The following is a 72,089-nucleotide window of genomic DNA, read 5'->3' on the forward strand; positions in this document are numbered from 1 at the left end:
TATTTAGAGTTTTGAAGAAATATCCTCCCTTCAATTAAACATTTTCATAATGGAATGATGTAAATTGAAGTGATAAAGAGTATTATTAAAATAAAATGTTTATATATATGTGTGTGTATTATAGATCTATCAATTGGTTTCTGATTTTTTTCACATATAAATGTGCCAAATTATTCTAGAACTAGATGCCTCTTCTTCAAATAATTTTAGTTTTCCTAAATAAATTTTTATAGTTAAAAACCAAAGAAGGAAGGCAAGAAGAAATTCTACTTTAAAAATTACATTTGAAGATTTCCTCTACCAAGTTTAAATTAAATATAAACACTCCTGATTTTAACTTTTAAACTTAGGTCTTATATGTCCTTATTGTGCAGCAGCTCCTGGACTCTACTCACTGTAGCCCTCAGAGGATGAATGTATGTCTCAGGATTCATCCAGGCTTTTTTTTTTTTTTTTTTTTTTTGTGGTATGCGGGCCTCTCACTGCTGTGGCCTCTCCCGTTGCGGAGCACAGGCTCCGGACGCACAGGCCCAGCGGCCATGGCTCACGGGCCCAGCCGCTCCGCGGCATGTGGGATCTTCCCGGACCGGGGCACGAACCCGCGTCCCCTGCATCGGCAGGCGGACTCTCAACCACTGCGCCACCAGGGAAGCCCCATCCAGGCTTTTGATTAATCAGAACGTATTTCCTTCTCAAGTTTTGTGAGATTAGTTCCTTTCTCTTCAAAATTTCTTAACACATCTGATTTTTAAAAATTCCCTCTGCAGTATTTAGCTTCAGTTCGTCTTATTCACGTTCTTAAAATTGCTTCGATGTTACCGTAAGTCTAAAATGAAGTTTAGCCATCTTTCTGCTTGTCCTGAGAACTTCTATATTATATTAATTTAAAAGATTGTTGATAACATTAAATTTTAAAAATAGATGTTATCCTATTTGGTGCCACCAATAAATCTAAACTGAAAATAATCCTGATTTTGTGAGCTTGGCACAGGTTAAAGGCATGTAAAGAATGTGGACATTGAAGAAATTTTCTCTTAAAAAGAACTAATGAAGTACATTTCAGTTACTCAAAGACTAAGTTTGGTTGACATTTCCTATCTGTATACCCCTCTACTTTATGTTTTTGCTGTTTTGACAGTTCGCCAGTACCTTTTGGCAGTTTACAGGATGAAATAGTTGAAACAGTGTCAGTGAAATTCAAGCTTTAAATTTTTCTGTAAATATGGTAGGAAAAGAGGTTGAACTTAGAATTTTTGGGTTGTCCGTGTGCTCTATGTTCACATGTCATACAGATCATGTGTTGTCACTCAGGATTCCAGAAGTAGTAAGTCTTGTTAACATTACTGGATAAATCTTGAGGAGGTCTTCTTCCACTAGGCTATTGCTTTTTATCAAAGAACCTCTTTAGAAGGAAGCAAAATTACATTGGTTACCTGAAAGTAGGGATTACTGCTGCTTTGCCAACTTACATATTGTTTTTTCTCCCAGGTTATATTTATCTAAATAATTTTGGTATTTGAATACTGTAGCCACGGCAAGTAAGCAGTTGAAGACTTCCTTTCTGCACCTTGTAGTTAAGGGTTCACCTTCTCAGAAAATTAAGTTATGGTTGATTACTTTCATTCTGTGATTACTCAGAAGTCTAAGTATCAGGGCCCTAGGGTCACAGCAACCACATTGCAGGCCTTTGGAAATGTTGGGAGAGGTTACATTCAAGTAACTGCTAATGTCCTTCATCTCTGTTGGAACAGTGTTGGCCTGTGATTATATTTTTCTGAATCTAAAGACCCAAATAGGGATTTCTAATACCTTGTTTCAGTCTTCTACTTTTCTTCCCATACATAATTTAAATTCCATTATTGTATAATGTTTCAAATTATGACCTTGATGAAAGGGAGTCTACTGTTTTGTCAGAAACACTTTCGGTTAGATGCACATCAGAATCTCTACTAAAACAAAACTGAAAAATGAGGCAGCCTTAGAAGTGCTTAGATGAACGCCTTTTGAAGCTTAGAAAAGCCATTAGATATACGTAAGACATTCCGTTAAATAAATTTTGATTTGTAAAAAGTTGATATATTGACTTCTGTCAGCCTGACTTAATTAATTCCTTAAATTAAGCTGATTTTCCCACTGGCAGCCAACGAATAAAATTCATCGTCTCTATAGAAGTGTGTTCACAAGGTTAAATGAATGTTCTCAGAAGTATACAGTCTTATTTCAGGAAGCATGCTCATGCCCACTTCACAATGAATCATGAAGAACCAATGTGGGTTTGCAAGGTGTGACTTCTCTGGAAGCCAAGGCTTTTCATAAGGCAGTTTGGTAAGATCTGTAGCACTGATCCTCGGTGTGCTGGTTGAAGAAACAAAATATCTCTAAAGAAAGATAAAGTAGGGAGTGATTTAAAAATATATTTCCCAGAATCATATCAGCAAATAAATGAAATGTCATTTTTAATTTAAGCAATTCTAGTGGTTATAATCCTGCCTCTTTTTTCCCTACTTTCCTTTTGAAATATTCTCTATTACTAAATAATATTATAGGAAGAATTCAAAGAATTAAGAGATGACTGTTACCTCTGACATCTGCAGATTTAACTTACATGGCTAACATAATTGTGTGCTGATTTTGTTTTTTCGATGGTGACAGGGCATATATGAGATTTTCAGTCTATAGAATTTGAAGGTAGGGTTCTATTTTATTATGTCATGTACCAAAAATTCCATTTGACTAAATTGAGGTACATTTTTTTACATAGACTTGCAAGTTTTAGATGCCCCACATTTCCTTTTTTATACTATCAGCCTCATCCATGTGTAGAAAAATTAATAGTACAGTGTTTCATAGTCTGTGCTCTATATGTACATAGGAAACTTCCCTTTAAATATTAAGAGCCTTTAAAAAACCGGGGACAGAAAAGGAGTTCATTATAAATTCAAAGCAAATAATAACCATTGGGAATTTATTGTTATATTAGCATGAAGCTTTTTTGTTTTGCCATTAGGCATCAAGATGACATGATAATTGAAATCTTTATTTTAACTTTAATTCTTATTATAATGATTACCTTATTTTCATTCTGATTTTTTGGTTTTCTAAAAAGAATTGTGTTTTATATATCTTAGGAACTAAGCATCATTTTAATGTCATTGCATTTAAAAAACAGGGCTTTCCTATAAAATTTCTTATATGATAACTATACATACTAGAATGGCAACTAATAATTGACAAAAATTTAAGGAAAAATTACATATGAAAAGGAATTAGTATTTTCTGGTTAGGCATACTTGCCGAAATGCTAAAGTGAAATGGCAAAATATCCAATGAGAACATTTTGAATTTTTGGTAACATGAATTATTTTATTTTTCATTTGGGGGTTTGGAGTGGAGAAGCACTCAGATGAAGACAGCACTTCCTTCATGATATTTTAAAGTTGGAAAAGAAAACCTTCCAAATGGAGATTTTTAACAAGGTACTTCATTAAATTCTTAGTTTTAAATTTAATTTTACATGTGGTTTCTTTCTTAAGAGCTACTTTTATTAACTTTAACTTAGATCCTTGTATGCTAAACATTCAGTATATCCCTACTTGGTTTTCCTATACCTAGTTTTAATTATGGCAAATAATACTAAAGTCAGTCAGGCAAGAGTATTTGTCAATTTCAGAGGATCTTTACAAGGCAGGCAGAAGATTTTTGTTTCAAGTCTTATTTATTTGGGACATAAGGTGAAAACAGTTCTTCAGAATCTTACTGGCAATATTTGTTTATTCAGAATAGCTCTCACTTTTTTTTTTTCTTATGAAAAACTTCAATGTCAATCAGTTAAACCATGTAGCATCTAAAGCAAAATTTTGTTGAAGGCCATCCCTGTCATAATATTCAGGGATAAGGGGTAATACACTAAGTTCTTCTGACCTCTGCAGTAGCTCAGTGTAGAATTATATGTATTTTAATACCCATGCTCCAGGTAAGGCTTCCAAGAGACGACATGCTAAAGAGCAGTGGCTCTCAAACTTGAGGGCCCACCAGCATTGCTTGGAGGGCTTGCTGGGCCCACCCCACAGTTTCTCATTCAGAAGGGCTGGGCGAGGCCTGTGAATCTGCATTCCTAACATGTTTCCAGGTAATGCCCTGCTGCTTGTCCTAGGACCATACTTTGTGTGTGAATCATTACCCTCAGGAAAGAGCAGTGACTTTGAAGTTGGAATTCCCCTGTTCTGCATTAGTGGATTTACTGGGGGGCAGGAGCGGGGGTGGGGTGGGTATTTAATCCAGACAGGCCTACATTTCCTTAGCTGTAAAATGGAGGTTAATGCCACCTACCTGGGACTGTGAGAACTGAGGTAGTAAAGTTGGAAGTGCCCAGTCCTACGTGCCTGGGGGGCTTGATAAATGCTGATTCCCTTGTTCCATCCTCCCCTTCCTATTCTCAAGTGGAAAGAGAGGAACTAAACTTAGCGCCTTCTAAGTTCCTGTCAGCTCTCAAATTCTGTGATTCTAAAAGTTCTCTAGTTCAAGAGAGAATGCCAAACATTCTCTTTGTGTGTGTTTGGTGCTTTACAGAGAGTGGTGTGGTGGTAAACAGTGAGATTGCATAGACCATAGTTTCATTTCTGCTTTCATTACAGCTTAGCATCCAGACTCTAAAAAAAGTTTTCAGTCAGATTTTAAAGCATCATTGAAGAAATTATATTTGAATTCATGACAGTTTCTGGAGGCTGAGTGTATCAGATAAATGGGCATGCTTTTCTAAACGACTGGCCTTATTAGAGTCTCCACTATGTTGCTTCCTATAATGCATGCTCAAATATGTAGTTTTCATTACCTGCTTGATTTTCAGACAGTATTAAATAAGCTGCAAAACAAATCCAAGCTAAAATTATGAGCATATAATTTTTTAATTTTTATTTATTTATTTATTTATTTATTGGCTGCATTGGGTCTTCATTGCTGCATGTGGGCTTTCTCTAGTTGCGGCGAGCGGGGGCTACTCTTTGTTGTGGTGCCTGGGCTTCTCGTTGCGGTGGCTTCTCTTGTTGTGGAGCACGGGCTCTAGGCACACGGGCTTCAGTAGTTGTGGCACACGGGCTCAGTAGTTGTGGCACATGGGCTTAGTTGCTCCGCGGCGTGTGGGATCTTCCCGGACCAGGGCTTGAACCCGTGTCCCCTGCACTGGCAGGCGGATTCTTAACCACTGTGCCATCAGGGAAGCCCGTGAGCATATAATTTTTATAGCATGAAATTATTCAGTGTTTTATTTAAAAATAGTCACTAGTGTATTCACTGTTGTGAATTTATAATCTAAAAAATTGGGGATGCTAAAAGTACTGGGCTAAAATACTATTAGATGTTTTCTGTTTAACTCCATCTTGTTAAAGAAAATGACAACAACCAGGGTCGTTTGTCTTTACCCCACCATCTAAATCTATACAGTGTGTGTGCTAACGCACAGATGTGGAATCTAAAAAAACGGTACTGATGAACCTAGTGGCAGGGCAGGAATCAAGACGCAGAGGTAGAGAACAGAGACTTGAGACCGCTGGTGGGGAGGGGGAAGGTGGGACGAAGTGAGAGAGTGGCATGGACATATATACACTACCAAACGTAGGGTGGATGGCTAGTGGGAAGCAGCCGCATAGCACAGGGAGATCAGCTTGGTGCTTTGTGACCACCTAGAGGGGTGGGATAGGCAGGGTGGGAGGGAGATGCAAGAGGGAGGAGATATGGGGATATATGTATATGTATAGCTGATTCACTTTGTTATAAAGCAGAAACTAACACACCATTGTAAAGCAACTATACTCCAATAAAGATGTTAAAAAAAATAAATCTATACAGTAAATTTGGGGATGAGCACATACAACAAAAAGCATATGCAGCTAAGTGATTGGGGTTTGGTGACATGTGGAACTTGAATAGAGCATTTGCAGCCATCCAGGATGATCTCCTTAAAACTACTGACTGCTGGGGGCCTGCAGGATGCGCACTGGAAGCATGGGTGGGAGAGCTTTCCCCGCATACTGGAGGCTCTGAGTGCATCTGAAACACCTGTTTTTAAACACCTGAGCAGAAGGAGGCTAGAAAGAATGCAGACAGGACATTGAAAATGCCTATTCCCTTTGTTAGTGTAACATGAAATATCCGACAGTGGCGAACAAAAATGGTCAATGCCAGGAAGCAATGTAGGCTGAAGTTCCACTAGTATAATCTGAAGTGGGGCTTCAGATTCAGATTCGTGTTAGAGCTTAGGCAGCAATATTTTTGTGGAACCAGGTATATATATTTATTTTGCCTTTCTTTATAGTCATACTGGTAAATTCTTGGGAAGGTTTGTTTTGTGTCCAAGATATTTTCTATACAGTTGACCCTTGAACAACACGGGGGTTAATCTGAGTATAATTTATAGTTGACCCTCCATATCAATGGTTCCTCCATATCCGTATATTCCACCACAGACCTTTATAGTCCTGTAATATTTACTGTTGAACAATATCTGCATATTAGTGGACGTGTGCAGTTCAATCTGAACAGCTGTTCAAGGGTCAACTACTAAAATTTTACAGTATATTCTTAATCCCCTTTGGCTAGTAAATTAAAGCTGAAATTATCAAGTGTCAACATACTGTGATTTGTATTTTAACATAAGATAAGAGTGCATCATTCTCATCGAGTTGCAACATTTTATCTGATAGGTCTGTATTGAGTAATCAGTAGCTAAGTGCAAATACTCCCATCCCTGTAGTAGAGATCATTTTATATGAAAGTCACCTTAATTACTAGAGCCAGAAGGCCAGAGGTGATGAAAGAGTACTTTAGAAAGATGAAATGTTAAATAAATAAACAAATTAAGGAAACAATCTGAGATAGATTTGCCTTAGTGTAATTTAATGCAGATTTTTACCTCAGATTTGTTTTTAAACTTGATAATTTTATTCTTCCATCTATTGAATAAAATGAATATTTTCTGATTTTCAGAACCTGGCATATTTAAATTTTAAACACAATTATAAAATTAATTCTAATTACTACTTATGGTACAAATTCTATTCTAATTTGGGGCCAGAACTATCCCAGTTTTGGAGGCAATTTGAAACATTGCTTATTTTTATACTGTATGACTTGGGAAAAATTATTTTATAGACTATGAGTAACCTAATGTAAAGTATGTATGATTTATTTTAATGCATTTGTGTAAAATCATATGTATATTCTACTTATAGTATGTACTTCTCTTTCAGTAAAAATACATGAAAAATTCAGATCTGTCCTTGTGCAAACAAGTATTTGGTTGTTCTTTTTTTTCCGGCCGCACCGCACAGCATGCAGGATCTTAGTTCCCTGACCAGGGGTCAAACCCACGCCCCCTGCGATGGAAGTGCTGAGTCTTAACCACTGGACTATCAGGGAAGTCCCAACAAGTATTTGATTTCTAAAGTTTCCTTTTATTCAAACATTTGCACTCATTCTTTCATGCCTGAGTCTCCAAGATGTATCTCAGGTATTTGATAAAGCATATCTTCCTGTAGAACAACGAGAAGAGCAGGAGCCATGCACATGATGCAGCTTGAGACCAGGAAGACAAAGAAGGGCCCTGCTTTTCCTTTGCTTCCTGCCGTTGACTCCCATTGCAGGACATGACCGGGAGCTTGGGACTTGGAGCCTCTGTATGTCAACTCTTCCGAGCTAGAGAGCAGAGGTCAAGCAGGCCCAGAGCTGGCATAGGCACTAAGTAGCTGGCTTGCGTTTGGAGACACAATTGTGTGGAAAACACATATCTTTAAACAGCAGAATCACAGTACGTGAAGATGTCACAGTACAAGAAATACTCTGAAGCCAGGATTGGTTTTGTCCACCTCAGGTCCACTCCAGGAAGAGGATTTGGGGGAAAATGCCTGCCCTGGACTTCAATTATCATTCCTAGCCCTCCTCCTCTACTTACCACCGCCATCCTTTCCCTTTTCCTCTGCTCTGCAAAAATGTGGCTGCTTTAAAGCCAAACATAAAAATAGAACATGAAAAATACTTTTTAGTGACTGAGAGGATGAGAGCTAAAGCATTCAGGATAGTGTATTCATGGATGTGTTGAAAAAGAGGAACTAAGAACAGTCATTTCTTAATATCTTGGAAGACTCATAAAAGACTGAAAATAGAATCTTAAGGAGATAGTGTTCTCAAAACTTTGCTCTAATTATTTAAAACTCTTCATCTTAATTATTTTGAAAAGTCATTAAGCATTTGTCAATTCTAACCATTAGAAAATTTTAAACTGGTTCATTAATCATAGGATCATCATTTTACAGTTAGAAAGGTCTCTAGAGAGTTTCTAGTGACAGAATTAGGATGGCCACGTGTCCCAGTTTGTGGAGGGCAGTCCCAGTTTACATCTTGTTGTCCTGGTATAATCATTAATAGTGCGCCAATAAAGAATGTAATTTATATTCAGTCAATTATATGGCCACCCTAATGTACTCCAAGTTTCCTGACAACTAGGCTGCTGACAAATTTCACATTCTTTGATTCCCAATCTAGTGTTTTTTACTCTAGAGCTGTGTGCTTGCATAAAGAAAGCCATATGAGCCAACAAACTTGGGTCTTTTGATCAGGATGTTAACTCCTACCTTGAATCAATTTTCCTCCTGGAGTAGAATGCTAGGATGCTTCACAGAGGTAAGTGAAGAGCCAGATTATCTGGTTTGCTCTGTTGGCCCAAATTTTCCTTCCTGGGGCCATAAAGCAGTTATTATTATTAAGAAACAAATTAACAAGCAAATTTTTATTTTTATTTGTCAGGTTTATTGAGGTATAATTGACAAAATAAGTTGTAATATGTAATATGATGATTTGATACACGTATGCATTATGAAAGGATTTCCACTATAAAGTTAATTAACACATCCATCCCCTCACATACTTTATTTATTTTTTGGTCAAAAAGCTTGAGATCTACTCTAAGCAAATTTCAGTTATACCATAAAGTATTCTCAACTATAGCCACCATGCAATACATTAGATCCTTAGAACTTTGCTCACTTTATACCTGAAAGTTTGTACCGTTTTACCAACCACTCCTCATCTCCCCCAACCCCCAGCCCATGGCAACTACTGTTCTACTCTCTGTTTCTAGAAGTTTGACTTTTTCCTTTTTAGATTCCGCATGTAAGTGGTACCATGCAGTACGTCTTATTTCACTTAGCATAATGCCTTCCAGGTTCATCCGTGTTGCAAAGGGCAGGATTTCCTTCTTCTTAAAGTCTGAATAATATTATATATTATAAATGTATATTATATTATATATATATATATATGTATGATCTTCTTTATTCATTTGTATGTCGACAGACATTTAGGTTTACCTTGGCTATTGTGATTAATGCTGCAATGAACATGGGAGTACAGATATCGATTTGACATAGTGATTTTGTTTTCTTAGGATATATACCTGGAAGTGGGATTGTTGGATTATATGGTAGTTTTGTTTTTTAATTTATTGGGGAACCTGTTTACTATTTTCCATAGTGGCTGCTATACCATTTTACACTCCTGCTAACAGTGTACAAGGGTTTCCTTTTTTCCACATATTTACCAGCTTTTGTTATCTCTTGTCTTTTTTATAAAAGTCATCAGGCTGTGAGGTGATACTGCAGTTTTGATCTGTATTTCCCTGATGATTAGTGATGCTGAATTTCTTTTCATATACCAATTGGACACTTGTATGTCTTCTTTGGAAAAATGTCTATTCAGGTCCTTTGCCCATTTTTAAATTAGATTATTTGGTTTCTTTTGCTATTGAGTTGTATGAGTTCCTTATATATTTTGGATATTAACTCCTTATTGATATGTGGTTTGTAAATATTTTCTCCCATTCTATAGGTTACCTTTACATTTTGTTGATGTTTTCCTTTGCTGTGCAAGAGCTTTTTAGTTTGATTTGGTCCCAGTTGTTTATTTTCGCTTTTGTTGCTTTTGCTTTTGGTGTCAAATCCAAAAATTTCATTCTTTTGCATATGGATATCCAGTTTCCCCAACACCATTTATTGAAGAGACTATCCTTTCCTCATTGTGTATTCTTGGTGCCTTTGTCAAAAATTAATTGACTAGATGTGTATGGGTTTTTTTCTCTTCTGGGCACTCTATTCTGTTTCATTGACCTATATGTCTGTTTTTATGCCAATGACATACTGTTTTGATTACTGTTGCTTTGTAATATAATTTGAAATCAAGAAATATGATGCCTCCAGCTTTGATCTTTTTGCTCAAGATTGCTTTAGCTATTCAGGGTCTTTTGTGGTTCCAGATGAATTTAGCATTGATTTTTCTGTTTCTGTGAAAAATGACATTGGAATTTTGGTAGAGATTGCATTGCATCCATAGATCACTTTGGAAAAGTAAGAACAACTAATTTTTCCAATCCATGAATATGGACTATCTTTTCAATTATTTGTATCTTCTTCAATTTCTTTCATCAGTCTTTTATAGTTTTCAGCATATAGATCATTCACCTCCTTGGTTAAATTTATTCCTAAGTATTTTTACCATATTTCATGTTATTGTAAATGGGATTTTTTTCCTTACTTTTTCTTTCTGATGGTTCATTGTTACTGAGTAGAAATACAACTGATTTTTGTATATTGATTTTTATGTATTAATTTTTGTACTCAGCGACTTGACTGAATTCATTTATCAGTTCTAACAGTTTTTTGAGGGAATCTTTAGGTTTTTTTTTTTATATATATATGAGATCATGTCATCTACAAACATAGACAGTTTTACTTCTTCCTTTCTGATTTGGATGTCATTTTATTTCTTTTTCTTCCCTGATTTATCTGACTAGGACTTCTGGTACTATGTTAAATAGAAGTGCTAAGAGTAGGCATCCTTGTCTTGTTCCTGATCTTAGAAGAAAAGCCTTTAGCTTTTCATTGTTGAGTATGGAGTTAGCTGTGGGGTTGTCATGTGGGGTACATTCCTTCTATACCTAATTTGTTGAGAGTTTTTAATCATGAATGGGTGTTGGATTTTATCAAATGCTTTTTCTGCATCTATTTAGACAATCATAATTTTTATCCTTCATTCTGTTAATGTGGTGTATCATATTTATTGATTGGCATATGTTGTACCATCCTTGCGTCTCAGAGATAAATCCCACTTGATTGTGGTGTTTGATTCTTTTAATGTGCTGTTGAATTTAGTTTGCTGATATTTTGTTGAGGATTTTTGCATCTTTGTTTATCAAAGATATTGGCCAAGGAAATTTTCTTGTAGTGGCCTTTTCTGGCTTTGGTGTCAGGGTAATGCTGGCCTCCTAAAATGAGTTTAGAAGTGTTCCCTTTTCTTCTATCTTCTGGAAGAGTTTGGGAAGGATAAGTATTATTTCTTTTTAACTGTTTGGCAAAATTCACCAGCAAAGCCTTCTGGTCCTGCACTTTTCTTTATTGGGAGGTTTTGATTACTGATTCAATCTTCTTATTAGTAATTGGTCTGTTCAGATTTTCTGTTTCTTCATGAATCAGTCTTAGTAGGAATGGATCCATTTCTTCTAGACTGTCCAGTTTGTTGGCATGTAATTGTTCATAGAAGTCTCTTATGATCCTTAGTAGTTCTGTGGTATCAGTTGTAATGTCTCCTCTTGTTTCTGATTTTAATCATTTGAGTCTTCTCTCTTTTTTTTAGTCTGGCTAAAGGTTTGTCAATTTTGTTTGTCTTAGTTTCGTTGATCTTTTCTGTTATGTTTCTAATCTATTTATTTTGGCTCTGAACTTTGTTATTTTCTTCCTTCTACTAACTTTGGGTTTAGTTTGTTCTTTATTTAGTTTCCTTCAGGTGTAAAATTAACTTGTTTGTTTAAGATCTTTCTTTTCTCTTAATGTAGGCATTTAATGCTATAAAATTCTTGTTTAGAACTGCTTTTGCATCCCATAAGTTTTGGTATGTTGTGTTTTTGTTTTTGGTTAAAGATATTTTTCGATTGCCCTTTTGATTTCTTCCTTGATCCATTCAGGAGCATGTTTCTTCATCTTCACATATTTGTGAATTTTTCAATTTTCCTCTTGTTATTGATTTCTAGTTTTAAACCACTGTGGTCACAAAAGATGCTTGCCAATGTACTTAAATTTGTTAACACTTGTTTTATGACCTAACATATGACCGATCCTGGAGAATATTCTGTGTGTGCTTGAGAAGAGTATGTATTCTTCTGCTTTGGGATGAAATGTTCTGTATATGTTTGTTATGTTCATCTTTTTTTTTTTTTTTTTTTTTTTTGTTCATCTTTTTTTTTTTTTTTTTTTTTGCGGTATGCGGGCCTCTCACTGTTGTGGCCTCTCCCGTTGCGGAGCACAGGCTCCGGACGCACAGGCTCAGCGGCCATGGCTCACGGGCTCAGTTGCTCCGCGGCATGTGGGATCTTCCCGGACCAGGGCACGAACCCGTGTCTCCTGCATCGGCAGGCGGATTCTCAACCACTGCGCCACCAGGGAAGCCCGTTATGTTCATCTTTAACATGTAGTTTAAGTCCAGTTTGGTTACTGACTTTCTGTTTGAATGATCTCTCCATTGTCAAAAGGGGGATATTGAAGTCCCCTGCAACTATTGTGTTGATATCTATTCAATTGGATGTTGGGCACATTAATATTTATAATTGTTATATCCTTCTTGATGAATTGATCACCTGATCATTATATAATGACCTTCTTTGCCTCTTTTTACAGTTTTTTACTTAAAGTCTATTTTGTCTGATGTAAATGTAGCTACCCTGCTCTCTTTTGGTTCCCATGTGCATGGAATAGCTTCTTCCCCATCCATTCACTTTCAGTCTATGTGTATCTTTAAAACTGAAGTGAGTCTCTTTTCAGCAGCATTTATGTGGGTCTTATCATTATTATAATTTTAAAATCCATTCAGCCACTCTATATCTTTTGACTAGAGAATTTAGTTTACTTACATTTAATTTTTGATATGTATGGACTTACTATTACTATTTTGTTCATTGTTTTCTAGCTTTTTTTGTAGTTCCTTTGTTCCTTTCTTGCTCTCTTCTTTCATGATTTGATGATTTTCTGTAATTGTATGCTTTGCTTCCTTTCTTCTTATCTTTTTTTGTATCTACTGTAGGTTTTCACTTTGTGGTTATCATAACAACTTCATATGCATACAAAGGCTCTACATATGCTTACTCTCCCTCCCACATTTTATGTTTTTGATGTTACAAATTGCATCTCTTTAAATTATGTATCCATTAACAAATTATTGTAGCTATAGTTATTTTTAATGCTTTTTTCTCTTATCCTTTATACTAGAGTTATAAGTGATTTATACATTATCATTGCAATATTAGAGTATTATGAATTCACGTATATATTTACCTCTACCAGTGAGTTTTATGCTTTCATATATTTTCATGGTACTAATTAGCATCCTTTTGTTTCAGCTTGAAGAACTCCCTTAAACATTTCTTATAAGGCCAATCTAGTGGTAATGGACTCCTTCAGCTTGTGTTTGTCTGGGAAATCTTTATCTCTTCTTTTTTTTTTTGTGGTACGCAGGCATCTCACTGTTGTGGCCTCTCCTGTTGCGGAGCACAGGCTCCGGACTCACAGGCTCAGCGGCCGTGGCTCACAGGCCCAGCTGCTCCGCAGCATGTGCGATCTTCCCGGACTGGGGCACGAACCTGTGTCCCCTGCATCGGCAGGCGGATTCTCAACCACTGTGCCACCAGGGAAGCCCATCTTCTTTAATTTTGAAGGATAAGTTGGCTAGAATATTCTTGGCTGGCAGTTTTTTTCTTTCAGCATCTTAAATATGTCATCCCACTCTCTTCTGGTGTACAAGGTTTCTGCTGAAAAATCCAATGATAGTCTTATGGAGGTTCTTCAGCTCCCTGATGCAGGCTAACTGGAAGCCTGACCTTCAGGCAGCAGCTGGGAAAGTCAGGACGTTAGCTATGCAGTCTAGCCCCTATCAGGGAGAAACCAAGAGCTGGGTGTTTTTGCTTACTCCGTGCCAAGCCAAAGGGGAAAGTCACTGGTAGTGCTTGTGCACCTATATAGAACAGCCTGGTTTTTTTTGTTGTTGTTTTGTTTTGTTTTTTGCTGCATTGGGTCTTTATTGCTGTGTGCACACTTTCTCTAGTTGTAGTGAGCGGGTGCTACTCTTTGTTGTGGTGCACTTCTGTGGAGGGGATGTCAGGAGCCTCTTATCTAGCCTTCTCGGTGATGTCCTCCATGTGACATTCTTAAGGGGCCTTTGGGCTGCTCACACCTTCCTCTTGTTTGAGCATCTCCACTTCAATCTTGCCACACACATTTAGTTTTAAATTGGCATTGAGGAGAAATATCTGGAATCAAATCGAGCCACATAGACCCAAATCACCCCAAGAGCTCAGGGAATCTAAAATATACAACGGGTACTGCTTTCATAAAGATTAAGAAAAAACCTTAACAGGTAAGTAACTATACCTTCAAACCAAAAAATAGCAGGTAATCATGCTTTAGTTAAATGATCAACTACTACATCATCTCTAAGTGTCTGTACTATTCAAGAATGACCTGGACCCTAATCAAGATGACGAGTCCTTTAAAAAATATGACTTTGGTGGGTGCATTTAAAAATTGCTTTAATGAGAGAGCAGTTACCACTTCCTGTGCCAGGAAACATTTCTGGTGTATACCCCAAAAGAATGCAAATAGTTAAGCCTAATACAGAATGATAAACTCCATGAGCCTATGTAGGCAAAGAGCCTTACAAGTAATTTATTTGGTGAGCAGTGTGGAGAATGTGATCAGGTGCTTTAAAAAACATCAATTATGAAACTTCTATAAATATGATGGAGAGAAAAAGAAGCCTGGCCTTGACCATCAGCATTAGTCTGAGCTGCACTAAACCCAATCTGAAAAAAAAAAAAAACCCAGAAGTTCAACCAAGAATGCATTGAAGTATTTCAACCATCAAATTAAGGACATAACTGTGAGATCTTTTCTTTTGGGTGCTAATTCAGGACTATTAACCCTATTTTCTTGGACAGTGTTGAGAAACCACTCAATCTTGGATGTACTGTGTAAACCTGAATTTTCAACTCAGATCTTTTTCTTTCCTGACACTTATTTTAGATGGATTACTTAAGCATACCTGCATGAAACTATTTCTTAATTCAAGTCCTGCTGAATACCAGTGTCCCATGAGATTAACTCAGTGGGAGTTCCGAAACAAAACAATACAAAACCAAAAACTGATTCCACGGTTGAATAAATTGGGAAACATGCTTACATGTTCCTGCTTTCACTGCAGGATCACGTGAAAGATTTAATATCCTATGTAAATAATGACTTCCTAGAAAGGTTGGGGTCCAATCTGCAGTCTTCTTCAAACTTATTTGATCAAGGATCCCCCCCCATAAACTCCTGCTTTTTAAAATAAATTTATTTATTTATTTTTCATTTTATTTATTTTTTATTTTTTATATTTTTTATATTATATATAATATATATTATATTATATATATTATATATATATATACCACAATAAAACAAACAAACAAAAAATTATACTTGCTAAGACTATCTTTACTTTTTTTTTTTTTTTTTTTTTTTTTGCGATACGCGGGCCTCTCACTGTTGTGGCCTCTCCCGTTGCGCATCACAGGCTCCTGACGCACAGGCTCAGCGGCCACGGCCCACGGGCCCAGCCACTCCGCGCCATGTGGGATCCTCCCGGACCGGGGCACGATTCCCGCGTCCCCTGAATCGGCAGGCGGACCTCCAACCACTGCGCCACCAGGGAAGCCCTATCTTTACATTTTTTACAGAAGCTAATTTTCTCTAAATTTGCAGCTTCATTCCATAGCTTTTCTAGACTCATAATCTCAAATGTATTTCTAATATCCTTTAAAAAATAAATTCATACAAGATAATTTTAACACAATAAAACTTAACAGGTTACAGCACAACTGCCTAGCCTTCCAGCTACCACTGAATACTTTTCCAGTACAGAGGAGCCAACATGTTGGAGTAATTAATTCTCTGTATTTACCTTTATTAAAAAGAGGTTTTTGGTAGTGAGAACAAATAATCTCTCATTTGTTGCTTAAAAGCCTAAAATAAGATCACTGGTTTCTAGGCTTGCTACTTGCTGCTTAGCAACCTGCCCTACTTGCCTGCCTTCCTTCCTATTGTAAAGTACAGTGGACATGGGAGTGGGCTGACGATAGATGAAAACTCGTTGAAGGCACTCGCAAAGGGCTGCATAAGAATAATTTGGAGCACAGGCAAAAAAATTTTTGTCTCTCTTTGATGCTTGGACGTAGCCTAAAGCATTGAAAATTGCGCTATGCTCCCATGTATCATCTTGGTTGCTGGAGTGTGGTTGCCAGGGTAGGGTATCAACATCATGGTGCAAATGGAAGCAGGGCATTTCTTTAGGATCCACTATGACAGAGAAAAGGTACAGGTTGCTTCCAAGATTCACCCACTTATATGGCAATCCTTTCTTCTCCCCATGTTCAGATGAACCAGCTCTCCTATCCAATCTCTCCTTGGTGGTACCTGTTTTTCCTTGGATTTCAAGCTATTTGATTGTCCTGTAACCTCAGATCTCACATGAGTAGTTTTTAATGTACTGCCATCAAATCTGCATAAACTGGAGCTCTCTTCAAAGAAAATATCACATTCTTCTAACTAACTCGAGCATTACAAGGAGGTTTATCTTTATCTGGATTTGGATTCAGTTCATCAGAGGTCAAATGCATCAAACGTTCAGCTATTGCAGCACATTGAGCTGAGTCTCTTATAACTTCCCCGTTTATCACCGACCTCTAGTTCTGGCCGTGTCAGTCCTTCATTCTTTTTAATCAAGGAAATCTCCAAGCTATTGTTCTCTTTAATTACCCATATACTGTTTTCATGATCCATAGATGAATAGAGATTTCCTTCCAGAAACCTCTGACCCTTCAGCACAGTGTTGTCTTCCTTAGTACAGTCTTCTGGAAGCGGTATTGTTACTGTCAAATCATCTTCAGTCTGTTGCCAGTAATACAGAGGTTCTTTGATTTTCTCTGACATGTCTTCATCCTTACTTTCTTCAAGATCTTGACCAACTTGAACAAATGTAAAGGACTTGTAGGAGACAATCATTAGACCATTCCCATCGGGCTCAAAAGTGACATAATGGGGCCCTGACTTTTCCACGGAGAATATTACGCTTAGTAATTTCATATTTTTTATTATCTTTATTTTTCTTATTAATAGTGACCCACTCCAAGGAAACATAGAAACCATTTCCTTCCATATCCAATTCCTCTTTCTGTGTTCGAAGAAGCAGCATAGTTATCGAATGTTCTTCAACTTTCAGCAATGAGATACTGTGAATTATGATAAAAGGACTCCCAAGTTCTTCATTAAATATAATCTCCCATTTTTCAGAAACACTATTTCCACGTTCACCTGCTCCAATGAGATACAATCTTCCAGTTCCATCTGACGAGGTAACCCAAGTAGATGTGAAATGCATGGATGCTCAAAGGCGATTATCGTATGCTGTCAAATCTGTAGGAAGTCGAAACACCTCTCGTGGTTTTTCTAAGGCAGTGTCCAACATCACTGTTTTTTGTTTTTTGTTTTATTTATTTATTTGGCTGTGCTGGGTCTTCATTTCTGTGCAAGGGCTTTCTCCAGTTGCGGCGAGTGGGGGCCACTCCTCATCGCAGTGCGCGGGCCTCTCACTGTCGCGGCCTCTCTTGTTGCAGAGCACAGGCTCCAGACGCAAAGGCTCAGTAGTTGTGGCTCACGGGCTTAGTTGCTCCGCGGCACGTGGGATCTTCCCAGACCAGGGCTCAAACCCGTGTCCCCTGCATTGGCAGGCGGATTCTTTTTTTTTTTTTTTTTTTTGCGGTATGCGGGCCTCTCACTGTTGTGGCCTCTCCCGTTGCGGAGCACAGGCTCCGGACGCGCAGGCCTAGCGGCCATGGCTCACGGGCTTAGTTGCTCCGCGGCATGTGGGATCTTCCCGGACCAGGGCACGAACCCGTGTCTCCTGCATCGGCAGGCGGATTCTCAACCACTGCGCCACCAGGGAAGCCCGGCAGGCAGATTCTTAACCACTGTGCCAACCAGGGAAGCCCAAGCATCACTGTTAAATTCATAATTCTTCCAACGTTATCAACGTATTATACACTGTCTTGATACCATGAATCACAATGTAGGTAATTATACATTCCAAAAGCATGCATATGTTCCAGTGTATACTCTGATCATCTCCAAGTTTTACTTCTGCCACAGACAAGGCTAGGAGCTGTCACTGTTCCCACCAGGCAGACCAGAGAAAACTCCTAATTCATAGGCAGAGTAGAAAAGTCTTATCTCAGTGGTGAGGAATATTCAGACATAGACTGAGCATTGCTCCAGACAAACCTGCGTCAAGCTCCAGCTCATAACAGGGCAGCGGCTCGAGGGAAAGCTAATAACCCTCGAAGCGGGGATCCAACAGAGGTCTCTTCACCCGCAGGAAGCAATTAGCGGCCACCTCCATCACCTTCCAGAGTCCTAACATGAGAATTAATAAAGTTCGTGTTGAAAGGTCTGTGCTTCACGCATATCACCGTGGCTGGAAGGCGGCATGGTTCCCATCACTGTCTCCTGTACTTTTAAAATTAGATTCAAAAAAAGAAATTAGATTCAGAAAAACCTGAAGAACCATTGCAATTACTGCCAAAATGTTTCAGAGGGCATTAGGTTCTAGGAGAGGAGTGGAAAAGAAGATAGATGCTCATCACCAGATAGGACTCCATTTGTTATGAGGATTTGTAGGGGCGGCACTTTGTTATTGGGTATTTGTTTTGAAATTGGAATTATATTTGTTGAATTTTAATCATAAGCAGGGAAATACATCTTCCTGAATGTAAGAAAATACATTAGCTAATTTGGGCCATAAATGTAAAAATTGCCCTTAGCATGTAATCATAGGAATACTAACTTTATGATACATTATTTTTCTTTGATAAAGTTTTGGTTTATTTATTTATTTTTTTTTAAATTTTTTATGGTACGTGGGCCTCTCACTGTTGTGGCCTCTCCCATTGCGGAGCACAGGCTCCGGAAGCGCAGGCTCAGCGGCCATGGCTCACGAGCCCAGCCGCTCCGCGGCATGTGGGATCTTCCCGGACCGGGGCACGAACCCATGTCCCCTGCATCGGCAGGCGGATTCTCAACCACTGCGCCACCAGGGAAGCCCTAAAGTTTTGGTTTAAAACCTGTTGGATTTAGCAAGGGATGAAGGTCAAGACCTGGTCATTTTTGCAGATAAGAGACACACACACACACACACACACACACACACACACACAAACATGCACACAGGTTCATTAAACTTTGACCTATATTTCAATTAGCAGTAATGTTTGCTATTAGAAATAATTCTACTTGCATCTTAATTTTGCTTACTCAATGAGTATGTTAAGTGTTTCATAAAGTCCACCTTTAAAAACATCATAAATATACTAAACAGCAGTTCTTTAGTTGAAAGTGCTAATTTAATTAAACAAATACTTGTGTGGATTCCTACTATTTGCAAAGCTTCATTGAACACATTATGAATAAGATAATCTTTAATCTCAAGGAACTTATGATGTTTTGAGGGGACATGATAAGAAAAGTATCAAAAAAAAAAACCCAACAAAAATAAACAGGTTATAGTAGTCGCCATTATATAGCGTTGAAAGGAGGCCCATCAAGGGATGAGGAAAGGCTTTACACAGAAAGTGGCACTTGAGATGGACTTTGAAGGTTGAAATCAGATTTTGAGAGGTAGGTTGGTAGGCAGGAGATAACAAATGGCTGCATAGAATTGGAGTAATTTGTGAATGAGGAAAAGCAAGTAATCCAGTTTGGCAGGAGTTTAGATGGAATAAGTATTAGAGGGTAATGGGAAATAGACTTAGGAAAGCAGCCTGTAAAGTATTTGTATGAGTCAGCTTAGGCAAAGCAGTAGTAACAAAGGACTCCAAATCACAGCAATGCAATAAGCTTATTTTTCACTTATATCAGGTTTCCATTATGGGTTGCCTGTAGCTCGGCTCCTTGCATCTTTGTTCTGGGCCCCAGCTGAAGAAGCAGCCCCTATGTGGAGGGTATCAGTTCTCGCTGAGGGAAAACAGAATATTGCAGAACTCTGCAATTGTTCGCCCAGTGCCTGCTTGAAAGAGGCATGTGTTACTTCTCACATTCATTGGCCAAAGCACCTCATATGGCTAAACCTGCCATCACTAGGGTAGGGATATATAATCCACTTACAGGAAGGGACAGGAAGTAGATATTTTGAACAATTTACCAAAAAGGCTTGAAAGCCAAGAATGGGGCATATGCAATTAATTCTTTAAATGGTTAGGAGATGTGCAAGTTTCTGGATAAGAGCGTATGGTTTGGTTAAAAAAAAAAAAAAAAAAAAGATGGGTTTTATATTGCGTGTGTGTGTGTGAACACATATGAATTCTCTGGGGTACTTGCTTGTTATAAATGTAGGCGCCAGGATTCTAGAAGGTTGGATTCAGGGGCCCAGGAATCTGCATTTTAAGCAAGCAGTCTGGGAATAGTATGTAGATGGTCCATAGACCTCCTTGTAAGAAACCCTGGATTGAGGAATGAGTGTGGAGTGGCCAAGTGCAGATAAGGTGGGGCAGTGAGTGAGGGGATGGCAGGTTGTTGGTGGGTGCAAGGCCTCAGTGCCTGGGGGCACATGGTATGTAGCCAGTACAGAGGCAGACAGACACACTGAAAGAGGAGAACAGGTAGAACTAGAACTACCCAGGAGGAAACAGCCAGGAAAGAGTAGTGAAAGGAGCAAATCTCTTTAGGAGGTGAGATTTCAAGGGCTTTTGCTCTTCACTGAGAAGTAGGAGGCAAACCTATCTGATGCAAGAAAGAGTTGAGAGCTAGAGGAGAGCAGAGGTAATAATCAGCAAGTCGCAGATGCCCTGTTTTTAGAGCAGCTATTGAAGAAAACTTGACTAAAACCAGCCACGTAAATTTGTTTTTGCATTGGGCCAGCAGGGGGCGCTATGGTAGCACATATGCTGATAATTGGGCTCCGCTTCCTAGGCCCAGCAATGGGATTCTTACTGAATGGGATTCTTTTTTTTTTTTTTTTTGCGGTATGCGGGCCTCTCACTGTTGTGGCCTCTCCCGCTGCGGAGCACAGGCTCCGGACGCGCAGGCTCAGCGGCCATGGCTCACAGGCCCAGCCGCTCCACGGCATGTGGGATCTTCCCGGACCGGGGCACGAACCCGTGTCCCCTGCATCGGCAGGCGGATTCTCAACCACTGCGCCACCAGGGAAGCCCCTGAATGGGATTCTTAACCCGACCTACTGTGCAGTATTTTGGGAGCTTCATTTATTACTTTTATAGCTGTGAACCTTCATTAAAAAGAACTTTTAAGTTTCTCTTTAATTATTAAGGCATCTAGTGTTTGGGGTTTGGGTTTTTTTTTTTTTTTTTTTTTTTTAGCTGCCAATTCCTATAGTCAAAAAGAAATTAATTCTGTAGAGTTTAAGGGAATTATTACCCATTTATTGACTTCACTTGAGGTATAGAGTGGAGATTAGAAGAGGAGAAAAGACAAAGGAAAAAGAAAAGTGCATTCATAGCATCACTCCTAGAAGGGGAATCTCTGGATCACAGGATATGGGCTTTATACTTTTTGTTAGATGCTATCTGATTGCCTTCCAGGGACTGTGGCAATTTATTTTTTCACCAATAATGCAAGGATCTTATTACTATCTGTGAAATCCCACTGTATGCGTAAGCTTGATAAGTATTTGCCACTCTGACAGAGGAACTATGGGTAGTTTTAACTTGCATTTTTCTCCTGTGGGAGGAGAGACACTTTTTCACATCTAAATCTTATTTTTACATTTTTTTAATGCACTGTGTTTTCATGTCCTTTCCCCAGTATATTACAGGCCTTCCACTTATTGATTTGTAGAAGCTCTTTATGAGGTCAGCCAAAAGATTTAGTTGACAATAGAATAAATAAATTGTGCTATTCCATAGATGAATGACAAATGGCTTTCAAAGCATTCCCTGCCCCTGTCTGCTCACTTGATTCAGTAATCACATAACTTGTTGACCCATCTCTAAAATTACTGTGGGGTTTTTTTTGTTTTTTTTAAAAATTTTTGGCCATGTTGTGCAGCTAGGCCCTCGGCAGTGAAAGCATGGAGTACTGACCACTGGATCTCCAGGGAATTCCCTAAAACTACTGTTTTTTTTTGTTTTGTTTTTTTTGTGGTACGCGGGCCTCACACTGTCGTGGTCTCTCCTGTTGCGGAGCACAGGCTCCGGACGCGCAGGCTCAGCGGCCATGGCTCACGGGCCCAGCCGCTCCGCGGCATGTGGGATCTTCCCGGACCGGGGCACGAACCCGTGTTCCCTGCATTGGCAGGCGGATTCTCAACCACTGCGCCACCAGGGAAGCCCTGAAACTACTGTTTTAAAGCACATTTGGGTAGTCTGTAGAGTTGTTTTCCTAAAAAGTGCCCCATTTATTTCATTTTATATTTCATTTCAATATGGAGAAAAGCCGGATTAAATGATGACGAATCAGGTGAAAGTGGTGGTTAGCACATTTTTACTGGTCGAAAATTACCAAATGTCAGGTGGTGCTCTCAGATCCCAGTGCTTCAAATGGAGCATTTTCAGGGAATGTCCTGGACGTGCTGGGCCGGTGATGACTGTCAAGATCAATAGGCTCAAGTGAGGATAATCATGAAAACCCGACCTTTGATATCCCACCACTGTCAGGTAACCAGATTCCTTAGTAATTAGATGACGTTTGTTTGGTAGCAACTTGAGATATAATTCATATACCACCCAATTCACCCATTTGAAGTACGCAATTCATTGGTTTTTAGTGTATTCACAGAGTTGTGCAACCACCACAGTCAATTTCAGAATTTTTTATCCACCTCTTTGCTGTTACTTCCCACTGCCCCGACCTCCCCAGCCCTAAGCAATCACTAATCTACTTTTTATCTCTGTATGTTTGCCTATTCAGGACATTTCATATAAATGGAATCATATAATATGTGGTAGTTTGTGACTGGCTTCTTTCACTTAATACAATGTTTTCAAGATTCATCCATGTTCCAGTGTGTATCTGTACTTCTTTCCTTTCTGTGGCCAAATGACATTCCATCGTATAGATACACTACATTGTGTTTATTCATTCAGCAGTTGATGGACATTTGGGTTGTTTCCACCTTTTGGTTATTATGGATAATACTACTATGTGGACGTATGTTTTCATTTCTCTTGGGTATAGACTTGGAAGTAGAATTGTTGGGTCAAATGGTAACTTGAGGACTGTTTTCTAGAGTGGCTTCACCATTTTACATTTTGACCAGCAATGTACAAGTGTTCCAATTTCTCCACATTCTCAATACCACTTGTTTTTCTTTCTTTTTATTTTCCATTATAGCCATACTGGTAGTTTGAACTGGTATCTCATTGTGTGTCTTTGTTTGTTTGTTTGCTAGTTTGTTTTGTTTTTAGGGTCTATGTTTTAATTGTTTTAAATTGTGACAAAATATGCATAACATAAAATTTACCATTGGAACCATCTTCATGGGCATAAAGTATATTCAATTATTGTGCATTATTGTGGCTTTGATTTGCATTTCCCTGATGACTGATGATATTGAGCATCTTTCCCTGTGCTTGTTGGCCATTTGTATATCTTCTTTAGAGAAATGTCTATGCAGGTTCTTTACTCATTTTTTAATTGTGTTATTTGTGTTGTTGAATTGTAACTATTCTTTATATAGTCTGGATAATGGATCTTTATCAGATAAGTTGTTGGCAAGTATTGTCTCCCATTCGGTAGGTTTTCTTTTCACTTTTGGGGTAGTTTTCTCTGATGCAGAGAGGTTTTAAATTTTGATGAAGTTCAGTTTATCTATTTTTTCTTTTGTGGCTTGTGTTTCTGGTATCATATCTAGGAATCCACTGCCAAATATAAGAACTTGAAGATTTACTCATGTGTTCTTCTAAGAGTTCTATAGTTTGGCTTTTACATTCAGGTCTTTGTTCCATTTTGAGTTAATTTTTTTTTTTTATAGTGTGAGGTAAGGGCACATCCTTTTTAAAAATTCCATGTTATATTTTAAAGAAATAAGGCAATTCCTATGGAAAACAATTTGGCAATATCTATTACAAATGCATATCCCTCCCAGTTCTACTTCTAAGACTATCCTACAGAAACACCCTAAGGATGTATGTATAAGGTTATTCATTGACCCTTTTTAAAAAAATGCAAAGTACTGTGAATAAACCAAATGTCTACCAATTGAGACTTAAATAAATTATGGAACAAATAGAATACTAGAAGGGCGTGAAAAAGAATGAAGGAAGATCTTTATGTGCCAATGTGGAAGGCTCTCCAAAAAATATTATTCATTGAGAAAAAACAAGGTTTAGAACAGAATATTTTGTGTATGTGAAAAATTGGAATAAATATCTATGTGCATATTCCTAACATACATAGAAGGAAACTCAGTAAGTTTTCGTAAAAATCAAGAGCAGATTCCTGCAGTGAAGGTGGACATTGGATGCATAGACAAGTGAGGGAGATTTATTCCTGCCTACGTTTGATTTACTGTTGTTAAAAGATGGAAATGTATTGCTAAAAGATTGGATAAATATATGTTAACATTTAAAAAGCACCTCCTGAAAAAAAGGGGATGGGGTGAGAAAGCCATAGTGTCAGGAGTATTACACATAGTTTCCCCCAGTTGAAACACAAATATTTTCTACCTGGTTTTCTCGTGACTACCAATGTACTAAATACAGTCAAACTGTTGCTGAATGAGGTTAAAGGTGTGGTCTGTGGCAGTGAAACAGAGCAGCAAACTGGTCCCCAGGATGCTGAACTAATGACCTTGACCTCATTCACACAGTAATGAGCCAACATCACACGGAAGATTTACGCATCAAGGATTCCAAAGGGAAAAGCTGTTTTAGAACTTCTGTCACTGAAAGAACACAAACGTGTATGAATACACAGCATCATTTTTTTACAAGTAAGGACCTTACGCTAAACTCCATTCTCTAGGCAATGGGTGGTGGGTGCCCTTGGAAAGCATAACCCTCCCTACCACATTCATATCTCCTTTAGCCTGGAGAAATCAAACAGAGATGAGAACCTCACCATTGGGTTCCACCGAGGTTGACTCTAATGACAATTTTGGAGAGCTTGCTCTTGTCTTTAAACATTTCTAAAATTGTCTCTTGGTGTTTTTTTCTCAACTTGTTGAAAAACATTTGCAATCATATTGTGTTTTTGCTGAAAGAGTGCTCTCCTCTTCGATGTGAAATTCTCCATTGAAAATACATTTCCCCTTTCTAACTCTGTGGTTAGTACCGCAACAGGGGCAAAACTGGTCTCAGACACTCGAACTTGAGGCAGGAAACCCCAAAACACACAATGGTGCCCATGTGCCTTTTAACTCTTTTGTTGTATAGTAGACCAGATGACCTGTGCTCTCACGTGATTGTAAGGGATTCTGAAAACTGGATTGGCATTCCAGGAACAAATGTCATACATGGCAAAAGTTGGAGGTACATAGCATGAGCCAAATTCCTTCTGTTTTTATTCTCCTTTGAGTATGAACCAAAAATATCAACTTCTTAAGTGGGAAACCATGAAGAATCACAGAAGTGGTTGGGGAAGAGGGGGCATATCAGTATAATAAAATCAAACTTGAGAAAGCAAAATATCTTCATTATAATAAATATAATAAAATACCACACAGTCCTTTTCTGACTCTGGATAAAGATACATCTTCAAAGAGACAAACTCCAGAATAAATCTGAGTCATCAGAGAAGCTCTCAGCAAATGAATGGCTTCTTTAAAAGACCTAGGATGAGTGAGCCCAGTTGTAACCAGCAGCTGAGAGGAAAGCTGTCTAGCTAAGCAGGAAGATACCCACATTTTCATGATGGAAGTTCTAGATACTCTCCATCCCCGCTCAGGTGGCAGTGAGGTGAAGGGACTAGTAGGAGACTTTGAAGTCTTGGATTGCTGCTGCCCAGAATTCCTTTTCGCCTCTAATGGTGCAGGAGCTGTGAAGGAAAAGGGAGCCTCTGCGAGCCAGCTGGCAGTTGGGAGCTCCATTCTGAAAATCGGGAGTGAGCTCTGGATGGAAGTGAGGCATGTAACCCCACCGTGTTGCTCCCATCTTGTGGTTGGTGTATGACACTGTAGGCATCCTTTGTAGAAGTAGAATCAGACTTTCTACTTTATTGTTTAAAAAAGGGCCAATCATTACACTTTCACATTGGGGTGAATTTTACCAACTGCATTTTACCCTCTGTGTTTGAAAACTTGGAGGCAATTGAATATATTTCTTCACCCCCCCATCTCCATAAATCACTAAAATGTAGCCAGTTTTTTCTTGGTGGAGTTAAGCTTTTCTTTTCATTTTTACAGAGGAAGATGGAAGGACGCTTGTTTAACCTTCTACTCATTGCTGGCTTTCTCTTATCTTTAATGAGTAAGCCACCAGCCTCTTTTTAAAAATCTCCAGAGATATGAGCTCACCCCTGCCAAAGAGAAGTCCAATTCATTGTTGGATAGCTCTCTGGTTTAATGTATTTCCTGCATTTCACTGATATTTGCTTCCTTGGTGTCGCCCCACTGAACAAGGCCGATTCCTTTTTCTCATGACAGCCCTTCAGATAAGAAAGATGGTTCTAATCTTATGAACACACTGTGAGCTATTTGCAGTCTGGGCAACTGGTGCCTTTCCCTGGGATTGTGGCCCCATCTGCCATACTCGTCTTCAAGATGTCAGTCTCACCTGCAGTTAGTCTTGTACCTTGTTGCTAGATTTATCCAAAAGCAGCTTTACCTTTATCAATCACTTGTTAAAAATCAGCACAAGGTCCCTGTTTTATTAAAACCAATTTCAAGCCAAGGTTTTTTTGCCAACCAGCCTCATGGGTCTATTAAACCTCATATCTCTATTTCCCAAGAAAGCCATTCTGCTCTGGTGAGGCCAACGTGAGCAATGGTTCCCCAATCTACTTTGCCCATCTATGCTTCTGACCTGAGGCTTCCTGGTGGTTCATTATCCAGCAAGCTTTAAGTTGGCTTCTCCCAAATTGTAATTCTGTATGGACTTAAGGTTTTGCCTTTTCCGTAAAGCCTATCCTACATAACGCTGGTTTACAACGATGTGACATGTATTTTGAATTCTTTCTCATAGGTGAACATCTCAGGTCAGGTCCCCTAGGAAACAAATGTTGAAGTGGAGATTTGTGTACAGAAAGTTTACAGGAGATATTCTTAGACATTAACATCTGGGAGGAAATAAGGAAAGCAAGATTGGATAAAGGGAAACTTTGAACTGTGATGCAGTTTTAACAGAGGCTTTAGCCAAATCATGGGGCACCCTGGCGCTGGGGTGGGCCTTCAGAGTCATCCTCCACTGAGGCATGGGCCAGCCTTTTTATTCTGTCCACACCAGTCACTGAATGTGAGCTGCCCCAGGAAGAAGCATAAGCCAAGCAGGCAGCTTCATTCTACCGAGAACAATTTCTGGGAAGGGACTCTCCTGAGTCCTGAAGAAGCAACACTCCCTGGAGGTGGGAAATGAGTGCCCTAGCCCTGAGGCAGAATCCAGGTGGCAATCCATAGCATCTAGGCAATGCACAATTAATAACAACCTAGCTTACGCTCACCTAGGTGCACTTGAGTTTAAGGTGATTGCAAAGTACCACCTGGTAAGAACCACTGTTCTAGCTTTTTGGGGGCAGCTCTATGGGCCAAGGATTGGGATGTTCTTTATTACTTAACATAGTGCCTATGGAGAGGGGACAGGCAGATATGGGTCATAATAGCTAAAGAGGGTTAAAAATGGAAATGCCATTAATATTGTATGCAGTTTGGATGTAGGTTTTGCCTTAAATATTAGGAAATTCCTACAATCTGATTGTAAGAAAAAAATGTCTGAATATAATCCAATTGATTCCAGGCTTTGGAGAGTTGATTCGTTTAATTTTAGTGGTAGTATTACTGTGTATAGTATATTTATTGGCATGCTATATACAGAAAAATATACGGATCCTAAGGGCACAGCTTGATAAACTTTAGTGAATACACTTCTCTATCCAGTACCCAAATCAAGAAAGACAAGTTTACCACTGCCCAGAAGTCCCCATGTACCCCCCTGCAGTCCGCATACCCTGAGAAGGATAACCTCTATCCTGACCTAAACATGGTTAGTAAACCTGCTCTTGATGTTGTTATAAATGAATTGCACAGTGTGTAATCTTCTGTGGCTGTGGCTTCTTTTTCTCTGTTATGTTTGTGAAAGGCATCCATGCTGCCATGTGTAGTTGGGATCCATTCATTCTCACTATTGTATAGTATTCCATTATAGATATACTACAATCCACCTGTTACCAACCAAGGTTTTTTTTTTTTAATCCTTTCACGTGCCTCTTGGCCATCTGTACTTTTTTTTTTTTTTTTTGGCTGCATTGGGTCTTCCTTGCTGCACGTGGGCTTTCTCTAGTTGTGGCGAGCAGGGGCTACTCTTCGTTGCAGTGCACTTGCTTCTCATTGCGGTGGCTTCTCTTGTCATGGAGCATGGGCTCTAGGTGCATGGGCTTCAGTAGTTGCGGTGCATGGGCTCCGTAGTTGTGGCTCGCGGGTCCTAGAGCTCAGGCTCAGTAGTTGTGGCGCACGGGCTTCATTGCTCCACGGCATGTGGGATCTTCCCAGACCAGGGCTCGAACCCGTGTCCCCTGCATTGGCAGGCGGATTCTTAACCACTGCGCCACCAGGGAAGCCCCCCAACCAGGGTTCTTGGACTCTTTAATTAATAGAAATTGATAAAAGAGGCCAGACAAGAAATTCAGACAAGGCTTTATTGTGACTGGTGCTGTAGCAGGAGGGAGCACAGACAAGTAACAGTTTTTCCCTTGCTCACTCCCTAAGTGAGGGGGGGGTGCAAACTAGTTCCTTATATGGGGTGAGGGTAGAGGTGTGTCCAGGGATCGGGCTGAAGGGATGGCTTAGGGGGTCTGCCCACCCCTTTGGTGGTGCTGTGTGCAGGGATCATGCGAAGTTCCCTGCCTTTGCTCCTGGTTCTTCAGAAGTGGCAGGTGGATTTGGTCTTTTTGTATCTCGTTGTTCATAATTTGCCCCAGCTGGGCATGAGCGCCGTTATTTTGGTCCCTTATGGTTTCTTTGTATTCTGTTGCTTGAGGAGATGTTTGTCCAGGGGCAAGCACTGCAGCAAAGGGTCCCAGGTCCCAGCCTGTCTCGCATCTGTTCTACAATACCTGGACATTTGGTTGTTTCCAGTTTGGGGCTATCATAAATAGTGAGGCTATGCACATTCTTGTACCTATATTTCAGTGAAGAAGTATATGCACGTCTGTTCGCTCTTTACCTAAGACTAGAACTGCTGAACTCTACGTCTATGTATGATTAGTTTTCGGAGATAGTGCCCAACAGTTTTACAAAGTGGTTGTAGCAATTTACAACCAACCAGCACTGCCTGACGGTTCTAATTGCTTCACACGCTTGCCGCCATGTGCTTTTATCTGTCTCTTTCACGTTAGCTCTTCTGGTGGGTGATCGTGGTGTTTTTTTTTTGTTTTTTTTTTTTTGTGGTACGCGGGCCTCTCACTGTTGTGGCCTCTCCCGTTGCAGAGCGCAGGCTCCGGACGCACAGGCTCAGCGGCCATGGCTCACAGGCCCAGCCACTCCGCGGCACGTGGGATCCTCCCGGACCGGGGCACGAACCCGTATCCCCTGCATCGGCAGGCGGATTCCCAACCACTGCGCCACCAGGGAAGCCCGATCGTGGTTTTAATTTGAATTTTCCTGATGACTAGAGCATTCTTTTAATGTTTATTGGGCATTGCCCCCAGCCCCCAAAGACCGCTAAAGTCTTCTGCCCATTTTTCTATTGGGTTGTCTGGGCAAAGGATTCTTTGTGGTGTGACATCACGAATATATATTTATTAACATGTGAAGATATCCATGATAAGAGTAAGAGGAAAACAAAGATTGTAATGGTTATAATGCAGCTAGTTTACTATAACCATATTTTTATTTATAATTATATAAACTTGAAGGATAGTACACTAAATTATGAACCATAGCTCTCTCTGGTGGGGAAGATTATAGATAACTTTAACTCTCTACTTTATAGCTACCCTTATTTGTTATTGTCTAAGTTTGTTTTAACGACAAGCATGGATCACTTTTATAGTCTGGAAAAACAACAAAGCTGTTTTCATTGGGAAGCAAACGAACCCGAAGAGGAAACGAAAGCTTGTCAGCGTGTGCTGGTTTGGCTCAGCCATCAGCTTCTCTCCATCTGGGACATTGAGAGGCACTGAGGAAAAGTGTCCTCTCTGAGCATGCTTTGAAAGTTTGGGTTAGAAGAAGAGAGTGTGAAAATGAAGGATCGTTTTCCTCCCCTAACAGCTATGTGCTGCTCCCTGGACCCCGCTGAGCCCAGGAGATGATGCTGCCATAAAGACTGGCTAATTACTTAAATTGCCTTGCTTTGTGGGAGCGAACCTCCCCAGCCACACAGACTAAACTTATTTGGTCTGATTGCTGGAGCCCCTGCTGTTAGCTGGGATGAGGAAAGCACATTATTACACTGTTTAAGGGTAATGTCTTTGTTTACATTTTGCAAGGCAAACAGGGTTACTTCCAGTCTTTCAACCCGGAGCAGGGGACCCAGCCTCCCTCCTTCCATACCTCCCTCGCCGGTTTCATTCTGTTTGGTCCTACTAACCCATAAACCAAAAACATAACGTCAAACCAACCTACCCGCTAACATACAGCTTTAAAACTTTTTTGAAACTATTTCAAATGTATAAAAAAGTTGCGAGTATAGTACAAAGAACATTTTTTTCCCCTGAACCACTTGAGGGTACGTTGCCCACATGATTCTCCATCACTCCAAATATTTTAGTGACTACAAAGAAGGGCATCCTCCTCCATAACCGCAATACAGTCATTGAGATTGGGAAATTAACATTGACATATTACCACCATCCAGATTCAGGTTTTTTCAATTGTTCCAATAATGTCCTTTATAGCCAAAAGCTGTGGTTAGAGGCGTACGTATTGCGTTTATCACTGGGTTTTTGATGATTATATTGAAAACCTGCACCTCTTTAAGATCCGAGGAGCTATTGGCCGGACCACCCTCCTCCCCCTCCCCCACCCACCCCGCCCCACAAGGGGAGGGAGGCCACAAAGCAGAGCGGTGGGTGCTTGCTCTGGAGGGATGCGGATGCAAGAAGAGGGCTGTGACGCTGTTCCAGCAAACAAGGTCAGGCTCTGGATGGGAAGTAGGGTGGAGACAGGGATGAGGGCCAGAGAATCCTCTTGGGGCAGGGACAGCACCCAGAGAATGTCAACTTAGCCCCACATAAAACTCCCCATCTCCTCCTTTTTCTCTTCTCCATATACAGTAATCCTCCCTTATCCATGGGTGATACGTTCCAAGGCCCCCAGTGGATTCCTGAAACCCCGGAGAGGGGTGAACCCTACATATGCTGTGTTTTTCCTGTACTAAGGGGCAGGTAGCGTTTACGCCCTGTAGACAGCTAGACAAAGGGGTGATTCTCATCCGCAGTGACATAGCAGGACTGCAAGAGATTTCCTCACGCTACTCAGAACAGCTCGCAATTTGAAACTTCTGTGTCTGGAATTTTCTATGTAACTGAAACTGCAGAAAGCAAAAACGCAGCTGAGGAGGGACCACCATTGTCTCTCCGTCCCCTGACCGTTGCCAAATCTGGCTCCCTGTGCACTGATGCCGAATAAAAATACGGAGACAGAGAATTGGAAGATAAGAAATAGAGAGGCTTTTTATTTTCTTTGCCAGGCAAAGGGAAGACACTAGGCTAACGCCTCAAGAACTGTGCCCCCCTCCTTGGGGAATCAAAGAAGATTTTATACGTGAGGTTCGCAGTCTGGGGTATATGATAAGGATCAAAAGTAGTGAAGGTCTTGCATTTCTTTTCTTCTGCAAATTCATGGCCAAAGCTGGCATCAGGTGGCTCAGCACCAGCGTCTGGTGTCCCTGAAGTTATCGGCCCGTGACCTTCTTTCTGAAATGAAGAGTGCTACAAGGGAGTGTAGGGGGAGAAGAAATGTCAGGTGCAAAGGGTAATATGTATGGAGTCAGAGAGTAATCAGCTTTGGGAAGGACAAGTCTAGCTACGAGTGCTTGTTAGTAGTAACAGCTAAAGAATGAGGTAGTAACAGCTAAAGAATAACCAAGGTTGCTTAACTCTTTCAGGCCTGTTTATGTTGTTTCCCCAGCCTGTTCATTATTTCCTTATTTTTCCTGGTTATCATGAAAAAAACCCCTCATTTCTATTTTTGTTGGCAACATGACCCTTTTACTTTGTTCACCCCCCTCTTTTAAAAAAAATTTATTTATTTATTTATTTATTTATGGCTGCATTGGGTCTTCATCGCGGCAAGCAGGGGCTACTCTTCGTCACAGTGCGTGGGCTTCTCTTGTTGCGGAGCACGGGCTCTAGGCACGTGGGCTTCAGTAGTTGTGTCACACGGGCTCAGTAGTTGTGGCTTGCGGGCTCTAGAGCACAGGCTCAGTAGTTGTGGCGCACGGGCTTAGTGGCTCCGTGGCATGTGGGATCTTCCTGGACCAGGTCTTGAACTATCCCCTGCATTGGCAGGTGGATTCTTAACCACTGCGCTGCCAGGGAAGCCCCATCCGACCTCTTAATAAATCTATTTTAAGGAGTGAGGCAAAAACGGCAAAATGTATCATGTTTCTATCTTTATTTTCTAGAAATACTACAGTCTTGGTGGATTTATTGCCTCCTTCCTGCCTGTGCTTCTTTGTGAGTTGGCCACCACTGCAGCTTTCTGGCAGGTGAGTCTCATGAAGGCATAGGAGATATTTCTTTCTTTAAATTCCTTCTAACTCTTCCTTCTCAGCCTCCTTGGGGATGTGTATTCTACAGGGTTCTGTCCTGTCCCGCTTGCTCTTAATTTTCTCATGATCTCATTCAGTCCCATAATTTCAGCCCTGTGCATGATTTCCAAATCTGCATCCTTCAAACTGACATCTGTCTGAGCTCCAGGGTTGCATTTCCAGTTGCCTGTCAAACTGAACCAAACTTCCTAGTGATATTTTACACCCTGAGAGCAGCTCAGCCTACCAACTTCTGATGTGAAAACTCATGGTACTTTTGATTCCTTTCTTTGCTTCACCCGCCCCTTCCAAGCTTTAGCAAATTGTCATTATTCATTTAAAATGTTTTTTTAAAATCTTTCTGTGTCCGTTCCCACATAACTTGTTTCTGCAGCATTTAATACACATATATTAACTTTTCTATTTCTTTTCTAATGTTTTTTACTTTTAATTAGTTTTAAGACTTTCTTGAGATACAGTGTACATGCAAAAAAATTCACCCAAGGTAAGTATACTGTTCAATTATTTTTGCAAATGGGGAGAGTCGTGCATCCATCCAGTTTTAAGACATTTCCATCAACTCAGAAAGTTCCCTTGTGTCCCTTTACCATTACTTCTCATTCTAACCTCAGGCTCAGGCAACCAGTGATCTGCTTTTCGGTTCTGTAGATTTGCCTTTCCTAGAAGTTTCATATAAATGGAACTATGCAATATGTTGTCTTTTGTGTCTGGCATCTTTCATTTAGCATAATGACTTTGAGGTTTATCCATGTTGTAGTATTAGTAGACTGTTCCTTTTCAGTACTAAATAGCATTCCATTGTATAGGTATACCACATTTAGTTTATATACCAGTTGATTGACATTTGGGTTATTTCCAGTTTTTTCTTATTATGAATAATGCTACTTTGTATATTCATGTGTAAGTCTTTGTGTAGACATATGCCTTCATTCTTTTTCAGTAGGTACTTAGGAGTAGAATTGCTATATCATTTGTTAAGTATATGTTCAACTTTTTAAGAAACTTTCCAACTATTTTCCTAAGTGTTACACCATTTTAGAATCTTGCCAACACTTGGTATTGTCAGTTTCTTAACTGTAGGCCTTATAGTGGGTGGACAGTGAGTTGTATCTTATTGTGATTTAATTTGCATTTCCCTAATGAGTAATGATGTTGAGCCATTCATATTTTTTCTTGGGTGATATGTCTACTAAAGTTGTTTGCATTTTTTTTTTTTTTTTTTTTGCGGTACACGGGCCTCTCACTGTTGTGGCCTCTCCCATTGCAGAGCACAGGCTCCAGACGCTCAGGCTCAGCGGCCATGGCTCACAGGCCCAGCCGCTCCGCGGCATGTGGGATCTTCCCGGACCGGGATACGAACCCGTGTCCCCTGCATCGGCAGGTGGACTCTCAACCACTGCGCCACCAGGGAAGCCCTGTTTGCATATTTTTAAACTGCCTTCTAATTATTGAGCTGTAAGAATTCTTTGCTTGATCAGGATACAAATCCTTTATCAAATACATGATTTGCAAATAATCTCTCCATGTGTATGGTTTATCTTTTTTTTTTTCTTAATGGTATCTTTTGAAGAGCAAAAGTTCTAAATTTTGTTGAAGTGCAATTTATCAATATTTTCTTTTATGGATCATGCTTTTCGTGTAAAATCTAAGAGCTCTATGCCTATCCCAAGGCCACAAAGATTTTCTCCTGTGCTTTTTTAGACATTTTATAGTTTTAGATCTACACTGAAGCCTATGCTCCATTTAAGTTAATATCTGTGTACAGTGTGAGGTAAGGATGAAATTTTTAAATTTGCATATGCATATTCAATTGTGTTAGCACTATTTGTTGAAAAAACTATCTTTTCTTCAGCATATTGTCTTGGCATCTTTGTTGAAAATAGAAATAAATTGTCCATTAATGTAGGGATATATTTCTGTACTCTTTATTCTGTTCCATTGATCTTTATACCATATTGATCTTTATACCAATACCACACTTTCTTGATTACTGTATTTTATAGTAAATTTTGATATGAGGTAATGTGAATCCTTTAATTTTGCTTTTCTTATTCAAACTTATATTGGCTAGTTTAGGTCTTTTGCATTTTCATATACAGTTTAGCATCAACTTGCTAGTTTCTATAAAAACAATCCTGCTGGATTTTGATAGGGATTGCATTTGAATCTATAGTCAATTTGGGCAGAACTGCCATCTTCACAATATTGAGTTTTCCAACCTGTAAACATGATATGTCTCTCCATTTCTTTAAATCTTTTGAAGTTCTCAGTGTATGGCTCTTACACTTATTTTGTTAGTATTTCTCTAAGTGTTTTATTCTTTTTATGACTATTGCAACTGGAATTTTTTCTTAATTTCATTTGTAGATTGTTTGTTGCTTGTATTCTGAAATGTTGATAAACTTATTACTTTTAGTAGGTTTATTGTACATTCCATCAGATTTTTGATATTCATATTTTGTGAATAAGGACAATTTTACTCCTTCCTTTCCCAATGTGGTTGCCTTTTTATTTATTTATTTATTTGGTTGTGCTGGCTCCTTAGTTGCAGCTCGTGGGTTCCTTAGTTGTGGCATGCAAACTCTTAGTTGTGGCATGCATGTGGGATCTAGTTCCCTGGCCAGGGATCAAACCCGCACCCCCTGCACTGGGAGCTCGGGGTCTTAACAACTGCGCCACCAGGGAAGTCCACTGGTGGTTTTTTATTTCTTGCTCTAGCCTATTCCTGGGTAAAGGCTTCATTTTTTCAATAGAAGTGGTAAGAACAGGCATCCTTGTCTTGTTCCTGATCTTAGGAAGGAAGCTTTCAGTCTTTCACCCGTAAGTATAACACAGCTGTAGGATTTTTTTAGAAGCTCTTTAACAGGTTGAGGAAGTTCTAGTTTTTTTCTAGAACTTTGTGGAGAGTTTTTTTGTTTGCTTGTTTTTTAATCATGAATAGGTATTGAATTTTGTCAAATGCTTTTCCTATAGCTGCTGAGATGATCATGTGATTTTTCTTGGTCCATTCTATTAATATGATATATAAATTTATTTTTAGATGGTAAACCAACCTTACTTTCCTGAAGTAATTCCCACTTGGTCATCAAGTGTAATCAAAATATATGTATTTAGTTTGCTAATATTATTTTCATAAATTTTGTATCAGTTTTCATGAGGGATGTTGGTCTTTAGTTTTCTCTACTTCTGATATATTTGTCTTTGATATCTGGGTGATAATCCTGGCCTCATAGAATGAGTTGCAAAGTATTTGTTCCTTATCCATTGTTATAGGTTGAATTGTGTCCCTTCCTCAAATTCATGTGTTGAAGTACTAACCACTAATACCTCAGATTGTGACCTAATTTGGAGATAGGGTCTTCACAGAGGTAATCAACTTAAATGAGATCATTAGGATGGGCCCTAATCTAATATGACTGGTGTCCTTATAAGAAGGAGAAATTTGCACAGAGACACAGACAGAGGGAAGACAAGGTGAAGACATAGGGAGAAAACAGGCCATCTACAAGCCAAGGAGAGAGGCCTGAACATACCCTTCCCTCAAAGCCTCAAAAGGAACCAGCCCTGCTGACACTTTGATCTCAGACTAATAGTCTCCAGACTGTGAGACAATACATCTCTGTTGTTTAAGCCATGCAGTTTGGGATACTTTGTTATGGCAGCCCTAGCAAACTAATACATATATTTTCTGAAAGAGTTTGTGTAGGATTGGTATATCTTCTTCCTTAAAGATGTGAGAAAATTTACCAGTAAAGTCATCTGGGCCTGGGCTTTTCTTTGTGGGAAAATTTTTGATTACTAATTCAATTTTTAGTTTGTTATTGATCTTTACATTTCATCTACATTGTGTAATTAGCTGACCTAAACTAGTTCATAATACTCTCATAATTCTTGCAATTTCTGTCAGATCAGTAATTATATCCCCTTTTCATTCCTGATTTTAGTAATTTATATTTTATCTCTTTTTTCTTTGTCAGTCTAGTGAAAGTTTTATCAATTTTATTGTTTTCAAAGAATCGACTTGATTTTGTTGATTTCTTTCTTTATTTTTATTTTATTGATTTCCACTCTGATCTTTATTGTTTCCTTCCATGTAATTACTTTAGGTTTGATATGCTCTTCTTTTTCTACCTTGGATTATTGATTATATATCTTCTAATTTTCTCATTTAAGTATTCAATGCTGTAAGTTTTCTTCTAAGCATTGCATTACCTGCACTCATACATTTTAGTATGTTTGGGTTTTTAAAAAATATTTTCTAATTGACCTTGTGATTTCTTCTTTGACTCTTGAGTTACATAGAAGTATATTTTTCAAAATTTTGAAGGTTGCCCAAATTTTTCTGTTGCTGATTTCCAATTTAATTCTATCATGGTTGAAGAATATATTTTGTATGATTTTAATCCTTTTAAGTTTACTGAGATTTGTTTTATAATTTAACATATGATCTACCTGGAAAATATTCCATATGGATTGGAAACCATTGTGTAATCTTCTATATATGTTATCAATACTTGGGTATGGTTGGTTGGTTGTTGTTTATGTCTTCTATATCATTAATTTTATTTCTAGTTTAACTGCTGAGAAAAGGAACTTGAAATCTCCAATTATAATTACTAAATTGTTTATTTCCATTCTGTCAGTGTTTGCTTCATGTATTCAGTACTCTGTTATTAGTTCCTTATATATTTGTAATTCTTATAGATTCCTCATGTTTTAGTCCTTTTATCATCACTTGATATCCCTCTTTAATAATATGTTTTTGTCTTAAATTCTTTTTTCTGATATTAATGTAGGAATTTATAATAACTGTTTGCATGGTATATGTCTTTCTCCCATTATTTTTCTTTCCATCTATTTGTGTTTTTGAATCTAAAGTATTTTTCTTAAAGGCAGCATATAGTTGGAACTTGCTTTTTAAACCAGGCTGATAATGATTGCCTTTGGATTAAAGAGTTTAATTCATTCACACTTAATATAATAATTGATATGGTCAGACTTATATCTGCCATTTTGCTGTTTGCTTTCTGTTTGTCTCATGTCTTTTTTGTCCCACTGTTCCTCTTTTGTTGGCTTCTTTTGTGTTAAATATTTTTAGCATGCTATTTAAATTCCTATGTTGTTTTATTAGCTATTCTTTAAAATTAATTTTCTAGTGGTGCTCTAGGTTACCATATATATGTAAACTTACTACAACCTGCTTCAGTTTAATAATGACCATTCTGGTAAAATACAGCAACTTCGTTCCAATATAGCTCTAATTCTTCCTCTCTCTTTTGTGCTATTATTGCCATATATATTGTATCTATATACAACACAAATCCAACAGTACAGAATTATAATTATTGCTTTATGCAATCACTTTTTAAAAGAAATTCAGGGAGGCTTCCCTGGTGGCGCAGTGGTTGAGGGTCCGCCTGCTAATGCAGGGGATACGGGTTCGTGCCCCAGTCTGGGAGGATCCCGCGTGCCATGGAGCAGCTGGGCCCGTGGGCCGTGGCCGCTGGGCCTGCGCGTCCGGAGCCTGTGCTCCGCAGCGGGAGAGGCTACGGCGGTGAGAGGCCCGCATACTGCAAAAAAAAAAAAAAAAAAAGAAAGAAATTCAGGGAGAAAAGAGAACAATACCTGTTTATACAGTCTTTTATGTTTACCCAATATTTATAATTTCCAATGCTCTTCATTTCTTTCTGTGAATTCAAGTTATCATTTTCTTTTAGCCTGAAAGTCTTCCTTTAGTATTTCTTAGGTGGCAGTTCTGATGGCTACAAATTCCCTATTTTTGTTTTCTTTAAATGACTTTATTTTGCCTTCATTTTTGATAGATAGTTTTGCTATATATATTAGTTAAGACTCTTTCTTTCATTCTACTGCCTTGCGGCCTCCATTTTTCCTGATGAAAAGTTAGCTGATGTACATGTTGTTGTTCTCCTGTACATGACAGTCATTTTTCTCTTACTGAACTCAAGATTTTCTCATTGTCTTTGGCTTTCAGCAATTTGACTATGATGTGTGAATCTCTGTGTTTATCTTACTTAGGTTTGTTGGATTCCTTGAACCTGCCACTAAATGTTTTTCAGCACCTTTAGGAAGTTTTCAAGAATTATTACTTTAAAATTTTTTCTGCCTCTTTTTCTCTTTCCTCTCCTTCAGGACTCCTAATTCATGTGTGTTGGAATTCTATCTGTTGTCCCAAGGGTCTCTGTGGGTCTGCTCATTTTCCTTCAATCTTTCTTCTCTGTGTTCTTCTGAAAGGATAATTTCGATTAATCTATCTTCAAATTTATGAATTTTTCCCTTGTTATCTCACATCTACTCTCAAGCTCATTTTTCATTTTGTTTGTTGTACTTTTCAACTCTAATTTTCATTTAGTTCTTTTTATAATTGATATTTCTCTATTAAGATTCACTATTGTGAATTGTTGTTACAATATTTTCCTTTAATTCTTTTAACAAAGTTTCCTTTAATTCTTTATGCATAGTTATAGTAACTGCTTTGATGTCTTTGTCTGCTACTTTTAACATCTGAGCATAGTTAGAATGGATTTGTATTGACTGCTTTTATGCCTGAACAAGATCACGCTTTTTTGTTACTTTGTATGTTTCATAATTTTTGTTGAAAACTGACGTTTTAGGTAATATATTGATTTTTACCCCTGAGGTTTCTGACTGTCACCCATGAGGTTCTCTTTTGTTTCCTTTACTTTTTTTTTTTTTCTGTGGTATGCGGGCCTCTCACCGTTGTGGCCTCTCCGGCTGCGGAGCACAGGCTCCAGACACGGCAGGCTCAGCAGCCATGGCTCACGGGCCTAGCCGCTCTGCGGCATGTGGGATCTTCCTGGACCGGGGCACGAACCCGTATCCCCTACATCAGCAGGTGGATTCTCAACCACTGCGCCACCAGGGAAGCCCCCTTTACTTTTGTACCTTTCCTGTAAATGGTAGAGTCTGTTGCCTTTGTGGTATGTGGCCACTGATGTCTTTGCTCAACTTTTTAAAATTTATTTTTATTTTTTTGGCCTGACTTCCTAGGGGTCACCTCTATGTCTGCATAGCTTAGTGATCAACCAATGATTTAGGCAGAAGTTATGCTCACGTATCTTGAGTCTATAAAAGTTCTACCCTCTGCTAGTCAATCTGTTTGTGGGTTGGGGAGTGCATTCAAAGTTAAGCCAGTTCTCAAATCTGCCTCGACTTTCACTTTATATTAAGCTCTCTCAAGTCTCCTCTGCACATGTGTAGCTCCCCAGTCAGCCAAAGTTGTGTGGAGAGTGTATCTAGCCCTTTTAAAGCTTTCTCATTTCTAGGATCTTCCTATAAACTGGTTGGTCTGCCACTTGCCCTAAATGAAACTACAGCCTCAGGCTAGCAGACCTACAGGTTTTCCCCATTCTATTTTTTTTTTTTCTAGTTTTGCTACTTTAACTAACAACACTACCAGTGAGAGTTTTTGCTCTCTGCCCCAAATGAAGTCTGTACCCAGGCAGCAAGGCCGTAGATTTTCTCACCCAGCACTGCCCTAGTAGTAAAACCTACTGTCATTGCCATCTGAGCTAGGTGGGGGATCAGAGCTCCTCAGGCAAGAAGCCTCAGATTCCTGCTGTTATTATCTATAGTTTGAGTAGATTTTCATGAATAAACACTTTTCAGTTACTTGTTTCTTGGGGAGAGGTTCTTCCAACCTTTTCAGGTCACCATAGCTAGATGTATCATCTGTAGTATGTTTATAGTTTTTTTTTGTTTGGGGATATTTTTTTCTTGGGTTTTTTTTTTCTTAAATCTTTAATCCTCCTGGAATTTTAATTTTGTTTATAGTTTGAGATAGGGGTCTAAGTTCACTTTTTTCGCAAATGAGTAGACAATTTTCCAAACAACTTTTGGTTGATTAAACCCAGACCCAGGTTCAGTTGGTTTGTATATAATTTTTGAATGAGACTAATGTTGTTTGGATATGTGTATGTGTATGTTGGTGTAGCTGTAGAAGAAAATGGCATGTGTGTCCTCAAAATAAACTGAATCAACTCAGTACGTCAAGATAAGATATAAGAATCTGTATGTGATAGATGAAATTAACCTGCAGAAAACTTCCCAGAAATTACTAATGTTTAGACTGTATTTAGAGCTGTGTCATGTCTGAGTTTGGTCCATTTATGACTCTAATGACTTGGCTTTTACATCCTGTCTACATCTTTTCCTGTATATAACCTCAGCCAACATTTTGGTTATAGCTTTTCTACTATCTGGGTATATAGTTTTGACAACAATGCAGGGCCCTTATCATGAGTGAATCCAACAGCTCCTTCTCAGCTAATTAGCTATGAGTTATTGGCTCAAGAAGAGGAATGAGATGGAACCTATTCTTTTTTAAAAATTTACTGAAGTATAGTTGATTTGAAATGTGTTAATTTCTACTGTACAGCAAAGTGATTCAGTTATACATATATACACATTTTTTTCATGTTATTTTGCATCACAGTTTATCACAGGATATTGACTATAGTTCCCTGGGCTATACAGTAGGCCCTTGTTGTTTCCATTCTATTGGGTTGGCCAAACAGTTCTATCAATATATGTAATCGTTTACATCTGCTAATCCCAAACTCCCAATCCATCCCTCCCCCACTCCCCATCCCCATTAGCAATCGCAAGTCTGTTCTCTATGTCTGTGAGTTTGTTTATGTTTTGTAGATAAGTGCATTTGTTCATATTTTAGATCCTACATATAAGTGATATCATATGGTATTTGTCTTTTTCTTTCTGACTTACTTCACTTAATATGATAGTCTCTATGTCCATCTATGTTGCTGCAGATGGCATTATTTCATTCTTTTTTATGGCTAAGTGGTATTCCATTGTGTATATATACCACATCTTCTTTATACATTCATCTGTCGATGGACATTTAAGTTATTTCCATGTCTTGGATATTGTAAATAGTGTTGCAATGAACATTGGGGTGCATGTATTTTTTGAATTATAGTTTTCTCTGGATATATGCCCAGGAGTGGGATTGCAGGATCATATGGTATTTCTTTCTTTTTAAAATTTATTTATTTATTTATTTATTTATTTATTTATTTATTTATTTATTTATTTATTTTTGGTTGCTCTTGGTCTTTGTTCCTGCACACAGGCTTTCTCTAGTTGTGGCGAGCAGGGGCTACTCTTTGTTGTGCTGTGAGGGCTTCTCATTGTGATGGCTTGTCTTTGTTGCAGAGCACAGGCTCTAGGCACATGGGCTTCAGTAGTTGTGGCTCGCGGGCTCTAGAGTGTAGGTTCTGTAGTTGTGGCACATGGGCTTAGTTGCTCCAAGGCATGTGGGATCTTCCAGGACCAGGCTCAAACCTGTGTCCCCTGCATCGGCAGGCAGATTCTTAACCACTGCACCACCAGGGAAGTCCCTATATGGTATTTCTATTTTTAGTTTTTTAAGGAAATTCCATACTGTTTTCCATAGTGACTGCACCAATTTAAAATCCCACCAACAGTGTAGGAGGGTGATAGAACCTACTCTTGACATTTATATTGCATTGGACCTTCTGTTTGATCATCATGTTAAATGTCTCCATGTCTATAGGAAATGTCTCCATGGACCCAGAGCCAGTACTTGGAAATATTTTTTTCTCTAGAGGGGTAGGAGGATGGACTTACACTGGAGACTTCACACTTCTTTATTTAGCCGTCTTTTAGGACCAGTGGCTTCTACTTGATATGTCCTAGTTCATTCCTATGGTTGTGATCTTACATAACAGAGCCATCCAGAAGAGACCAAAGGCTGCAAAAGAGTGGGTGGCTTTTGAGGCACTTCCCAAATAAGTTCCTGTCTCTAATTTTTTGAATGACGTTGGTCTTGGTTGCTGTTGTGAATAAAAATGAGATGTTGGTGCCACTGTGTAGTAAGATGGGATATATCTCCCTTGGCCTAACACACTGTTTCATTCCAAAAATACCAGGACAAAAAAATTGTCAAAATCAAATAGCAACAGAAGAGATTGCCTAACTGCTTAAGTCTTCTGAGGAGTAACATGTGTTATGATGAGATTTGTAAAAATGTTATTACATGATGACACAGACAAATTTCTCAAAATCTTATCAGATTATTGCTTTAGGCATCATAGCATACATTTTTGTCATAACTATTAAGGAGCACAAAAAAATAAACTTAGTCAGTATTTGAGTACTGATTATCATATTACCAGTTCTGATTTTAGACTAAGCCTGTCAAATACATATAACTTATGTAAGGAAAATCAATTTTTGGCAATGATCCTTCATTAGAGGATATTGAGTAGATTACTGCAGAATGAGGTAAGACCCTCACCTTCTTCTGTGACAATTCTTTGTTCATATTCTTTAGGATACCCTTAAGCACCACGATTCAACATAAGGATGTGTCCTGAGTGGAAAATGGGGTTTGTCTCTTAGGCATATAGGTCTATGTCTATAATAACTAGAGATAATGGACATAAAGCATATCATATACAACATATACTCAATAAATGATAGTTATCAATATTATTATCATAATAATAATTATCTGCTTATTATCTTGTGACATTGCTAATGTGAATCTGTCTTAAGGACACAAGCCAACCCTACATGAAATGATAGGGTCAGGTTTTTGACTTTGACAAGCTAAGCTTCAGGTAGACCCTAATGCAAGGTCGCTTCATGTGGCACCACTACACTACCGAGTGCTTGGCCCTACCTGGAAGCCCCAGATGACTTGACTAGTTGCACTGTTATTGGAGTCAAGTACCTAATGCTTGGGGGGTGTTCTGTGGGATACAGTAAGTCTTTCGGGGGAAGATTTGGATCCATCACCATGATTTCCTAGCTTTGTGAACTTGGCAATTTGCTTCATCTCTCAGAGAACCAAGCCTCTCATCTGTAAAACAGGGATGATGATACCTTGCAGGATTTTTGTTCAAATTGGAGAAAATATATAGGAAGTACTTGGTTTACTGTAAGTGCTACATACTGGCATTATTTAAACACTTTAGTGTTTAGTTTAATGACCCCTATCTTGGAGGTTTTATGGGAGGATTTAAAGAAAAAAAAATATATAAAGTACCTGGCGCATAATAGGCCCTTAACAATCTGTAGACTCATGTAAATTTCAAGGACTACAATTATTTAATGGGCTCCTTTAAGTGTAACTCAATTTGGAGTTAAGGGACTTATTTTAGTCTTGGCTCTAGTGCTCTTTAGCTGTGTGCTCTTCAGCAAAACACTCTGGGCCTCAGTTTCCTCACTCAAAAATTAGATATTTGGGTAAATGAGAAACTAAAGTGTCCCTTTTTATACTAAAAAGGGTACTTTCTAATGCCTTATAAGGAAGGAGTTTTGGGATACTGGGGAAAGTTCCAGAAGCCCAGCTAACACATGTTAGGGTCATTAACTTTGCAAAATGAATGAACTTGTTACAAATGAAAGTGGAAGCAAAATGGTTTATGCTCAACCAAGTTAATTCATTGTGCTCCTGAGTCCTGGAAAAAAATCGCACTGGGCTCTTCTGAGCTCCTCCAAAAGAGATTTTTGATGGAGTCTTACATGTTTTGCTTCCTTCTCACATCAAAACATTCAGAATACTTTAAATTTAGAAGCAGCCTTTCCTCCTGGTGTTAAGAAAGCAGTGAACACATCACCTCAACCTTCTTTCTAACTATGAGACAGCAGTCTGAACCTGCCTGCTGTTTTCATTTTTTTAAAAATGTTTATGGAAAACACTGTTTGGCTGGTCAAAAGATCAAGTTTGCCTTGAAAAAACCTTTCCTCTTAATTAAAAAGCTGATAATGACATGTTCTTCAAAGCATTTCTTTGAATTAAATATCAGTTGGGGTGGGGTGATGGTGAATGAGAAAGCTTCTGTGCTTTGGGGATTTTGAAACAAATGCTATTAATGGATTACTCAGATGTCTTAGCTGGCAGATACATTCTTTATAATTCACTTATTTGTTTTGGTATGCTCATTACCTGGCACATAATACAGTAGCTGTTGAAATGTTTGATGACCAAATAAATGAATAAAATAAATATCTTTTCATGGTCTCCAATGAGAATGGCATAAACTGTCCTGAGTGTGTTAATGGTAGATTCTGTTTTTGATAGAAATTAACTAGGCAGGGCACCTGGGCTTTGGGAAATTGGACTTGGGAGTAGTTAGGGAGGGGAGAGACTGGCTTGACCTCTGCCCAGGCCTCTTCCTTCAGATGGAGGACAGGATGGTGTAGTGTGGAGAAGAGCTTATCAACCCATTGCTGTGTGCTTTAGCGTTCAGTCTCCAGTCCAAATAAGGCCTGTTGGCCTCCTCTTTCAGTGGTTTGGTACTAGATGGGTGTGCATATGTTGTAGAAGCTGGTAGGAATGGCTGAGCCCTGCCTGAGCTATTAGAAAGAAGCAGAGGTTGCAAAAGAAAAAATCTGAGACTAAAAATGCTGCTGTATGTGGGATGGAGCAAGTGAATGATCCTTGACCTCTCATTCAGAATTTGATGCTGCTCTCTGTACTGGTGACTTTCCATATTGCAGATGCCCCTTTGTTCCTGAGCCCAAGCTCATACTGCTTGCTGCATGACAGACCAGTAAATCGAGAGACAAGATGTTGGGGCAAGGAAGAGCGACTTTATTCAGAAAGCCAGCAGATGTAGAAGGTGGTGGACTAGTGTCCCAAAGAAGCATCTTACTCAAGTTAGAATTCAGGCTTCTTTTATACTAAAAGGGGAGGGTGTGTGGTTCATTGTTGCAAACTTCTGGGTGCTGGAATCCTTTGTTCTTGCAGCTGTCTGTGTAGGTCAGGTCACAGTGTTCCTATAAACCTCCATCAAGACAAATGTTAATCTCTGTTCTGCAACTTTTTAATCTCTTTATGAATGGAAAAGTGTTATACCTTTGAAAGTCAAAGCCTTGAGAATGGGCTCTCCTGTATATTTCAGGCTCTAGGCAACATTCTTTTACAGAAGGTGCAGAGCCAGCATGACTAAGCACAGGCAACAGAGCACAAGGGTTAGAGCTAAAGGAATAGATACAATATGTGTGGGGCGCGGCAAAGCGTTGCCGCAAAGCAGGATAGGAAAAGCTGAGTCATCCATCCTGTAGCCAGTGCTCATGCGTTAGAATATGCTAACAAGGTTTTGGAGCAGTAACCAGTCCGAAGGTGACGCGTGGCCATGCCTTCGATATGAACCAGTCAGAGACTTGCACAGTACCCCGAATCTTATATAGGCAGCTGCCGTTAAGGCTGCGGGGTCTTCCTTCCATCTTTCCATAACCAAGCTGTACTCCAATAAAGTGTGATACGAGAAGAATCTAGCGTGTGGTGACTGTTATTCTGCTGGTCAGACGCAGCTCGCCATAAGTGGTGCCGAAACCCGGGAACGTTGCACCCCGCATGGAGGACCGATTCAGAACTCGACACACGGAGTGAACCGTCGGTAAGTAGTCCAGTCAGGTAAATTTTCGCTTTCACTTTTGTCCCTTTTGTTGTCCTCGCGTTCTTCCTTTGTGTGTTGTCGGCGTGGCCGAGTGCTCACCCCTGGTCGGTAAACAGTTCGAGTATTCTCCAGCTGCTTTCAGTAGGAAACGGCAGTATGGGGAATAGCTCATCTGTCGAACCTGCCATTGAGTTTCATGAACCCATTCAAGCCTTATTGAGAGATCGGGGACTTAAGCTGTCACAGAAAACCATAAACAAGTTATTACAAGATATTAATGGCGCTGCACCCTGGTTTGCAGTATCTGGCAGCTTGACTGTTCCATCATGGGAAAAACTCGGAAGAGATCTAACTGAGCACAGTAAGCTGGGAGAGCTTTCTCGGGGCACCCTCCCGTTGTGGAGGTTGATACACTCGTGTCTCAAGGGGGGAGGATGTGAGGATATAATTCAACGGGGACGCAAGGCTCTTAGTATGTGTCAAGATAGTGCGTCAGAAGGCGAAAATGTAGGGATTACTGTAAATAGGCCTAAAAATCCAAGAAGAAGAGAAGAAAAACAAGCAGAAAAACAAGGGCCGGCGCCAGGATTGTATCCGCTCTTAGATGAGTTTAAAGCTTTACATTTATCTCAGGAAGAATTGAGTCCCAAAGAAGAGGCAGCTTTAGAAGAGGCAGCTGCAGAGTATGAACGGGGACAGTATGGGAGTTCCCCGTGTGCTCGTCCGCCATTATATGCCCCCGCTGCAGCAAGAGCTTCCGCGCTTGTACAGACCCCTGCTTCAGCCGCTAATGCCCCCTGTGTACCTCAAGGACCATTAAAATGTACTTTTATCCCTCGGGAGGCATGGTCTCGGGTGCCCATGGCCTTTCCTGCATTTGAGGATCCAGCCACTCGTCAGAGATATTATGAGATGATAGATCATAGAATAATCAAGGATCTTGCAGAGGCTGCCAGAGGATATGGAGTCACTGCTAATTATACTCTGATGTTATTGCAACGCCTTACCCGAAATGCATTGACGCCCACAGATTGGCAGGACGTTGCGCGTGCTTGCTTATCAATGGGGCAGTATCTGGACTGGAAATCCATTTTAACTGACTTGGCATATGGTCAGGCGCGGGAGAATGCCGCTCATGGGCAGCCTGCCTGGAATGTTGATATGTTATTAGGGCAAGGTCAATGGTTGAATAACCAAACAGTGTTTCCTGTGGAGGTCTATGGCCAAATAAACCAAATTGGTATGCAGGCCTGGCGTGCCCTCCCAAATAAAGGAGAAGTTTCAGGAAACCTGACTAAGATCATACAGGGCAGTACAGAAGCATTTTCTGACTTTGTAGCCAGAATGATGGAAGCTGCTGGTAGGATTTTTGGTAGTGTAGAAGATGCTATGCCATTAGTGAAGCAATTGATTTATGAGCAATGCACGAAGGAATGTCGTAGAGCAATCACACCAGTAAAAGGAAAGCCTTTAGATGTCTGGATGAAAATGTGCAGAGAAATAGGCGGGCCATTGTCTAACACTGGTCTTACTGCAGCAGTTATGGCCGCCGCCCGAAATACAACTGGTACCGTGAAATCAGGGGTTTGTTTCCAATGTGGACAGTCTGGGCACATTAAAAGGCAATGTAGAAATTTAGGCGCGAGGCCTAAAATGTCTTCGCCCCAGAAAATACCAGGGACTTGTCCCCGATGCAAAAAAGGAAAGCATTGGGCCAACGAATGTAGATCTGTTAAAGATATAACTGGACAAGTTATTCAGCCTGTTGCATCTGCAGTTAACCCTAGATCCACCTATGCTTCCGAGTCAAAAAACGGGAGAACGGGCCCATGGTCCCAGGGCCCAAAAGGTTTTGGGGCCCACGAGAATGTGACTTTCCAGCCACCCCGACCCCAAGGCGAGCCACGACAGGATCCGCAGGGCTGGACCTCCGTGCCACCTCCAGAATGGTATTAACAGCATCTATGGGTATACAACCTGTAAGTACAGACATGAGTGGACCACTGCCAAAGGGAACAGTTGGGTTGGTGATTGGCCGTTCCTCTTCTACTTTGAAAGGACTTATAGTCCAACCTGGAGTAATTGACCCCGATTATACTGGACTCATTAAAGTGATGTGTCAATTCCCTAGGGGGGTAAGTATCATAAATCCTGGGGATCGGATTGCTCAGTTGTTAGTTTTATCATCTCTCCATGAGAATTATCCTGCATGCCCTAAGGAGCGGGGAGCTAACGGTTTTGGATCTACAGGAGTTGATTTTGCCCTTTTGTCATTGTCTCTTGACGATCGTCCAATGTTGGATTTGAAGATTGAAGGGAAGATATTTCCCGGATTAGTGGATACTGGGGCAGACCGTAGCATCATCACCCTCAAGTTTTGGCCAAGGTCCTGGCCTTTGCAACGATCTTCCCAGACGTTGCAGGGGCTAGGATATGCACAGGCCCCTCACATTAGTTCCAAAGAATTGACCTGGATCTCAGGAGATCAGAGAGGGAAGTTTCGTCCCTTCGTGGTTGAGGGTTTACCGCTTAACTTATGGGGAAGAGATGTACAGAGTCAATTGAAACTTAGGCTTACTAATGATTATTCTGAGGTTTCTCAACAAATTATGTTGAAGTCAGGGTTCATACCAGATAGAGGGTTAGGAAAAAGGTTACAAGGGATTATTGCCCCTATAGAAGCCCATGGGAATCCTCATCATCGAGGGTTGGGTTTTTCCCAGGGGTCACTGAGTTAATGATTCCGATTACTTGGACGACCACGACACCAGTGTGGGTACCTCAGTGGCCTCTATCAAGGGAAAAACTGGAGGCAGCATCACAGCTAGTGGAAGAACAGTTACAGTTGGGGCATTTAGAACCCTCTCATTCACCCTGGAATACTCCCATTTTTGTTATTAAGAAAAAGTCAGGGAAATGGCGTTTGCTTCATGATCTGCGAGCAATAAATCAACAAATGCAGGTCATGGGTCCCATACAACGCGGGTTGCCAATGTTGACAGCCATCCCGCGAGGCTGGCCAATTATAGCAGTAGATATAAAGGACTGTTTTTTCTCTATTCCGTTGAATAGGCAGGATAAAGAGAGATTTGCTTTTACCCTACCCTCTGTTAATCATGAAAAGCCTGATCGGAGATATCAATGGGTTGTGCTTCCTCAAGGCATGGCTAACAGTCCCACTATGTGCCAGCTGTATGTTGACACGGCTTTGCAACCTGTACGAGACAAATTTCCCGGGGTAAGAATCATCCATTATATGGATGATGTGTTATTAGCGGCCTGTAGTATGGATTTACTTGATAACGTTTTAGGTGAATTAACTGAACATTTGAGAACGAAAGGTTTGTTTCTTGCCCCAGAAAAGATTCAAAAAGGAGATGCCATAAAATTTTTAGGGACCACTATTGATGAGACTACAATTACTCCCCCAAAAATTGAAATCCGGACCAGTAGCTTAACCACTTTGAATGATTTCCAGCGGCTTTTAGGAGACATAAATTGGGTTCGACCATATTTAAGTTTGACTCGATTGGAATTGAAGCCTTTGTTTGAAATATTAGAAGGCAATCCTGATCTTAACTCCCCGCGTCGCATGACTCTTGCAGCTCGGAAAGCACTCCATAAGGTGGAACAGGCCCTTATGAAGGCACAATTGCTGCGCTGTGAGCCTACCCTGCCTATTTGGATGTGTGTTCTCCCCACCTTGGGGTTTCCTACTGGTGTTCTATGGCAAAATGGACCCTTGCTTTGGATCCACACTAAATCTGTGGGGATGAGAACCCTGTCGCACTATCCATCCATGGTTGCTGAGGTAGCTCTATTAGGTATTAAACAATGTGTTTCCTCTTTTGCAAACTCACCAGACAGACTTGTAGTCCCCTATACGAAAAATCAAATAGAGGTTTTAACTGCAACTACCTCTGAATGGGCTATTCTTATTTATACCTTTTCCGGGGTAATTGATAATCATTTGCCTAAAAGCGAGCTTTTGGAGTTCATGATTCAACAACCTGTTATATTTCCAAAAGTTACTGTGCAACAGCCCTTGGATGATGCCTTAACCATTTACACAGATGGATCTAAATCAGGAAGAGGGGCTTATATGGTCCAAGGACAACAGCCGGTGGTTATGCACTATCGACCCGGCACTCCTCAGGTTGTAGAATGTCAGGTGGTGTTGGAAGTTTTTAGACGCTTTCAGGAGCCCTTTAATTTAATTTCTGACTCATTATATGTAGTGAATGCAGTAAAAATCTTGGAAATTATACCCTATGTGAAATCATCTAGTACAGTAGCGACCCTATTGACAGGGATAAGGTCACAGATATTGTCGCGTGTGCAGCCCTTTTACATTACCCATATTCGAGCACATTCCTTGTTGCCTGGCCCTATGGCAAAAGCAAATGAGCAGGTTGACCTGGCTACACGTGTTTTGGTAGCGCTGGATCCCGTAATGCAAGCTCAAGAATTTCATGACCTATATCACGTGTCATCTACTGTCTTAAGAAAAAAATTTCATATTACCAGGGAATTAGCTAGACACATTGTGAAAAGTTGCTCTGCCTGCGCCCAGTTCTTGCCTGCCCAACATGTTGGTGTTAATCCCAGAGGTGTTGCTCCAAATGAGTTATGGCAAATGGATGTCACTCATGTCTCTTCGTTTGGAAAACTACAATATGTACATGTGTCGGTAGATACTTGCTCGGGAGTATTTCATGCAACTCCCCTCTCTGGGGAACGGGTTCACCATGTTATTACCCATTGCCTTGAGGCCTGGGCAGCCTGGGGTAAGCCCACCAAGATAAAGACGGATAATGGCCCAGCCTATAGTTCTAAAAGTTTTGCTCTTTTTTGTCAACGAATGCAGGTGCTGCATGTTACTGGCTTGCCCTATAACCCACAAGGCCAAGGGATTATAGAGCGTGCCAATCGGACACTCAAAGAACTATTATTTAAACAAAAAGGGGGAATAGCAGAGAACTGCACCCCCAAACAGAGATTATCACTTGCCTTATTTACTATAAATTTTTTGAATGTGCATGATGATGATAAAACTGCTGCAGAGCGTCATGTGGCATTGACTCATAAAGAATATAGTACAGTGATGTGGAAAGATGTATTATCCAACCAATGGAAAGGCCCGGATCGCGTTATTGCTCGATCCAGGGGATCTCTTTGTGTCTCTCCACAGGATCAGGACCCGATTTGGGTGCCGTCAAGATTGACACGGAGCGTGGAAGAGAAACTCGAAAGGGATGCCGAGTGTCGCACGGATGATGCAACAATGGATAATCGTGATATTTCTTCCCTTGCTCAAGGCAGAGAACCTGACCTTTTGGGGAATCAGCCGGACCTGGCCAGTTCCCATGCCGGTGCATTCCCAGAGTAGAGTGCTCCCTATGCTGTATTCCACTAGCTGTGACATGAATGCGGCATGCACCACGCCATTGAAGCTTGATTGGGTGTCTTATAATGCTAGTAATATAGTTTTGAACAGAAGTCTTTGTTTCAGTTTCGATACTGACAAGGATTGTATTATTTTGAAAAAAGGAATATTACAGGCGTGGGAAAGCCCACTAAGGCATAGTATAGTTCCATTAAAGGTTTTGACGGAAGCGTTACAGCAGATTGCCTCTGGAGCCCGACAAGGTCAGGGTACGGGAATCAATGGCACTGACGAGGCAAATGTCACTACCTTTGCCTTGGAGCATACAGGCATAGTTCCAGTAAGGAAAAACTCTTCTTGTGTACTGGCTAATAGGACCATTGTTGCTCCCTACTGTGAGCCAGATACGGCATCACCCCCGATTTTCACCCAATGTCAAGATAGAACCCTAGCGAAATATGAAATTAGCTCAGGTTTTCGATTTTCCCCTGATTTGAAGTCTTATATGGGTAGAAAGAATAAAATCACTAATGAGAGTTGGGCTTTTGAAGGGTGGCCATTTTACTCCTGGCTGTTGATTAATGAAGTGGGGGCCAGCATGGATATCTCTGCTTTGGCCATGTTGCAGCAAAGTAATGGTACCTATTACAATGTTTCCGGGACGGTGCGACATTCCAATGGGACCAGATATAAACTTAAGATCATGAAAAAATATGAATCAGTGTATAATTACACCAGATCAGCAGCAGCGGTTTGTGTGAAATCGCCCTTTGTGCTGCTGCTTACTAATGACAGTGCAAATTGCACGAGGTCTGGCCACTGCTGGCTGTCTGAGTGTTGGAATGGGACTTAGGTTACCACTGCCATCGTGGTGCGGGTGCCTACTTTCGTACCTATTCCGATTCAAGCAGATCCAAATAATTTCCCCATTTTAAATTTGCTTCGTATTAAAAGAGATTTTGGCATTACTGCCGCCATTGTCACAGCAATAGCCATTTCTGCCACCGCAGCGGTTACCGCAGGTGTAGCAATGGCGAGCCAAGTTAAGGCCGCAGAAGAAATCAATGAAATTGTGACGAAAACTTCACAGATTTTGGAAGAACAGACTCGATTTGATGCTCATATTTTGAGTGGCATTTTAGCTACCAATGAAAGAATCAATCTATTGGAAGAGGCCATGGATGATTTATATGGCCTCATACAAGTGGGCTGCATGCAGCATGTAGGCCATGTGTGTGTCACACCTTTTCTCGTTCCAGATGCACTCAATAAAAGCAGATTGATCGGAGGATTCCTAGCGGGAAATTGGTCCCGAGAGGCGGAACGGATGATACTGAAACAGAAGATTCAAATATTGCGGCTTAATGCTACCAAACTGGAGCCAGTTACTTTCGGGGACTTTACCTCTTGGCTCTCCTCTGCTTTCTCCTTTTTCAAAGAGTGGGTGGGAGTAGCTATGTTTGCAGCCTGCTGCCTGTTTGGGATTGTGCTATGTCTCTGGTTGGTCTGTCGAATTCGTATCCGAGCGCGTCGAGATAAGGTTCTGCTCACTCAGGCGCTTTTGGCTATCAGTGAAGGTGATTCCCCTGCAGCCTGGCTCTCTGCCCTGAATAATCCCAGATGATTGCCCTTGCACGGAGAGGCTTTGCTGCCATTGCACCTCCATAGGGAGCTCTTTTTACGTCTAGACAGCCCTAGCACCCTGCAGCCCGATGCTGGCCTTGCACGCAGGAGGGTGTCGTAGATGTGCCAGTGAAAAACTGCTGTTGAACCGTGAGCACACCATGGTGTGAGCATGCGTACTGGCAAAACTTCACTGTGCTATAGTAAATAAATAAGGGGGAGATGTGGGGCGCGGCAAAGCGTTGCCGCAAAGCAGGATAGGAAAAGCTGAGTCATCCATCCTGTAGCCAGTGCGCATGCGTTAGAATATGCTAACAAGGTTTTGAAGCAGTAACCAGTCCGAAGGTGACGCGTGGCCATGCCTTCGATATGAACCAGTCAGAGACTTGCACAGTACCCCGAATCTTATATAGGCAGCTGCCGTTAAGGCTGCGGGGTCTTCCTTCCATCTTTCCATAACCAAGCTGTACTCCAATAAAGTGTGATACGAGAAGAATCTAGCGTGTGGTGACTGTTATTCTGCTGGTCAGACGCAGCTCGCCATAAATATGGAGTCAGGTTTGTTCTCCTGTTACACCTTCCCTTTTAGAGGACCAAGAACTTCACTTTATCCTTAGCAGTGTGTAGTGCTCATGGCAGCACAGGGAACCAGGGTCCAGGTGGGAATAAAGCAGAAGGAAGAGTATTAAACTAGAAGTCATGGCTCAGGTGGGGAGCTGTGTGGCTTTGGGCAAATTGTTTAACCTCTCTGGGTTTCTGTGACAACATCTGTAAGGTGAGCAGTTTGAAGTAGGTGATTTTTTTTTTTTTTTATGGTATGCGGGCCTCTCACTGCTGTGGCCTCTCCCCCCTCCTCTTCTCCTTCCTCTCTTTCCCCTCTCCCTCCTGCATGGGACACCAGCTGGTGGTCCTGGGCAGAATGGCAGGGGGTCAGGGGGCACAGGACAGCGGCTGGAGCTGGAGGACCGGACACGCGGGGCAAGTGTGGAGCCCTTCTCCAGGGTCCACAGAGGGCTGGATTTGGAGATACATTTCAGGGCGTGATCAAGCCGCTACCACTTTGCTCTCCTGGGTCCCACAAGGTGGGGTCTCCCGCGTTGGGCTTCAGTTGCTTTTATTTTGGGGTGGGGGAGGGGCAGAAGAGCGAACTCTGGCTCCTCGATGGGTTTTTTGTTGTTTTTTTGCGGTACGCGGGCGTCTCACCGTTGTGGCCTCTCCCATTGCGGAGCACAGGCTCCGGACGCGCAGGCTCAGCGGCCATGGCTCACAGGCCCAGCCGCTCCGCAGCACGTGGGATCTTCCCGGACTGGGGCACGAACCCCCGTCTGCTGAATCGGCAGGCGGACTCTCAACCACTGCGCCACCGGGGAAGCCCGATCTTTTTTATTCATCAACATACAACATTCTGGGTTCCATTTGTAGGGGAAGTTGGGAAGAGGACTAATCATATGTAACATTTAGTGAACATTTAGTATTGTCTCATTTCACTCTCCTGGTATACCCACAGCATAGCTTGTATCCCCACCATACAATGAGAAAACTGAGGCCCACAGGAATGAAACCATTTGCCAAGCTCACACTAATAAGGACTGAAAACCACCTCCATCTGTCTTCAGGGTTCCAGCACTTAACTGTGATGCAAGTTCTGAGGGAGGGGAGGCTTTGCAGGCCACCGAGTGGTCGCTTGTGTTGCCTGCTCCGTATTACTTCTTTGAGCAAGAGCTTACCTCTTTTCCTTAGCAAATCTAACCTCACTCACCCTCAGCTCATGCGTTTACAGTGCAATCCGCATCCCTCCTCCCACAGGCTGCAGGGGCGAGGTCCTGACTCAGGCCTGGCCTATCAGAGCACACGTCCTGGGGACTTCCCTGGTGGTCCAGTGGTTAAGACTTCACCTTCCAGTGCAGGGGTTGCAGTCAATCCCTGGTCAGGGAGCTAAGATCCCACATGCCTCCCGGCCAAAAAACCTAACATAAAGCAGAAGCAATATTGTAACAAATTCAATAAAGACTTTAAAAATGGTCCACATCAGATCACATGTCCTTCTGGGCACAGTGATTGGCTCAGGGACTGGCACATGACCAAGCTGTACCAATTGGAATCAACGCCCAGGTTCTTGGTGGAAATGTTTTTTTATAAAAAAGAAGTCTTGCTCTTTTCCCTGGGATCCTGAGACTGCAGACTGTAAGCCCAGAGCAGCCAATAGCCCTCTTCCCCACCAAGGGGAGAGGGTGCCTGCCTGAGAACGAAGCAGACAGACAAGAAAGCAGGGCAAAGCAACATTTCCAGACAACATCATTTGAACCCTTGGACCTCATTTTGCTTGAAATGGGAACTATTCGCATACTTTTCACTTCTTTGAACTAGGAAGTTACTTTCCTCCTCTTCAGATCATCTGGGTTTACTTGCAACCCAAAGTCTTAAAGAATACAGCCACCCAGAGTGTGTGGAGAACATTTATTTCTTTCTCCCTTGTATGTTCTCTATCAAACTCACCTAAACTTTTGTTCTTGGGGATTAACAAGATGTGGTCTTTTGAGTGTGTCCTTGACACTCTGCTATGTCTCAAAACTCTGTTCCCAGGATCATATATTTCTACACACAGTGACGCCAGGCTTCACACACCTGGGGATGGATTGGGCAGCCTCCCTGTTGAGTGTTACCCAACATCTCTCCCTCTTTCCACTCGAGGGCCTCCACCACCCAGCTCTGGTTCTCTCTCACCATGCTGGGACCCTGGATACAGCTCCTCCTGACTTTGGGGGTGTCACATTGAGAGTTTTTCTAATCTCGGTGTTGGTAGCAGTGTGGATGGAGGTTGAAGATGACCAGGAGGAATAGCTTCTTCCCTGGTCTTAGTTTCCAGGCTCTAAATCCTAGAACCCCACCCCTAGATAGCCCGCCTAAAGGAGCCCTGGTCCTTAGAGCCTGAAGGTCAAAGAAGGGGTCCTTCCTGCCTTCACCAGCACAGCTTGGACAGGAGTCTCAGCTGTTAAAGATAAATTATTCTGACACTTGTTAATATGGTAATATTCAAGATGATGGCAATGGAGGTCAACTCTATTGCAATGGAAGAGAAAGATTGAGCTCAACTCCAAACACAACAAGGACAAGTGGGGTTTGTATCAACAAGCAGAATGAGAGTGTCAGTGTATGGAAAAGTACTAAGAGGAGACATCAAAAGTAGGGGGATTCTTACTAAACTGACCTAACAGGATTCTTGCTAAAGACAGGCCAGGGATTTAGACATCAAAGGTAGATGATGAGGAACCTGATCAAATATTAAGGGTGATAAGACACCAAGGATGGACGGATGATTTAGCAAGATTCTTTGCCAAGACTGGCTTAGGTGGGCCAAGGACAGAGCCCAATAAGGAGCCTGTGTGGAGAAGAGGGCTCAGAGGAGCATAACTAAACTTCGGTCAGAGAAAGTCTTTGTCGCAGCCATGACCCTAGATGGTTTGGTATCCTTCTTGCCATCGGAAGGGCTCTCCCTCTTGCAGGAGAACCAGGTTTGAAGACTGTAGCAAGTGCTTCATAATGGGCCACTCAGAATGATGTGCTGGAGGCTTCTGTGTCTAGAGCTTTCTGTGACAGAGTCACCAGATTCACTGTTTAAGCAGAGACTTTGACCTCCACCTCTGGAAGGTGTTGGACATCTGAATTACACAGCCCTGTGTTTCTCAACACTCAACCAATGCCTCTGGAGACTTCAGGCATTCAGTCCCCATCAACAAAGCACCATTTAACTTGAGGCTGTAAGCGAGCCCACACACTGAACCTCTAAAACACTCTCTCCACCAGCCACCTCTTTCTCCCTTGGTCCCCACCTCCCTTGCAGTATCTAGTGTGGTACTCCAGCCAGGGATGAAATCCTCTCTGTTTTTATGGGAGGATGCCCTGAGACCAGTCTCAGCTTTTGGTATGAAGGAGCTTCACAGAGCATCATTGGTAACCCCTCCAATGCCTGCCTGAGGACGTGGGTCTGAGCTCTGGCGGGGGATCCATGGTAGCATTTGGGCTGGACCAAGACCTCTAGTAAAGTCACTCTAGAAGCCTGGCATCCCTTTCAAGGAACGAAGCCATCCTTTTCAGAAATGTTCTGTAGATGCCAGCTTGTAGCAACATCCATGATGTCTAAGAGAAAGGGCTGATGGAAGCTCAGATTTAGGGAGGGCGGGTGGGTCCTGGGAGAAAGGAACACAGCATAGCAAACCCTGTTCCAAGGATAGCACCCTGACAGCCACCCTGAAACTAGCTATGGGGGGAGAGCTGCATGTGCCGTGACCATCCCATCACGTTGAATCCCAGAAGCCCACAATGTTTAGGATCCTCTGCACCCTTCCTAAGTGATTTAGAAAAGGTACAGTCACTAGAATGGGGTTTCCTTCCTAACAGGCCCTGTTGAACTCTTCTAGTGACACGGATCTGCACCCTCAGCGGGGCCAGAGGTCAAGGGCAGTGTGGGTAGCCGTGGCCCTGTGGGGAGTACAGAGTATGCATTCCTCAGGAACACAGGCTCATGGTGACCAGACCTGCTCATGCCACGTGTAAGACACACCCTGGGGATTTCTAGGAATGTGTTAAAGCAGGGGAGAAAGACTCTGCAAGAATTGAAATTCTTGACTGTGCAACTTTTGCTTAAAGCTTAGGGAGACTCAGCACTAGTTAGTGTTAATTTGATCACGTCCGGCTCACCGTGGGGAAGCTGCTGAGCCTGGGTCACACTGCGGGTAGGGAGGGTGTCCTGAGGAATTTGTTAATTCTTGGCACAGTGAGTCTAAGATGCAAACTCTTTCTCTCCTTGCCCTTCTCCTTTGCATGTTCTCTGTGCCCCAGATCACTGAAGGGATGGTTCGGGGGTTGCAAGAGGACTGGGCTGAGCTGTGGAATTCTTGGGAGGGGTGGATGGGGTCAGGATGTGGAGCTGCATCAGGACCTTTAGGAGGGAGGGATCCAGTGCGCCAGGTGTGCCTGCAGGGGGCGCCACACAAAATGGTGGTGGAAAGTGCTCAGAACCACAGGTGACAAATGTCTTCTCCTGGAAACCTTGGGGAGGACACTAAGGGGACCAGTAAGGAAGAGGGGACCCTGTAGTAAATGTCAGGGGTGTCCTAATTTATCTTCCTCACTGGTCTCTCAGGAAACCCCGATTATTCACTTTAACTTCTCCGTTGAGGCCTAAAAGACCTCTATTAAAATGCAAATGAGATTTGCTGAGGACTTCCCAATGAGCCCCAACCAACAATTAACACCTTGGCCCGCTCCTTCTGTGTGAGGAGGGATTGCCCTTGCAGAAGGAGAACGGAAGGCAGCTAAATTTTGATGGGAGTGGGTGAGAAAATGGTCTCTGCCTGGGTGAACCTGGGCATGTAGATACATCAAGGAAGCCAAAAGGAAAGGGCCTGACTTTTCAGGGACACAGAAGAGAGATGAAGAGAGAACTCAGATCAATTTCACCAGTTTTCAGTTTCACTTGGGGCTGAAACTCTTCCTATTACTTAGCACCAGCCTCTCTTAAGGCATGTCTGATGCACTCTGGAGTCCGTTTCCCTTCAGAAATACAGATTTTTCCAGAGCCTCAGGAGTCCAAGTTACACCTCCCCTGCCCCGCAAACAGCTGTCCTCTTGGCCCTTGCCAATTAACAAACTTTGTTCAGATGCGTCCAAAGGTGTTCCTGGCTGACCCGGCCAGCCTCCCTAACTGCATGATTGTGGCTTTGAACAGAAGGTCTTCTGAAGACCCCTCACGTGGAAACTTTGGCTTCCTAGCCAACTGCGGCAGGCCATGTATTGTAGATAAACCTTCCTTTATAAACAATATGCAAAGTGTTGGTATTTCCACCTATAATTATTTTCAGACTCAAATTACATTTATAAATGTGGACTTCCTTTTGAGTTTTCTGAGCCCCAGTGTTTTCCATGAAGCTGCCTGTCAGCTAGTGGTGAGCCGTAGAACCACAGGATTTGTTTTTCAAAGCGCTGCTGAGTCATTGGTGTGATTTTGCGTCTCTGCTACTGGACAGCTTATTGAAGAAAAGTAAGGTATGTTTCAGACATTCCAAATTGACGTTTTTTTTCCTCATTTCAGGACATCTAAGTTGATCCTCCAACTGATTCTTAATTCTCCAAAGACAAATGTTTAATGCTTAAAACTGGCATATTAATTTTATATCAAATTTACAATTGAGTTGTTATACTCTATATAACATTTTATAGAACATTGGGGCCCTTTGGATAGTCAATATATTAGGTTCATTTGTGATAGGTTTATAAGGACAGAAGCTTAATTTCGATTTTTAATATTGTAGACATTTATAGTTATTTCACTGTATATTGCTGGTCATACTTAAACTTTACTTGACATCAATTTCTTGGCCAGCGTGCTACCCTCCAACTCCCTCTCCATCACGTCAGACTCTCCTGCATCTGGCTGAATTCTGCTTTCTAGTGTTAGAGTGAAATCAGGGACTTCCTAAGTATTCAGTCCAAATTGGGATCCCTTGAGATATGTGAGTAATAGTGCATTTTGAACAAGGGAAACCAAGAAGCTAATGGTTTTGAGACATTCTTAATACTGTACCACATGAACAAATTCTTAAAATCCAACTCAGCCCTCAGCCTTTGAAATTCATCCTCTCTGCCCAGAGTCTCAGGCAGGGAGAAAGCGGTGCTTAATCTGGAGTGCCATCCCTGGGCATCTGCTGCCTTGCTGGCCCTAGGCTTCTTTGGATTTTTTTTTTGTTTTTCGTTTTCTTTTTCCTTGGCTTCATCTATTCTTTTTCAAAATAACTGGTTGGTGTGTGCTTTCAAGAAGGAACAAACAAGCAGGCTTGGTCAAAACCTCTAAACTGAAATGAACCCAACCCTGAATGTGGGCCATTTTCTGTGTGGTCACCTCTGAGCTTTGCTTCCGTTTTATTTTCTCATCATATTATCTCGACAGGGATCCATTTCCATAAGATGAGGGCAGTTAGAATCCTTTGTTGATCCCAGAGTCAGGATGGGCCTCAAAGATCCATGGAAACATGGATGTCATCACTTAACATGTTAGTCCTGGGGTCTCATGGCAGCTGATGACAGATCTGAAATGGTGGAGCTGTCTGGAGGCTAAATTAGGGGCTGATATTTACCGGTGCAGAAAATTGCCAAAACAGGTTCTTTTCTTTCCCCTTGAAGATTGGTTTGATGTGGGGAGATTTTTATGGGGCCAGAAACCACATGCTTGGCTGTAAATTGAGCATAATTATTGCCCTGCGTGCAGCAAAATGCAGGACTTTAGGCTTCCTGCAGAATCCCATTAATTTCTTGATTGAGCTCTAAAGAACAGTGCCCCCAACAGGGCCAGAAAGAGTTGTGTTTAATCTGCCTGGTCTTTAAATGAAGAAGTCACTGGCTGTCCAGTTGGCTGATGTTGTTTCCTTGAAACTCTGGGGCCTTGGCCTGTGATCCAAGGCTCCATTGCCAGCACACTTTATTAGAATTCTGTGGTGGTATCTTCTGTGCCTTGGAATAGTTCCACATAAGGAAACTGAAGTGGACAATGAAATAATTCATAAGAATGAGTCAAACAAACACCCAAATGCCCCCAGAATACAAAACAAGCCTTTTGTAATTATCTGGTTATTTCAGGTGAGAGATTTGGAAAAGCCTAATTATTTGGGCAATTACTTTTACCTTTTTATTCAACATGTGTAATGGCCCAAACTTCAGAAACAACACCCAAAAGGCTCTCATGCATTCAGGACTCTGCTTCTCCCCCTGGCATTATGTGGGAGACTGTGTGGGAACATGACCACTCACTCCTAAATATCACCCTCAAAGGTTAGGTGTATTTTCCAAAGATAACTTAAACACGTTGCATTGTTCCAATTGTTAGTGTTAAAAAAGCTTTCCAAAATGTTTTTGTCTGATGTCCTACTTGCATAAATACAATCCGTGGAGCAGAAGTTAATTTTTGCTGATTAAATTTGTCCAGACTTCCCGGGTCATTGCCTTGATCATTAAATCTCACAGTTCAGGCTGTCGTTGTGAATAAGAGTGAAAACTGGGATGAATGCATACTGTCCCCAGGACTTTTCTTGGAATAGGTACGTTTTAAACAATCAAGCCCAGAGATTAGATTTTATTTTGTATTAGATCTATCTCTTTTTCCTCTTAATGGAAACAGTGCCAAATCTCAGGCTAACTGAGGGTCCCTGTCAGGTACATTCCGGTGAATTTAAATGTTACTGAATTTCAGGTGGTCCAGAATAGTCAAATGGCTGTATAGCTCCAATGTCTCCTCCTGTTACCGAACCAAACTTGGGTCTGCTGGCTCACGTGGGTAGTAAAGCCAGTCTACTGACACCGCGTTGTGGTGAAGGAAAGGGCACAGTTTATTGCAGGGTGCCAAGCAAGGAGACCAGGCAGCTAATCCTCAAAGGACCCAACCTCCTTGCTTGGTCTTGCAATGAGTGCTACATGTGTCAGTAGATTGGCTTCACTGAGCGTGAGCGAGCAGACCCAAATTTGGTTCTGTGATGCTTCTACTGCAGGGAATTTATTTCTGTCACTTCAGCACCTCACTTCTTACCACCTCTGGTAGAAGTTGGGGAGGCTCTCCTTCTTGCCCACTTGCAGATGGAGTGTCTGCTATGCTCTAGATTCAGTAGGACACCTAGTCACTATTTTTATGGGAAAATACATTTGAAGTCCCAGCTCTGAGCTTGAGATACTGGGAGTCCATCTCTGACCCAGCTTCTCAGTCAGGATGGCAAGGAAAGATTCCAGTGTATTCTACCTCATCCACGGCCCCCACCCTGCCCTTCATCTTGCCTACTGCAGGGCAGGACATATACAGGTTTGTCACGTCATGATGAAGGCTGTGGGTCTGTCTACTCAGAAGCCAAGTGCATACCCTCTGTGATTAAATGTGTGTGCTGGATTTTGGTGACCATGGGTCGGCCTGCTTGATCCGGTTCTGCAGCTCTTGGTTCGGCTCGAGGTTTCCATGGCTTCAGAAGCACTTATGAGCAATGCATAGGAAATTCCACTAAACCTTCGAGAATTGTGGATGTCTGTGGAGGCTGACATCTTACTTGATATCTTCCTCTGGGAGTAGAGATTTTGTTCCTGAGAGTTTCTGAATTCTGGATGGATCAGTGTGTACGTCGCCAGGGTGAGATACAGCTGCCCCCTGCCTCCCCAGGAGACGCTCCAAGATCAGCAGCCGTGTGGATTAAAGGCTCTTGGCACTCCAGCCAGGTGTCAAGGCTGTGTCTCTGAGGTGGGAGAACTAACCTCAGGACACTGGTCCACAAGAGACCTCTCAGCTCCACGTAATATCAAACGGCGAAAATCTCCCAGAGATCTCCATCTCAACACCAAGACCCAGATTCACTCAAGGACCAGCAACGAACAGTGCTGGACACCCTATCCCCAACAAAGAGCGAGACAGGTCTACAGCCCCATCCATTAGCAGAGAGGCCGCCTAGAATCACAGTAAGGCTACCGACATCCCCATACACGCCCCCAGACGTGGACCTACCCACCAGGGAGACGGGATCCAGCCTCATCCACCAGAACAGGGGAACTGGTCCCCCCAACCAGGAAACCTGCTCAACCCACTGAACCAACCTCAGCCACTGGGGACAGCCAACAAAAATAGATAGAAATTCGAACCTGCAGCCTGCAAAAGGGAGACCCCAAACACAGTAAGATAAGCAAAATGAGAAGACAGAAAAACACACAGCAGATGAAGGAACAAGATAAAAACACACCAGACCTAACAGATGAAGAGGTAATAGCCAATCTACCTGAAAGAGAATTTAGAATAATGATGGTGAAGATGATGCAAAATCTTGGAAATAGAATAGACAAATTGCAAGAATCAGTTAACAAGGACCTAGAAGAAATAAAGAGGAAGCAAGTAACGATGAGCAACACAATAAATGAAATGAAAAATACTCTAGACGGGATCAGTAGCAGAATAACTGAGGCAGAAGGACGGATAAGTGACCTGGAAGATAAAATAGTGGAAATAACTACTGCAGAGCAGAAGAAAGAAAAAAGAATGAAAAGAACTGAGGACAGTCTCAGAGATCTCTGGGACAACATTAAACGCACCAACATTCGAATCATAGGGGTCCCAGAAGGAGAAGAGAAAAAGAAAGGGACTGAGAAAATATTTGAAGAGATTATAGTTGAAAACTTCCCTAATATAGGAAAGGAAATAGTCAACCAAGTCCAGGAAGCACAGAGAGTCCCATACAGGATAAACCCAAGGATAAACACGCCGAGACACATAATAATCAAACTGTCAAAAATTAAATACAAAGAAAGCATATTAAAAGCAGCAAGGGAAAAACAACAAATAACACACAAGGGAATCCCCATAAGGCTAACATCTGATCTTTCAGCAGAAACTCTACAAGCCAGAAGGGAGTGGCAGGACATATTTAAAGTGATGAAGGAAAAAAACCTACAACCAAGACTACTCTACCCAGCAAGGATCTCATTCAGATTTGATGGAGAAATTAAAACCTTTACAGACAAGCAAAAGCTGAGAGGGTACAGCACCACCAAACCAGCTTTACAACAAATCCTAAAGGAACTTCTCTAGGCAAGAAACACGAGAGAAGGAAAAGACCTACAAGAACAACCTGAAACAATTAAGTAAATGGTAATAGGAACGCACATATCAATAATTACCTTAAATGTAAATGGATTAAATGCTCCCACCAAAAGACACAGACTGGCTGAATGGATACAAAAACAGGACCCATATATATGCTGTCTACAAGAGACCCACTTCAGACCTAGGGACACTTACAGGCTGAAAGTGAGGGGATGGAAAAAGATATTCCATGCAAATGGAAATCAGAAGAAAGCTGGAGTAGCAATTCTCATATCAGACAAAATAGACTTTAAAATAAAAACTATTACAAGAGACAAAGAAGGACACTATATAATGATCAAGGGATCGATCCATGAAGAAGATATAACAATTGTAAATATTTATGCACCCAACATAGGCGCACCTCAATACATAAGGCAAATACTAACAGCCATAAAAGGGGAAATCGACAGTAACACAATCATAGTAGGGGACTTTAATACCCCACTTTCACCAATGGACAGATCATCCAAAATGAAAATAAATAAAGAAACACAAGCTTTAAATGATACATTATACAAGATGGATTTACTTGATATTTATAGGACATTCCATCCAAAAACAACAGAATACACATTTTTCTCAAGTGCCCATGGAACATTCTCCAGGATAGATCATATCTTGGGTCACAAATCTAGCCTTGGCAAATTTAAGAAAATTGAAATCGTATCAAGTATCTTCTCTGACCACAACGCTATGAGACTAGATATCAATTACAGGAAAAGATCTGTAAAAAATACAAACACATGGAGGCTAAACAATACACTACTTAATAACAAAGTGATCACTGAAGAAATCAAAGAGGAAATCAAAAAGTACTTAGAAACAAATGACAATGGAGACACGACGACCCAAAACCTATGGGATACAGCAAAAGCAGTTCTAAGAGGGAAGTTTATAGCAATACAATCATACCTTAAGAAACAGGAAGCAACTCGAATAAACAACTTAACTTTGCACCTAAAGCAATTAGAGAAGGAAGAACAAAAAAACCCCAAATTTAGCAGAAGGAAAGAAATCATAAAGATCAGATCAGAAATTAATGAAAAAGAAATGAAGGAAACAATAGCAAAGATCAATAAAAGTAAAAGCTGGTTCTTTGAGAAGATAAATAAAATTGATAAACCATTAGCCAGACTCATCAAGAAAAAAAGGGAGAAGACTCAAATCAATAGAATTAGAAATGAAAAAGGAGATGTAACAACTGACTCTGCAGAAATACAAAAGATTATTAGAGATTACTACAAGCAACTCTATGCCAATAAAATGGACAACCTGGAAGAAATGGACAAATTCTTAGAAATGCACAACCTGCCAAGACTGAACCAGGAAGAAATAGAAAATATGAACAGACCAATCACAAGCACTGAAATTGAAACTGTGATTCAAAATCTTCCAACAAACAAAAGCCCAGGACCAGATGGCTTCACAGGCGAATTCTATCAAACATTTAGAGAAGAGCTAACACCTATCCTTCTCAAACTCTTCCAAAAGATAGCAGAGGGAGGAACACTCCCAAACTCATTCTCTGAGGCCACCATCACCCTGATACCAAAACCAGACAAAGACGTCACAAAGAAAGAAAACTATAGGCCAATATCACTGATGAACATAGATGCAAAAATCCTCAACAAAATACTAGCAAACAGAATCCAACAGCACATTAAAAGGATCATACACCATGATCAAGTGGGGTTTATTCCAGGAATGCAAGGATTCTTCAATATACGCAAATCAATCAACGTGATACACCATATCAACAAACTGAAGGAGAAAAACCATATGATCATCTCAATAGATGCAGAGAAAGCTTTTGACAAAATTCAACACCCATTTATGATAAAAACCCTGCAGAAAGTAGGCATAGAGGGAACTTTCCTCAATATAATAAAGGCAATATATGACAAACCCACAGCCAGCATTGTTCTCAATGGTGAAAAACTGAAACCATTTCCACTAAGATCAGGAACAAGACAAGGTTGCCCACTCTCACCACTCTTATTCAACATAGTTTTGGAAGTTCTAGCCACAGCAATTAGAGAAAATAAAGAAATAAAAGGAATCCAAATAGGAAAAGAAGAAGTAAAGCTGTCACTGTTTGCAGATGACATGATACTATATATAGAGAATACTAAGGATGCTACCAGAAAACTACTAGAACTAATCAATGAATTTGGTAAAGTAGCAGGATACAAAGTTAATGCACAGAAATCTCTGGCATTCTTATACACTAATGATGAAAAATCTGAGAATGAAATCAAGAAAACACTCCCATTTACCATTGCAACAAAAAGAATAAAATATCTAGGAATAAACCTACCTAAGGAGACAAAAGACTTGTATGCAGAAAACTATAAGACACTGATGAAAGAAATTAAAGATGATACAAATAGGTGGAGAAATATACCATGTTCTTGGATTGGAAGAATCAACATAGTGAAAATGACTGTATTACCCAAAGCAATATACAGATTCAATGCAATCCCTATCAAATTGCCACCGGCATTTTTTACAGAACTAGAAAAAAGAATTTCACAATTTGTATGGAAACACAAAAGACCCCGAATAGCCAAAGCAATCTTGAGAACGAAAAATGGAGCTGGAGGAATCAGGCTCCCTGACTTCAGACTATACTACAAGGCCACAGTAATCAAGACAGTATGGTACTGGCACAAAAACAGAAATATAGATCAATGGAACAGGATAGAAAGCCCAGAGATAAACCCACACACATATGGTCACCTTATCTTTGATAAAGGAGGCAAGAATATACATTGGAGAAAAGACAGCCTCTTCAATAAGTGGTGCTGGGAAAACTGGACAGCTACCTGTAGAAGTATGAAATTAGAACACTCCCTAACACCATACACAAAAATAAACTCAAAATGGGTTAAAGACCTAAATGTAAGGCCAGACACTATCAAACTCTTAGAGGAAAACATAGGCAGAACACTCTATGACATCAATCACAGCAAGATCCTTTTTGACCCATCTCCTAGAGAAATGGAAATAAAAACAAAAATAAACAAATGGGACCAAATGAAACTTAAAAGCTTTTGCACAGCAAAGGATACCATAAACAAGACCAAAAGACAACCCTCAGAATGGGAGAAAATATTTGCAAATGAAGCAACTGACAAAGGATTAATATCCAAAATTTATAAGCAACTCATGCAGCTCAATAACAAAAAAACAAACAGCCCAATCCAAAAATGGGCAGAAGAACTAAATAGACATTTCTCCAAAGAAGATATACAGATAGCCAACAAACACATGAAAGAATGCTCAACATCATTAATCATTAGAGAAATGCAAATCAAAACTACAATGAGATATCATCTCACACCGGCCAGATTGGCCATCATCAAAAACTCTAGAAACAATAAATGCTGGAGAGGGTGTGGAGAAAAGGGAACACTCTTGCACTGTTGGTGGGAATGTAAAATGATACAGCCACTATGGAGAACAGTATGGAGGTTCCTTAAAAAACTACAAATAGAACTACCATATGACCCAGCAATCCCACTACTGGGCATATACCCTGAGAAAACCATAATTCAAAAAGAGTCATGTACCAAAATGTTTATTGCAGCTCTATTTACGATAGCCAGGACATGGAAGCAACCTAAGTGTACATCAACAGATGAATGGATAAGGAAGATGTGGCACATATATACAATGGAATATTACTCAGCCATAAAAAGAAATGAAACTGAGTTATTTGTAATGAGGTGGATAGACCTGGAATCTGTCATACAGAGTGAAGTAAGTCAGAAGGACAAAAACAAATACCGTATGCTAATACATATATATGGAATCTAAAAAAAAAAAAAAAATGTCATGAAGAGATTAGTGGTAGGAGGGAATAAAACACAGACCTACGAGAGCATGGACTTGAGGATATGGGGAGGGGGAAGGGTAAGCTGTGATGATGTGAGAGAGTGGCAGGGACATATACACACTACCAAATGTAAATTAGATAGCTAATGGGAAGCTACAGCATAGCACAGGGAGTTCACCTCTGTGCTTGGTGACCATCTAGAGGGGCGGGATGGGGAGGGTGGGAGGGAGGGTGACAAAAGAGGGAGGAGTTATGGGAGCATGTGTATGTGTATGGCTGATTCACTTTGTTGTAGAGGAGAAACTAACACACTATTGTAAAACAGTTATACTCAAATAAAGATGTTAAAAAAAATAAAAAAATAAAAAAAATAAGTGGTGTTGGGAAAACTGGACAGGTACATGTAAAAGTATGAAATTAGAACACTCCCTAACACCATACACAAAGATAAACCCAACATGGATTAAAGACCTAAATATAAGACTGGACACCATCAAACTCTTAGAGGAAAACATAGGCAGAACACTCTATGACATAAATCACAGCAAGATCCTTTTTGACCCACCTCCTAGAGAAATGGAAATAAAAACAAAAATAAACAAATGGGACCAAATGAAACTTAAAAGCTTTTGCACAGCAAAGGATACCATAAACAAGACCAAAAGACAACCCTCAGAATGGGAGAAAATATTTGCAAATGAAGCTACTGACAAAGGATTAATCTCCAAAATTTATAAGCAACTCATGCAGCTCAATAACAAAAAAACAAACAACCCAATCCAAAACTGGGCAGAAGAACTAAATAGACATTTCTCCAAAGAAGATATACAGATTGCCAACAAACACATGAAAGAATGCTCAACATCATTAATCATTAGAGAAATGCAAATCAAAACTACAATGAGATATCATCTCACACCAGTCAGAATGGCCATCATCAAAAAATCTAGAAAAAATAAATGCTGAAGAGGGTGTGGAGAAAAGGGAACCCTCTTGCACTGCTGATGGGAATGTAAATTGATACAGCCACTATGGAGAACAGTATGGAGGTTCCTTAAAAAACTACAAATAGAACTACCATACAACCCCGCAATCCCACTACTGGGCATATACCCTGAGAAAACCATAATTCAAAAAGAGTCATGTACCAAAATGTTCATTGCAGCTCTATTTACGATAGTCAGGACATGGGAGCAACCTAAGTGTCCATCATCGGATGAATGGATAAAGAAGATGTGGCACATATATACAATGGACTATTACTCAGCCATAAAAAGAAATGAAATTGAGATATTTGTAGTGAGGTGGATGGCCCTAGAGTCTGTCATACAGAGTGAAGTAAGTCAGAAGGAGAAAAACAAATACCGTATGCTAACACATATATATGGAATCTAAGGAAAAGTTTTTAAAATGTCATGAAGAGCCTAGGGGTAGGACAGGAATAAAACAGACCTACTAGAGCACGGCCTTGAGGATATGGGGAGGGGGAAGGGTAAGCTGTGATGAAGTGAGAGACTGGCATGGACATATATACAATACCAAACATAGGGTGCATAGCTAATGGGAAGCAGCCACATGGCACAGGGAGATCAGCTATGTGGTTTGTGGCCACCTAGAGGGGTGGGAGGGAGGGAGATGCAAGAGGGAAGAGATATAGGAACATATGCATATGTATAACTGATTCACTTTGTTGTAAAGCAGAAACTAACACACCATTGTAAAGCAATTATACTTCAATAAAGATGTTAAAAAAAAAATGTGTGTGCTGGAAATATTTGCTTCTAGCATGGTGTTGGTGTTTAACACTCTTCATGATGACTTTTATAATGTAGCAGTTTAAAAATATTATGAAATCTTTTCAAAATTCTCCTTTATAGATTTTGGGTTCCATGTTTTCTTTAGGAAAGATTACTTCAAACTAAGATAATTAGAAGACTAGAAGGGGGGATACAAATAATTTGTTTCTGTATGGAATTGTTTTCTTTTGATGTGTAACAAATTACCATCAGTATAGCAGTTTTAAAGAACATAGATTTATAGATACAGTGAACAAGTGGTTACCAGGGGGAAGAGCATAGCAGGGAGGGGCAGGAGGCGGGAAGGGAATTAAGAGGTGCAAACTACTGTCTATAAAATAAAGAAGCTACAGCACAGGGAATATAGCCAACATTTTATTATAACTATACATGGAGTATAATGTTTAAAAATTGAGTCACTATGTTGTACACCTGAAACGTATAATATTGTACATCAACTATATGCCTCAATAAAAAATAATAAAGAAGGGCTTCCCCGGTGGCGCAGTGGTTGAGAGTCTGCCTGCCGATGCAGGGGACACGGGTTCGTGCCCTGGTCCGGGAGGATCCCACATGCCGCGGAGTGGCTGGGCCCGTGAGCCATGGCTGCTGAGCCTGTGCGTCCGGAGCCTGCGCTCCGCAATGGGAGAGGCCACAACAGTGAGAGGCCCACGTACCGCAAAAATAATAATAATAATAATAATAAAGAAAATAGATTTATTATTCAGTTTCCCTGGATCAGGAGTCCAAGCATGGCTTAGCTGGGCCCTCGAATCAGGGTATCACAGGATTGCAGTCCAGGTGTCAGCTGGGACTGGGGTCTCATTTGAGGTTCTGCATCCTCTTCCTTTGCTCCCACGGCAGGATTCACTGTCTTGCAGCTGTGGAACTCATGGTGGTGTGCTTCTTCAAAGCCAGCAGGATAATCTCTGAGGCTTCAGGTCTCTGACCTCTAGATTCTCTTCTTGAGGCATACCTGATTAGGTCAGGCCCATCCAGGATCAATGCTCTGGACGCGCAGGCTCAGCGGCCATGGCTCACGGGCCCAGCTGCTCCACGGCACGTGGTATCTTCCCAGACAGGGGCACGAACCCGCATCCCCTGAATCGGCAGGCAGACTCTCAACCACTGCGCCACCAGGGAAGCCCGATCAATTCCATTTTGATTAACTCAGAGTCACTGATTAGTGTCCTTACCTATATCTGCAAGATCTCTTTACCTTTGCCACTTAATATAACCTCATCATAGGAGTGACATTCATCATATTCACAGATCCCACCCACACTGAAAGGGAGGAGATTATACAGGGTTTGTACACTGCAGCAAGAATCTTTTTTTTAATCTACATAATTTTATTAGTCAATTAACATCCATAATGCTGGGGAAAATTTTTTTTTAACTTTTTAAAGTATTTAACATGTAAAGAGTCTTCATTAAACACTTTAGAAATAAATGAATGATACACACATATAAATTCTCTCCTTGCAAAAGAAACACTCCTCCCCAGAAGCAGGTGATGGGCCATATCCATTGTAAGAACTAACAGATAAGAATTTCCTTCTCTTAGCAACAAGACAGTTATTCTTTCAAAATTCTCTCACTGGGAATCTAACTTGTCTTGCATTTGGAAACAATTTCAAATGACTAGCATTTTTTTCTTTATTCATGTAAATCAAACTGCAGTAGCAAATCCAGGTATGCCCTAAAATATATTATTCATTTCATCACAGCATAACTCTTTTGCGAAAGAACAGAAACGATACTTTGTAACTGTCTGCCTTCCCTCAACAGCTGCTATTTAAATTGCAGGATATCATTCTGTTGTAAACTATATCTTACCTAAGGAAATTACACAAGCTTTGCAAACACCTAGCAAATCTAGACAAATTAAATACAAAATTACTAATACTATGAGCCGGCACACACAAACCACCTAATGAAAAATGAGAAAGATTCCTTCAAAGACTAAAGAGCACTTAGGGGTGGTGGAGGAAGACTAAACGACACTGAAGGAGCAGCTTTGGGCAAAGCCAGGAACAAGGTATGTGACCTCCATATCGTCTTTTCTAGAGCTGCAGTGACTCGTGTTGTCGCCTCCACTAAGTCCAAGCAAAGTCTGAACTAAAGAAAGTCATAGCAATGTGGGGGTCACCAGACTCAAACATGATTGCATTGGAATAATAAAGATGAAATTAAAAACAACTCTCAAAAGACCTGTGGTTGCCAAGAAGGGGGGTGAGGGAGGAATGGAGTGGGAGTTTGGGGCTAGCAGACACAAACTGGTATATATTGAATGGATAAACAACAAGGTCCTACTATATTCAATATCCACAGGGATCTATATTCAATATTCTGTGATAA

General features: G+C 40.7%; 2 long non-coding RNA genes and 1 pseudogene across 2 annotated transcripts; 2 read left to right on the forward strand and 1 right to left on the reverse strand.

Moving 5' to 3' along the window:
- The first annotated feature begins 3,311 nt into the window (after window positions 1-3,311).
- Window positions 3,312-47,041, forward strand: LOC136793589 (uncharacterized). Its single transcript, XR_010839092.1, has 3 exons — window positions 3,312-3,476; window positions 32,849-32,932; window positions 46,334-47,041. It is a non-coding gene; the product is annotated as an uncharacterized lncRNA (long non-coding RNA).
- Window positions 16,012-18,522, reverse strand: LOC131750370 (nudC domain-containing protein 1-like; annotated as a pseudogene).
- A 3,415-nt stretch (window positions 47,042-50,456) lies between the features above and the next one.
- Window positions 50,457-53,930, forward strand: LOC136793702 (uncharacterized). Its single transcript, XR_010839317.1, has 2 exons — window positions 50,457-51,719; window positions 53,071-53,930. It is a non-coding gene; the product is annotated as an uncharacterized lncRNA (long non-coding RNA).
- The last annotated feature ends 18,159 nt before the right edge of the window (window positions 53,931-72,089 follow it).

The sequence above is a fragment of the Kogia breviceps genome, chromosome 2 (genome assembly GCF_026419965.1).
Source record: "Kogia breviceps isolate mKogBre1 chromosome 2, mKogBre1 haplotype 1, whole genome shotgun sequence".
Taxonomy (NCBI): Eukaryota; Metazoa; Chordata; class Mammalia; order Artiodactyla; family Physeteridae; genus Kogia; species Kogia breviceps.